General features: G+C 34.5%; 7 protein-coding genes across 15 annotated transcripts in view; 3 read left to right on the plus strand and 4 right to left on the minus strand.

Moving 5' to 3' along the window:
• Positions 1 to 2,663: 2,663 nt before the first annotated feature.
• LOC121235977 (SKP1-like protein 1A) lies at positions 2,664 to 3,469 on the minus strand. Its single transcript, XM_041132439.1, has one exon. The coding sequence runs from the start codon at positions 3,345 to 3,347 to the stop codon at positions 2,868 to 2,870; it is 480 nt and encodes a 159-aa protein (XP_040988373.1). The 5' UTR covers positions 3,348 to 3,469; the 3' UTR covers positions 2,664 to 2,867.
• A 10,574-nt stretch (positions 3,470 to 14,043) lies between these two features.
• Positions 14,044 to 18,046, minus strand: LOC121235978. 4 transcript variants are annotated; one of them, XM_041132441.1, is made up of 4 exons: positions 17,882 to 18,046; positions 16,832 to 17,072; positions 15,822 to 15,898; positions 14,044 to 14,384 (listed from the first exon to the last, which is right to left on the minus strand). In XM_041132441.1, exons 2-3 carry the CDS (start codon positions 17,006 to 17,008, stop codon positions 15,842 to 15,844), a joined length of 234 nt encoding a protein of 77 aa, XP_040988375.1. In that variant the 5' UTR covers positions 17,009 to 17,072; positions 17,882 to 18,046; the 3' UTR covers positions 14,044 to 14,384; positions 15,822 to 15,841. The 4 variants fall into 4 exon arrangements, with proteins under 4 accessions (XP_040988375.1, XP_040988377.1, XP_040988378.1 ...); XM_041132443.1 differs by having other exon boundaries at positions 16,832 to 17,069; positions 17,882 to 18,039; XM_041132444.1 differs by having other exon boundaries at positions 16,832 to 17,027; positions 17,882 to 18,038.
• Positions 18,047 to 24,104: 6,058 nt separating this feature from the next.
• On the plus strand, positions 24,105 to 30,463 carry LOC121234519 (ADP-ribosylation factor GTPase-activating protein AGD5). 2 transcript variants are annotated; one of them, XM_041130474.1, is made up of 11 exons: positions 24,105 to 24,443; positions 25,748 to 25,806; positions 26,001 to 26,091; positions 26,196 to 26,250; positions 26,393 to 26,483; positions 26,627 to 26,852; positions 27,972 to 28,194; positions 28,336 to 28,514; positions 28,780 to 28,983; positions 29,122 to 29,180; positions 30,092 to 30,463. In XM_041130474.1, the coding sequence occupies exons 1-11, from the start codon at positions 24,393 to 24,395 to the stop codon at positions 30,249 to 30,251; spliced, it is 1,398 nt and encodes a 465-aa protein (XP_040986408.1). In that variant the 5' UTR covers positions 24,105 to 24,392; the 3' UTR covers positions 30,252 to 30,463. The 2 variants fall into 2 exon arrangements, with proteins under 2 accessions (XP_040986408.1, XP_040986409.1); XM_041130475.1 differs by lacking the exons at positions 24,105 to 24,443; positions 25,748 to 25,806 and having other exon boundaries at positions 26,180 to 26,250.
• A 3,458-nt stretch (positions 30,464 to 33,921) lies between these two features.
• LOC121234520 lies at positions 33,922 to 35,917 on the plus strand. The gene is made up of 2 exons (XM_041130476.1): positions 33,922 to 34,675; positions 35,212 to 35,917. Exons 1-2 carry the CDS (start codon positions 33,991 to 33,993, stop codon positions 35,598 to 35,600), a joined length of 1,074 nt encoding a protein of 357 aa, XP_040986410.1. The 5' UTR covers positions 33,922 to 33,990; the 3' UTR covers positions 35,601 to 35,917.
• Positions 35,918 to 36,289: 372 nt separating this feature from the next.
• LOC121235761 (cytochrome c-type biogenesis ccda-like chloroplastic protein) lies at positions 36,290 to 44,508 on the minus strand. Of its 5 annotated transcripts, none has more exons than XM_041132154.1 (13): positions 44,490 to 44,508; positions 43,392 to 43,482; positions 42,199 to 42,345; positions 41,477 to 41,532; positions 40,594 to 40,724; positions 40,410 to 40,495; positions 40,265 to 40,296; positions 39,819 to 39,980; positions 39,456 to 39,528; positions 39,253 to 39,353; positions 38,435 to 38,527; positions 36,849 to 36,895; positions 36,290 to 36,469 (listed from the first exon to the last, which is right to left on the minus strand). In XM_041132154.1, the coding sequence occupies exons 2-13, from the start codon at positions 43,480 to 43,482 to the stop codon at positions 36,397 to 36,399; spliced, it is 1,092 nt and encodes a 363-aa protein (XP_040988088.1). In that variant the 5' UTR covers positions 44,490 to 44,508; the 3' UTR covers positions 36,290 to 36,396. The 5 variants fall into 5 exon arrangements, with proteins under 5 accessions (XP_040988088.1, XP_040988085.1, XP_040988087.1 ...); XM_041132151.1 differs by lacking the exon at positions 44,490 to 44,508 and adding an exon at positions 43,733 to 43,801; XM_041132153.1 differs by lacking the exon at positions 44,490 to 44,508 and adding an exon at positions 43,575 to 43,690.
• A 5,090-nt stretch (positions 44,509 to 49,598) lies between these two features.
• On the minus strand, positions 49,599 to 51,263 carry LOC121236087. The gene is made up of 3 exons (XM_041132580.1): positions 51,059 to 51,263; positions 50,874 to 50,928; positions 49,599 to 50,017 (listed from the first exon to the last, which is right to left on the minus strand). The coding sequence occupies exons 1-3, from the start codon at positions 51,141 to 51,143 to the stop codon at positions 49,858 to 49,860; spliced, it is 300 nt and encodes a 99-aa protein (XP_040988514.1). The 5' UTR covers positions 51,144 to 51,263; the 3' UTR covers positions 49,599 to 49,857.
• An 8,296-nt stretch (positions 51,264 to 59,559) lies between these two features.
• Positions 59,560 to 70,157, plus strand: part of LOC121234320 (myosin-2) — a 13,921-nt gene continuing 3,323 nt past the window's right edge. Inside the window, exons 1-20 of the mRNA XM_041130216.1 lie at positions 59,560 to 60,811; positions 61,543 to 61,638; positions 61,740 to 61,883; positions 62,006 to 62,156; positions 62,266 to 62,293; positions 62,463 to 62,637; positions 62,839 to 62,902; positions 63,038 to 63,051; positions 63,133 to 63,217; positions 63,313 to 63,416; positions 63,516 to 63,654; positions 64,481 to 64,599; positions 64,745 to 64,897; positions 64,977 to 65,066; positions 65,688 to 65,765; positions 65,932 to 66,090; positions 67,562 to 67,762; positions 67,999 to 68,204; positions 68,295 to 68,430; positions 70,044 to 70,157. The exon at positions 70,044 to 70,157 is cut by the window's right edge and continues 13 nt beyond it. Coding sequence (XP_040986150.1) covers positions 60,368 to 60,811; positions 61,543 to 61,638; positions 61,740 to 61,883; positions 62,006 to 62,156; positions 62,266 to 62,293; positions 62,463 to 62,637; positions 62,839 to 62,902; positions 63,038 to 63,051; positions 63,133 to 63,217; positions 63,313 to 63,416; positions 63,516 to 63,654; positions 64,481 to 64,599; positions 64,745 to 64,897; positions 64,977 to 65,066; positions 65,688 to 65,765; positions 65,932 to 66,090; positions 67,562 to 67,762; positions 67,999 to 68,204; positions 68,295 to 68,430; positions 70,044 to 70,157 — 2,700 coding nt within the window. The 5' untranslated portion in view covers positions 59,560 to 60,367. The remainder of the gene's footprint in view (positions 60,812 to 61,542; positions 61,639 to 61,739; positions 61,884 to 62,005; positions 62,157 to 62,265; positions 62,294 to 62,462; positions 62,638 to 62,838; positions 62,903 to 63,037; positions 63,052 to 63,132; positions 63,218 to 63,312; positions 63,417 to 63,515; positions 63,655 to 64,480; positions 64,600 to 64,744; positions 64,898 to 64,976; positions 65,067 to 65,687; positions 65,766 to 65,931; positions 66,091 to 67,561; positions 67,763 to 67,998; positions 68,205 to 68,294; positions 68,431 to 70,043) is intronic.

Here is a 70,157-nt window from a genome sequence, read left to right on the forward strand (position 1 = left end):
ATCTTTTTCTTCAAATATGAAAAGTACTATTTCACCTCTAAATTAATTGTTTATTAATATCGCATCTCTCTCTCCTGCATCTCCTTTCTCTTCTTCTTCTATCTTCCTCTCTCGCGTTTCTTCTTCTCTTCTTTCCTCTTCCTCTCCCGCGTCTCCTTTCTCTCATTTCTCTGTTCTCTTCATCTATTTTTTTCTCTTCTTCTCTTCTTTCCTCTCCCGCATCTCTTTGTTCTTTCTCTTCTTCTTTTTTTTTTTTTTCTCTTCTTCCCCATTTCTCCTCTTCCCAATTTCTCTACTCTCGCAACCATTCCTTCCCGCATATGTTCTCTCCTGCGACGGCACTCCCTAGCACGGCACAGCGGCAGCACAGCACTCTCAAGCACACGGTAAGATTCGAAACCCTACCTTGATTTTGATGATAATTTTGTTGGTTTGTGTTTGATTTTGTTGATGTTGCTTGGGTGTGATTCGAAACCTTAGCTTTGATTATAGCCTTGATTTTGTTGATGTTTGGGTTTGAATTTGTTGGTCTCAGGGAGTGAGTGGCAAGGGAGCAGAGGGTTAGCTTTTGCTTGCCACTGGGATTTAGCAAAAGCACCATGACCTTCTTTGTTTCCACCTTCGTATTTTCATTCAAAATTTGAAGCACATATTCCTGTTTTTTCAGAAAGAAGAGACCCGCCTTTGGATTTGGTCCAAGTCCAAGACCGATTCCACTTGTCCGTCGTCAACTTTGTCTCCAGGATCTTCTATCCCTAGATCAGGTAATGCCCATCCTTTTCACATCCTGATCTTGTGACTTTTGTTTCTAATTTTGGGGGTAGGCTGGGAGGGGTTGGGGTTCTTGAAAGTGGAATACTCGACTTTGTTTGAATTTTTTGAAATTAAAGTGGTTAATGAACATTATGGCTTGATTTTGGGATCAATGTTTTTTTTTTTTTCCCTTTTATGAAATGTATTATACATTGTATGTGATTGCTCTTTTCCGAATATGTGGCTTTGCCTTCCTCTTACTTACAACTTTGAAAAAAATTTAAATGTGCTTAATGCAAATAGTCAAGCTGTGATTAATGAATGATGATTACCAAGGTTGTTGAATATATATCAACAAATATCTAGCCTCTAATTGTTTCATGTTATGTAAGGTTTATAATAATTTACCTAATTTTCAATTTGGAAGTTGGGGTAGGTTATTGAGATTATTGTTTATACAAAGCTAGATAAATTATTGACAATCGTGTCTATAGTTCAAATTTCAGTTTAAAATCAATAAACCAACACAGAAGAAAATATTAAGAATAGTTGGTGATGATGTTTGTGAGAATTGGCTTAGTTGCATTGAAGATCGATGGAATTATTTTGATAATATTGATATTGTGTTTCGAAATTTTGTTTATTGGATTGTGAAAATGAAAATGAATATGATTGTTAGACATTATAAGAGGTTATGAAAATAGAATTAATTAAAATAAATAAATAAATAATAATAATATTTTATTATTATAGAGAGTGTGATGACTAATCTAATATAAATTTTAAATTTTAAATGATTAGCTAAAAATAAAAAAATTATATATTCTTTAAAATTTAAAGATTAAAACAATCAATCTAATACCAATGCTCTTAAAAATGTTAAGAAAATGCTCTATGTGATGGATTACTGTGTCGCGAATCACGATGGAGATCTGTAGTTTTTCTTCTGTTTCCTTTTTCATCTTTATTCCATATGCTTTTTTCATCTTTTATTTAGTTTTTTATTTATTTTATTCATACGTCATCCATGCGCAGCTCTCATGCACAAAGTCTCCTGCCCGTGGGCCGTAGCGGAATAATTTAAGAGATAAGCCACACATATATGTCGGGCTTCGATGTTAATCTACGAGCATTGCTATTCATATGCCCATACACCACATATCATAATTTTTTTTATTTTTTTTTTATTTTTATAAAATTTTTTTAAAATTTTTTTTGATTTTATTATTTTTAAAATAATTAAATTATTTTACTTATAATTCATATACCATACATTTAATAAAAAATAAAATTAAAAAAATCATAAAAATGATAGTGTGTAGTGTATGAGGCTTAAGAATAGAATTTTTCTTAATCTACAAACCACAATCCAATTTTGGGTGAAGGTTATCACCAGCTCTTCTCAACCAAAACTCAAGCATACAACAGAACCGTAAAAACTGCTAGAATATACCGTTTAAATTCATAAAAACTAAATGATTTAAATTTATATAATAAAATAATTTTATATGAAAGTTTTTACACTCTACACTATTCAAATAATACTATTTTTTATTAATTTTAAAATTTTACTACTTATCATCCCACACTTATTACGTAGAGTACTAGTGCTATTTGAATTTTGAAGGCCCTTTACAGTGGACAATTATCTACGTGACTGAGGATTTCAAACAAAAAATTTACGATACAATTAATAAAAGGAGCAAAATATATATAGCAGAGATCAATTGAAATTCTTAACAGATTATGCATTTGGGACGCAATGGCCGTTGGTTTCTTTATCAGCCAGGAAAAAAATAGTTTATTCTTCAGCCTGGGGAAAAAATAGCTTTCCAACCAAAAAAGACAACCTTCATATACATAACATTATATATATATATATATATATATATATATATATATATATATATATATATATATTTCTACATTGTAACGTGCATCATCGCTACTAAAGATTTTCGTTGAACTAACCTCTATTTTTCATCCCTACCAAACACAAGACAAGAAACAGCTAGCTCAAAACGTTTTCCTCTGTCAAAACAAAGCCAATCTAAAACCAAACAAAAAAAGAACAAGAAGAAGAGGAGAAAATATTTGAGACACATCAGAAGAAGTTAAGGGCCCAGCGCCCAAGCATTCTCCTTTCTGACTTCTTCCTCTTCTTCGGGGGTGAAATCATTCTTGATGTTGAAGGTTCTGCGTATCTCATCCGGACTTTTTCCTTTAATCATGTCGGCAACCCTCATGCATGCCAGTTTCAACAACTCCTCGATATTAAGGTAGTTTGCTGCCATGAGAAGGTCATAGAGAACAGCCTGATCAACGTCGATAAAACCAGCGTCGTACTTGTTGAGTTCATCCTCGGTGATGGTAGGATCGGCATGCTTCTGGCACCACTGAAGCACCCTGGCCAGGGTCTTGCCGTTGACATTTGGCAACGGGATCGGGCCATTAGAAACGCCGTCCTCGACCATGTACTTGAAGATTTGGGACTTCACGGCCACGGCCTCTTCCACCTCGAAAGTTTCATCGTCTTTGCTCTTCAACTTCAGTTTCCGGCCAGTACTCTGCATCGGCGACGACGACGAAGACATGATCGCTGGATGTTCTCGAGAAATAGGAACTTGTTGGAGATTGAAATTGAATAGGGGGGGAATGATGAACGTACAGCTTTCGTGGAGTCGGGTTTATATAGACGTGCCTTTACCAATCCTTCCCGAACAAGAATTTGCATCGCATTTGGAATAGGATATATATGATTTTGTGTAGATTGCCGTAGAAATATAACTTTTAGGATTTATAACTTATAATTGAAGTAATAAGTTTTACTATTTAAAATTGAAGTAATAACTTATAACGTATTTAAATATATTTATTTAGAAATAAATTAAAAAAATATTTTCTAAATTATAAATGATGATTATTTGAATTATATTCATATTTTTGAAAGTTTAAAAATTATAATTATAAGATAGTTATATGAATATTTTATCCATTAACAGTTTTTTTCAAATTCGAATTACGTTCTGCATTATTCGAAAAAATACGTTTGAGGAAAAACGTTCCGAATCATTTTTTATGTTTTTTCTCAAACGTGTTATTCTAGATAATGCCAAATGTAATTAGAATTTTAAAAAGATTGTTAATGGATGAAAATACCCTTATAACTCTTATATAATTACAACTTTCAAACTTTCAAGAATGTGGTCATAATTTTTAAAAATTCAAATAATCGTCATTTCTACCTTAGAAAACACTTTTTTAATTTGTTTTCAAACAAACGTAACATATTTGAAAATATTTTAGAGTCGGTTTGAATTAGAAGATGAGTTGAGATAAGATTTTCTCACTACTATTCATAAATTTTAACTCATAAATCTTATTACTATTTACAAATTATATCAACTCATATCATCTTATCTCAGAATCTAAACGGGACTTAACTATATAGTTATCAAATAAAATAATTTTTTAATAATAAAACTTATTTCTTGAATTATAAATTATAAGCCTACAACTATAAGTTATATTGTCGCAATTTCAAATATGCACCAATTCTCATGTACTCACTTACGTGATTCTGTATTTTAACCCTTGAAGACGAAGCGAGCCACGTGATGGGTCTCCGCATCAAAGTTCAAGCAATTACGTGATAGATTAAAAGTACTGAATCTACTGATGCTTGACTTTATCACGTGGTGGCTTTTTTAACTCTTATAAATGAAGTGTGAATTGTTTGGAAGTCTAGTACTACTGAGAAATTGATAATACAAGATATCTTTGAATCTATAATACAAGCTGATATCTAAAGTTCGAAAATGTTAGCTGTATTTAAAAAAGTCTTACAAAAAATAGATTTTTTGTATATTAATTATTGATACGTTAAAAATTATAAAATTAAAAATTAAAATTATAAAATTTTCACATGCTCTATAAAAAATTTTAAAATTTCAATATACCTAAAAATACCTCTATTTTTTTTTTATAGTTCCAAAATTTTGTTTAATTTTTATTTTTAAGGATGTGGCCTCTCCAAAATTAAAATTAAAACTAATAGTTTATGAGAAATAATAAACTTATTAATATGGATCCCAAATCTTTTGTTATGCAACAGTAGGCTTCTTAATATGGAATTCAAAGTGAAAATATAAGAGAAATTATTTGAGGTTGATGATCTATATGAAAACTAGTTTGTAGTTATGTTTTTATGATTTTTCAATCTTTTTTCAATTTACATAAGAGAAATGATGTTAGTGCAAATACCGTCCACTTCTTTTGAAAAAAGTAAGTAAATCTAGAACACATATAAAAAAATAATTTTGTTAATGGTGAACCTTACTTTTTTTTTTTAAAAGAGAGTGCGCAGAGTTTGCACACCCTAAAACTGTATCTAGCAATATTACTCTTTACATAAATGTGTTAAAATATTTTAGTTCGCTTTGTATAACACATTTACTAGCAATATTACCCTAAAATATTTGATTGCTCAATAATCAAGGTGGCAATCAGTGTAAAACATTACCCCACCCCTATTGGAACATGAGATAATTTGAGAAAAAACATCACCCACAAGTGTGCAAAAGCATGCTCCTTAACCATATATATAAGCACAGTATAATAATGTACTAAACTTTATTGCAAAGGCCTTAATATATTCTAATGTGCCATTCGATTACAATAAGTAGGAAACAGTGCTGTCACACTTCACTTAGCACAAAGGAGTATTCGTGACTAAATCCACCTATATTTTACCAGATGCTGCCTTCGGATACGGATACGGATCCTTCCTGGTTCTTCCAACCTCAGGAACCATCATACTCCATCCTGAAGGCTCCGATCCCATCTTCTGAATTGAAAGGGAATGCTTTCTGTGACTTCATTGCTGCACGAGCTGGCTTATGTATCTCTGCTAGCTCTATTAGTTTCCTACATATGCTGATCTCTTCCTCCAGTTTGCCTACCTTGGTTTGCAATGCCTTCAGTTCCCGTACTTCATGACTCTCAGACTTCTGTTCAAAGTGCTTGAATAAGTTAGAAACAGGAGCTCCACCTGCAAATACAGCAGATACCCAAAAGGAGTATAATACAAGAAGTGAAACCCATTAAAAGATTTTGAAGACTCGAACAAAAACCCAGGGCTAGACTAAACAGGAATCGCTATGTACTACGTTTTGTTTTGCCTTCAACATTTGAGTTTTAACATGCCCACAAACATGCGTGAGCACTTTCAAATTTTAAAAATTCCAGACGGGAAATTTACCGGTCTGGACGAAGGTGCATCGACCAATTCCGATCAGAAAAAAACTCTAAAGAAAACTAAACCTCCTGCATGATTAAGCATTTTAATAACACGTGCAGGCATGCTCCACTACACGCTGGTGCATTGAACCGTGAAGTTAACAGCAATATTGAACTTAAGAGAGAACTAAGGACGTACGATATTCACTGAAAACTGATTATATTATAATACAATAAAACCTGCAGCTCAAGAAACTAAACAAGCGGCAAAAGAGAAGGAAGAATAACAATCTGATTGATCTTTCCCTCCAAACTCACATCATTAATTATAACGTAACTAGGTAAGGAAATGCCCTACATGTATAACAGAAAAAATAAATTTGTGCATTTCTCTAGCTTCCCATTTTCTACATGAAGTAGTGGACAAGTTTTGTGAATATATGGGGAGCAAAAATCACCATGTAAAGCACATAAAGGAAGAACTTAAAAGTAAGTAGTAAGTACCCTTCTTTTCTCACTCGCCCTTTTTATGATCTTTTATCAACGATTCTTTATTTTTTTATTTTTCTAAAAAAGAGTTCATCTTAAAACCAAAAAGACAAGATCCGACCATTTTTCAAATATAGTCAGGAATATGGTTCTAAAAACTTTTTTTTTTTTTTAACAAGTACGATTCAAACACCCAGGTTGCTCTGACACGGATGTTGATGAAGGCCATCTAAGTTTTGAGGATTTATTTTGGAATGGAAGAAATCTATTTTCAAGCTTGTTTTTTGACACACGTAACATACCACTGAATGTGTGTCCCATATAACGAAGAAATGTAAGTTTCTAGTAATTATAATGCATCCCACAACAAGTGGTGTGTTAATACACCTAATTTGCAAGTAGCAAAATTCTTTTAATCTTAAAATGTTTTTAACTTTTCAAAAAAAAAATAAAAAAACTTTTATCTAATCATCAGCTTAATTTTCATAAGAAATAAAAACACAAAAACCAAATAAGTTTTACAAAAATCCCAAAAAAACAATAATCAAAAGAATTAAATTCAAACAACTTTGCAAATCTACCTACTCATTTTCACAAACCCCAATACAAAACACATCTCAAATTGCTACCCAGACAACTTCTCATATATGTATGAACTTTCACAAAAGTCAATAGCTTTTTGAGGAAATTCTACAGCCTCTCGAAATCTTTTTTTTATCCAAGCTCTCAGAATATGCAAGTAAGGAAAAAAAGGAAAGAAATATTTCAAAATTGTATTGAATGAAAAATGAAAATCTATCTGTTACAATCTGGCTAATTTTATTTATATACAAATTAGCTAACTACTAAACTTACACGTGGCTTAATAACTTAATACTCCCCCTCAAGATGGAGTGTAAATGTCAATAACACCCATCTTGGAGAGAATACTAGAAAAAAAGTTAAAACCAAGAGGCTTAGTTAGTATATCTGCTATTTGATGAATAGATGAAACATGCAAGGTCTTGATGGTTCCTGCCAAGAGTTTTTCCCTAACAATGTGACAATCTATGTCAATATGCTTGGTTCGTTCGTGAAAAATAGGGTTGGTAGATATGTGGACAGCAGCCTCATTATCACAGAAAAGTAAAACTGGTTTGGTTTGAGAAATAGACAGGTCTTTGAGTAAGTGTTGCAGCCATATTATTTCACACGTAGTAGTTGCCATCGCACGATATTCAACTTCTGCTGTGGATCTAGACACCGTGTTCTGTTTATTGGATTTCCATGAAAGAAGTGATTGTCCAAGGAAAATACAAAAACCAGTAATTGACTTCCTGGTGTCTTTGCAAGCAGCCCAGTCTGCATCACAAAAAGCCTTGAGTTGCAAGTCACTTGATGAAGATAAAAATATCCCTTGGCCAGGATTGTGTTTGATGTATCTCAACACTCGATGAGCTGCTGCCAAATGAACATCAGTAGGTGCTGCTACATACTGGCTTAAGATTTGAACTGCAAATGACAAATCTGGTCTCGTTATTGTCAGATAAACAAGTCTACCCACCAACCTTCTGTAACAGAGTGGATCTTCAAGAGGTGTTCCTTCTGTTTTTGAGAGTCTAAGATTTTGATCCATTGGAAATGAAGCAGGTTTAGATCCTAGGTACCCTGAATCTGATAGTATTTCTAAAGCATACTTCCTCTGTGAAACAACTATCCCTTTCATTGATCTTGCAATTTCAAGACCAAGAAAGTACTTCAAAGCTCCGAGATCTTTGAGCTTGAACTGAGAATGAAGAAATTCCTTTAAATCACTTACTGCTGAATCATCATTGCTGGTGATGATGATATCATCGACATACACTAATAAAGCAATGAAGGAATTGTTTTTCCGTCATGTAAACAAAGTTGGATCAGCTGTAGATTGAATAAAACCATGTTTCAACATAGCAGTAGAAAACTTAGAAAACCACTGCCTTGATGCCTGTTTAAGGCCATATAAATATTTGTTGAGCTTGCATACAAGCTGATTAGCAGAATCTGACTTGACAGTGGACATGAACTCCCCTTGGCTGCAACACTATTTTGATTAAAATAAAAATCCTGAGGAAGAGACATATAAACTTCTTTTTCTAAGTCTTCATGCAAAAATGCATTGTTGACATCTAATTGGTGCAATGACCAGTCTTTAGATGCGGCTATAGCTAAGAGTATCCTGACAATAACCAGCTTTGCAACTGGTGAAAAAGTCTCCATATAATCCAATCCCTCTTGTTGTGTATAGCCCTTAGCAACTAATCGGGCTTTATACCTTTCAACAGATCCATTAGAATTGTATTTTACCTTATAAACTCATTTACATCCAATAGCATGTTTGTTAGGAGGTAAATGAGTGAGTGTCCAAGTTTTATTATCTTCTAAAGCTTTGATTTCAACAGCCATGGCATCACACCATTGACTGTGTTGAATGGCTTCTCTAAAGGAATTGAGTTCTTTATGTGAGGATATAGCAAGTGCGAAAGCTCTATGTGAGGTAGACATATTTGACTATGATATAAAAGAAGAAAGTGGATATGGAATACCTGAGGATGAACCTTCACTCGAGTTAGATGATGAAGTGGCTTCTGCAGTTGTGGCTAAGCTACAATGATAATCTGCAAGATAAGATGGCTGCTTATGCATTCTAGTAGATTTTCTAGTTGAAGATTGTGATGGAACCTCAGGATTTGATGGAGAAGGTACTGGAATTGAAACAGAAATTGACTCAGAATTTTCTGGAATTGAATGGGAAGGAGTCTGAGTTTGAGAATAATCAAAAGTTGCATTATCTGTTTGTGGTACAGGTAGAACAATTGATTTTGTAGGAAGATCATAACCTGTTTTGAATGGAAAAACAGATTCTCAAAATATAACATCTTTGGACAGAAAAATAACATTGGTTTCCAAATCATAGAGTTTGTACCCTTTCGTTCCATATGGGTATCTAATGAACACATAAGGATGAGCTCTAGATGCAAACTTTGAGCGATTATGAGATAGAGTTGATGCAAAACATAGACAACCGAATACTCTAAGATTTGAGTAATTTGGTGGCTTAGAAAATAGAACTTCATATAGTGTTTTATTTTATAACAAAGGTGATGGAGTTCTATTGATCAAATTAGTTGCTGTTAAAATGTACTCACTCCAGAAATTGAGAGGTAGATTGGCATGAAATCATAGGGATCGTGCCACATTGAGTAGATGTTGGTATTTATGCTCAACTATACCATTTTGTTGAGGTGTAGCTCTACAAGTTTGTTGATGAACTACTCCTTTAGAAGCATAGAAATCTGACATATGAAACTCATTTCCCCTATTAGTTCTAATAACTTTGATATGAATATCAAATTGAGTCTCAACGAGATTAAAAAATGACTGAAGAAGGAATTGAGTGTCAGATTTATTTTTCATTAGATATACCCAAGTACATCGTGAGTAATCATCAACAATTGAAAGAAAGTATCTGAAACCAGTGATAGATTCAACAGCAAAGGGACCCCAAATGTCAACATGAATCAAATCAAAAATTTTATTGCTGATAGAATCATTGGTATTAAATGGAAATCTTTTATGTTTTGCCAATGGACAAGTATTATAATTAAAAGTGGAATGAGTAGTAACATCAGAAACAATTTGTGAATTATTTAGATCCTTTTTAAGAAAAGATGGCCTAACCTAAAATGCCATAGATCAAAAAAAGAGATGTTTACAGTAGAATTGAAAATAGAAATTTTACTAGAATTAGCAGCAGAATGTATATCAGATGGTTGAAACAAATACAACCCAACCACTTGTTTAGCCATTCCAAGAGTGTTGGTCCTGTATGAAACAGAAATCAGCAAGAAAAACAAAAAAGCATGATTTTTCAGTAAGCTTTTTGACTGATATGAGATTAAAAGAAAAAGAAAGGACATACAAAACATTATCAAGAATCAATGATTCTGATAATTTGACTATTCTAATGTGTGTTACTGGAACACAGATACCATTAGGCAATTTTATTGAAGTATGTGCAACAGAGATAATTGTAGTGAAATGCAAAAGGGAACTGACCATATGATTAGTAGCACCACTATCAACTATCCAAGAATTTGACTTTTGGAGAACATGATCAGGTGAGTTAACTATACCTGATAGACTCAATGGATTTGCTACAACATTCATTGCTGTTGGTTGTTGTGAGGAGTTTTGAAGAAATGAAAGAAGTTGATTACATTGTTCTTGAGTAAAGGGGAATTGAGGAGTGGAGTTTGGACCATTAGATGCTTCATCAAAGCTATTCGAAGATGCTGAAACTTGATTAACAGAGGATGTTCTTGGCCTTGCACTCTGTCGATACCCTAGAGGATATCCATGCAGTTTATAGCACCTGTCAACCGTATGTCCAGTGAGACCACAATGAGTGCAAACCGATCGTGATCTTGATTTTTTATAATTCTTTACATTAGTTGAGGAAGTCGATGCAGGGGCCACATTCTTGCTAAACAAAGCAACATATTCAGACAAGATTGAAGATCCAACAACTTTCCTTTGTTTCTCTTCTTGAAGAGTAAGAGATAGAACTTTGTCAATGGATGGAATTGGATCCATTAAGAGAATTTGACCCCGAATGTGTGTAAAAGAATCGTTAAGGCCCATTAAAAATTGAACAACATATTCATTATTATGTTGATCAATGATTGTCTTTAAAGCTCCACATGAACAACTTGGCTGACAAATACAACTGGAAATGGGCTTAACATTGGAGAATCTATCCCATAATGCTTTGAGTTTTGTGTAATACAAACTAACAGAACTTTGATCTTGACTTAAGGACGAAAGATCCTTCTTAAGTTGAAAAAGACTCAAGCCATTACCTTGCGTAAACCTAGTCTTTAAATTGTTCCAGACTTTTGCAGCAATGGAAGAACTGATAACACTTGCAGCAATCTCTTGCGTAAGAGAATTTAAAATCCAAGAAAGAACCATATTATTGCATCTAAACCATTGAACATAAAGCGGATTAGATAGATTTGCAGGACAAGAAAAGGTTCCATCAATAAAACTCGTCTTGTTCTTGGCATTGAGGGCCATTACCATCGACCGACTCCAAGTATAATAGTTCTCACCATTCAGAAGTTGAGAAACCAAAATAGATCCAGGACTTTCTCCATGATGAAGAAAATAAGGGTTTGAGAAATCTTCAACAAAATAACTAGTACGAGTAGAGTTTGTGGGAGCAAGATTTTCACCTTCTGATACCATCTCAGAATATGCAAGAAAGAAAAGAAAGGAAAGAAATATTCCAAAATTGTATTGAATGAAAAATGAAAATCTATCTGTTACCGTCTAATTCTATTTATATACAAATTAGCTAATTACTAAACCTACACGTGGCTTAATAACTTAATACAAGCACACATCATAGCTTTTTTGAAGAAGAGTTTTCCTTTTGTCATTGTCTATATCTTTAGGCTATTTTTCTTGAATAGTGAGCGTAATTCCTTGCTCTATCTCTGAGGAATTACCCTAAAATTACTCCCTATCCCATGGGAATTACCCTTGAGTGAAGATCACTCCATTCCTCAACTTTTCTCTCAACTTCATTCCCAAACATACAAAACTAAAATACATCTAACTCAAGTTTTTTCATTCGTCTCAACATATTTTCAATTCTTAAAAACAATAACATTAAAAATAAGAAAAATACATAACTTAAAAGAGATCGAGTGTGTTATCGATCAGACCTGGTAGGCTTTTGAGGCCCTCGTGGAAGCCATAATAGGCGGTTTCTTTAGCAATATAAGTGGCGGCCTGGCAGATCCTGGACCGCACCTCCTCGTCCGCCATGCACTGCTTCACCTTATGGGTGTCGTCAATTCTAACGGCCTTAACGGCCTTGTCAATCTTGTTAACGGCAGCGCAGCCGATACTATAAGAACTCAAGCACCAGCCCTTAACGGTCGTCTGATCGGGAGCATTCGTTTTAAGAAAATCGCTTGTTGAGTAAATGTAATCCCACATACCCATTTCTCTCTCTCTCTCTCTCTCTCTCTCTCTCTCGCGCGCTCGCTCCCGGAAGGTCTGGATAGCAGAAGCCAGAAACTAGTGAAAAGAACCTTGACAATGGATACCCTGCTCTGTCTCCTGCCTCCAAAAAGTACCTTGTAAAAGCTTGCAAGTGGAATGTTGACGATGTAGAAAAAGAAGCGTCTGTTCAAACTTCAGGTTATGTTAGACGTTAAATTGAGTTGAGATAAATTGAGATAATAAAATATTATTAGAATATTATTTTTTAATATTATTATTATTATTTTAAAATTTAAAAAAATTAAATTATTTATTATATTTTGTGTTAAAATTTTAAAAAATTATAATAATAAATTGAGATGAGTTTAGAAAAATTTATCATCCAAATGAAGTCCACTGCTACAGTCATCCAATGCCCCATGCACTTGGCATTATATTAAATTTCTATTCTTTCATTTGAAACTTCTTTTTTTTTTTTTTTTTTTTTGAGATAGATATAGTTTAATTATTGCAGTTTGAATCACAAATCTATCTCAACTCATCTTATTTAATTATTATAATTTTTTTAAATTATAAAACAAAATATAATAATCAATTCAACTTTTTCAAATTCTAAAATAATAATAATATTAAAAATTTATATTCTAATAATATTTTATTCAACTTTCATCTCAACTCAGTTTAATATTTAAACACAACCTAAATATTAGCAACATTAAATAAAATAAGAAAAAGACTATTATGCTTTTCATTAGCAACTCCAACATTAAATAAAATAAGAAAAAGACTACTATGCTTTTCCAAACGCATCCCTCGGTTTGACCACTCAGTAAAATTATTTTTTTTTTAACTTGATGATGAAAGAAGTAATTTTAAATATATTGGTGTATTTTTTTATTTTCTAAAAATATTTAACTACATTAAAAAAAATGTAAATAGAAAAAAAAAATTTTTTTGCAACTAACAGTAACACTGAGCGACAGAGTAACACCGCTCATAAAATAATGTCCACATACATGTCATTGATCAAGAGTTAGTAAATCATCACATAATGCACAATATAAATGAGAATTTACAATATTTTTATAACATTATTTTTTAATGTTAGTAACACCGAGCGTTTGGATATTAAACTGAGCTTAATTGAATTAAGATGAGATGATAAAATATTATTAGAATATTATTTTTTAATATTATTATGATTTTCGAATTTAAAAAAATTGAATTGTTTATTATATTTTATATTGAAATTTAAAAAAATTATAATAATAAGTTAAGATGAATTGAATTTAACTTAGCTTCCAAACGTATTATATCATCCAGATTTTTTATAATATGAAGTCCTCGAAAATACGTCTGAGACGTTTTTCAATAGATTAATGGTATCAAGTTAGAATATAAGAAGATGTTTTTTAAAAGAAAAAAAAAATCCAAGGACTTATTTTACTGTTAATCCTTTCAAATAAAAACACCCTACTTTTTTCCTTAAAGAAAAACTGCTAGAGGTAATGTACATTAGTCACTAAATTAATGTGGGTAGTCCAAAAGTCCATTAATATATGATATCATGCAAAATTAAAAATATACTTTGACCAAAAAAATACTGAAAACGTGGTGGCCAACTCTCCAACGTTCTAACATAAGGGTTGGTAGGTGGCTGCGCGGCCACTCCTCCAAACAGGCCAAATTGATCATCAAAGATACAGATCATCGATCCACATTATACAGAGCATGTTGATAGGCATAGCCGCATAGATATAAAACATATTGACAACCACTAAACATCAGCGTACGGCTGTGCACCACTCTTGTACATTGCGCACACAGCCTGACCACTTTTTTAACAGGAATAGAGGAATCCAAGATCTGACATCCTGCGATAAAAATCACAATATAGATCATAGTTGAGATTATGATCTATGCGAAAACAATGTTTTTTCTTTCCTACCAATATCCAGAGAAGATGAGGTATTCCAACTAGACGTAGGATCAAAAGATTAAATATGACGGAAATATATACAGCATAACCTATTTAGTGCAAGAAACTAGCATTTAATTCAAATATTTAGAAGTGTTTAGAATGCAGCTTCATCAGTGCTCCTGCATACCCACTTCATCAAGGGGCCAAACCTTTATTCATACCATGCCCAAGGTGCAGACAGAATGAGCAATGACAATTAACCACATAAACACCAACTGCAGTGACTAAAAGGAAATATTCTCACACTCGGACAAGAGGAATGAAGATGCGAGTCCAACAGTTGTTTCTCACTGGCAAAGTTAACACCTTATGGAGAGTGTGGCAAAAGTATCTAGTCCAAGAGAGGAACTTGTGAAGCAAATTAGAATTTCAGGATGCTGGATGTTCAAGTATGTTGATTAAGGAAATCTTTTTAAAAAAATTCTCAAACTGACGTAGCAAACAAAAATGCAAAATGAAAAGAGTAGTAAAATGCTGAAGGCAAGAAAGTTAGTACAAGGAAAAGATGACAAAAAAACTTAAGGCAAGGAATATTAGCATTTTCTTTATGATGCATAATATCTGAATAAAAATCATGTCAATCATTCTTGGTTTGGGAGAAGAAATTACGGTAATAATATACAGAAATATTGGGGAAACAAGATGACAGGACAAAAATATTCACCCGTGGAGGTTTGGAAGTATCAATAATCATAGTGAAAATGAACATTAAGGTAAACGATGGCTATTAATCTTCTTTTTTTTTATATAAGTTGTGGCTGTTAATCTATTTACACAAAATATGCATGTTCAAAATTGATCCAATAAGCCACAAAACAATAAAAACTGGAACGCTATATTCATTTGCAGCAAGCACTACAAATACATTAGCAGGGAGCTATGTGGCCATAAGGGGCTACAAGGCGCTCTGTGCACCTCATCGTGGATTTCCTTTAGAGTCATGCTACGCGCACAGATGTCTGTGTTTATCATTTTTTTCTTAAAAGGATGATATATTATTTACAATAACAGAGAAAATTTGAAATCTAACAAGTTTGAACAGTTAGGGGAAAAAAGAAGAATATAAATTAATGACTGGAAACTAGATAAAAGATCGTCCCAAAGAGAAAGGAATGATAAAACATGGTTAGTTTGTAGCTGACCCCAAGATGCTGGGGTAAGGCTTTACTTGACAGACTCAAACAAAAGATATTATAACTTTAATAAACAGGGAACAATACTCCAAGCCAAATGGCAATATAGAAGTAGACCTGATAGATGATAGATATCATAAATGCAAGGTAAATGCAAACTTAATCTATTCCACAATATCAATGCAACTGAAACTAACCACTGCCTAGACAGGCTGGTTCACAGAGACAGCCCAGAAAAAAGCAACTCCAACTCCTCATCCTGTGATGCAGTTCTCTGGCATAAAAGGCAGGAATAAATATCTCATCGAGATTTCAAGTCAAAGTATACTTTTTTAAATAAGGAAAAAAAACAATTAGACACAAAGATATTCGTACTGTATACTAAGCAAACCTGTATTTTCTCCTAACTTGTCAGATTATTAAATTCATTGTGATTCTCTAATTAAGTTCAAAAGAATTGTACATTGTATTACATACTGAGAGACATGCAGGGCTCAAAATAGCGGACATTAAGAAATATAACAAATGGCTGTTTAGCATTAAAATTATATATTAGAAACCTGAACTATCATTTTCTTTGATAAGTAGTAGAAATCCAAACTAATTGATAAGTCTCATCCTCTTCAAAGACCTAAAAGGTATATCCACCCTCTTTCCACGATTCTACCATCATCCTATCCCCTCATTTCAAACTCTACACTTATTCATGCATCTGAAAGATTGTAGGGGCTCGTTAGCACTTTACTAATATAATCAAAGTAAAGGCTCATCTTACTGAGCCAATTGATAGGCAAAATAGATACTATTTCGTGTAAAATAGTTCCTTAAGTTGTTGGTGTTGACCTATAAACTGTTTACAACCCAAAAAAAGGTGGGACTCCTGTAAAGGAATTGAAATACAAGCCAAAAATAGTAATAGATCACTTTGTCCAGCTTTTCATTTTTATAGAGGACTTCTTTCCTCCTTACACTCCTAATTACCTTTTTCTGTAAGTGACTCCAGTTACCATTTGGCAATAACATAACATCGGTCAGACGACACTTGCTTTCCCGAAAGACATCCTTTTGTCTTATATACTTGAATCCATATCCGTACAACAAGTCAAGGCAATTTTACAAGTAAACATAAAATGGTTAATACCCAGCACCTGTGACAATAATAATATTCTATGACTTAGATCAACAATGCAGGTCAAATGTCACGAACCTGAATGGACAAAAGTTGCAGTATTTTATTGAGGACCCGTATACGATGAACAGCATAAGAGCTGTTCGCAGGAAGTCGGTTCATTCTGTTCATCTCTCCCTCGACTGCTGCTTTCTTCTCTTGATACCCCATTTGCTTCAGTTGATATTTAGGTTGGGCGCTAACTCTACTGTCCATGGTCTGGTCAACAGCACAGCTACCCCAAAAATGATCGAGTGAATTCCCTTCTGGACTAGACCTACTAATAAGATGATTCATCACAGTTGAGAATGCACCCAACTAAGAAATAAACAAGCAAGACATAAGAAGTGCAAAATTGACAAGGCGTAACAACAACAATAATAAAAATTGGTAAAGCACATCATCCATATAGTTAAAGGACTTTTCTTTTGCACACCTCCTGTGCACATATTTTGTGCAAACTTCTCGCATGTATTGTAATTTTAAATTAAACTTAATAGATGTACGTGATCTTTACAATGTACATGAGATGTGTACACAGAAAAACAAACAGAAAAGGTGTGCAAAGAGCATAACATATTGGTAAAATAATGGCCATTGCACCATAAGGTTCCCTTCTCTCTTTCTATTGTCTATATCACTATCACTCCATTAAATCATGAAGGGAAGCCCGGCTCAAGCATCAGCCCCTTGACACAATCCACCAACACTTTCCACCAGCCAAAGGGGTCAATGAGCAAATAAGAAGGCGAAGTCGATTTCATGAGAATCAATATTCTCAAAATGGAGGGTGGGGAGTCTGGTATGCAGATATTGCCTCTACGATGAAATTTGTTTCATCTAAATGGCTAAAAACAAAGCATAACTAGACTTCAGAGATAAATATGCCCTTCAAAGTTATTCCTACATCTAGAAAGACCAATAATAGAAACAAGTTAATCCAGCTCTAAGCACGTCTAAACCCTAATTAATTCTTAGGTTGGTTCGAACTTCCTACAAATTCTTGGACACTAAACAGCCTCTTTAAGTGCCATTAAACCTGGATAAAAGCGTTAATCCTATATAAAGCGATCAAGAGAGAGAACTTACAGGTCGTGCGGTCGAAATCCCTGATGTTGTCGTCCAGAGTCCAGACCAAGAAAATTAGGAAGAGACGAATAGAGAAAGTTATCAAACAGAAGCTCGGATTTTTAAGGGGACCGTTTTGTTTTCTCCCAAGAAAAAGAAATTCTACTTATCCCCGTGATTTGTCATATTAATAATTTAATATACCGTACGAGAGATAATAAGAATTTTTCATTTCAAGATTACCGTTTTCATTTTTTTTATGAAAGTCAATATTAGTAAATTTATAAAAAAATTTCAACATTTTTTCTAAATACATTAAAGTACTGTTACTCCCGCAAAAAATTCATACCGAATGGATATCCGATATTGAATAGTTTAAATTATTATTTTTTTAATATTCTATTTTTTTAAGTCACTTTAAATATTTTTAAATATAAAAAATAATAATAATAATTATTTAAAAAATACTTCCTTAATCATTTGATAAAAAAATAAAAAAAGAAATGGTAGAAAATATGTATATAATTTTTGAGTGACTATTATCTTTTTTTCACTCACCTGCTGTGGGCGGCCTGAGCCGCGGCCTAGCAGCAGGCTGCTTTGCTTTACTACTACGTCAGGCAGAAAAGGAAGTTGAAATTTGAAAACGGCTAGAAACTGTCGTGCTCTTCATTTTTATAATAGTAGTAGATATGAGTACGCGATGTACAAGTTTTTTGTAAGACTTTTATTAAAATATGAGATATATTTTTTTTTTTTTTTATACATGAAAATGAGAGATTCGATCTTTAATTATGTTAATGAGAAATTAAAATATTGCCAATTGATTCAAATGATCTTGACTTTTATTAAAAAAAATTAATACACCAACAAAAGTGTGAATTTTCAAATCTATATGTTTTAAAAAAAACATATATTATAGATTTAGACATCTTAAATTTGTATAAATATTTTTTACTTACTTTTTTTTTTATTATCTTAATTTTCATTTGCTTCGGACTTAAATATAGGCTGAATGAGCTGCTAAAATCCTCTTTATCCGTTGTAAGATGATCTAAAATAATAATTACATCACACTATTTGGATGATCACCTCGTATCAATAATTTTTCGTCAAAATAGTCTATTAGAAATGTAATCAATCCGGTTTGATCCGATTTTAGACATATATTAAAATCAAACCGGTATATACTGACTTTGAGATTTGAAGAACCGATAGGCGATATCATACCGGTTATATCCCTAAACCGATACTTTCGATTTTGTTGGTATAGTCCAATCTTTCCGGTATATTATATATATAGTATATATCATATATTATAGTATATAATAATATAATGATATATTATAGTATATTATAATATATAGTGATATAGTATTTACTAATACTATAGTGATTTATATAATTATTTATATATAGTAGATTACTAATAATATTAGTATTAGTATATATATAATAGTATTATATAGTGATATAATATTTGATCATGTATGTTAATGATAATATGCTAGCGATAATATGTTAGTATCTAACTTATTTATATATTTGATTATATATGTTAGTGACAGTATGCTTGGTTACATATACGTTCGCGATAATATGATAGTTAGATACACTTTTTACATGAGTGTATATAATCGAATGTATAAAAATGTATTTGTCAAAAATAATATATATTATAATTTATTATGCTATAAAATATATTTATCATTAATGTATATAATATATAGTTACATTAATAAAATATAATAAAATGCTCATGTTTAAAATTAAAATTTTATGTTATAAAATTAAAATTTGTAATGAAAATGTTATATTAAGACTTATAAGATTAATTCTATGTTATATTAATTTAATGTTATTAGATTATTATTATACGTGAATAATAGAATTTGAAAATTTAAATTATATTAACCAGCAATTTAACATATAATATAAAATTATATATAATATAAAAATCATATAAAAATATCTGATATTTTTACAAAAAATTAATATATATATGAGTTGATCTGGTTCATTACTGTTAAAAAAAAATCAAAATCAAACCGTTTTCAATCAATTTTTAAAAAATAAAGTCGGTATCAGACTGAATCGGTTTTCAACTGACCGAAACCATCAGCTTTCTTTATTTATTTTATTTTTTTTAATATATCCCTATAAGCCTATAGCACTCCGTTTGCTTTTTGAAGCTTATATATCTCCCGTGTTTAATAATATTCGTGCGTCCATGATGCCACCAAAACGTCAAGATTGTCTCTCCCCAATTTGTTCCCATATTAATATATATTGCTTGTAGAACAATTTAAACCATTAATTGCGTGTGATTTGGGAAGGAATATCAACTTGTAGAGCATTGCTTGCACACGAATAAATGGAGAGTTGGAGGTTATCGTTGAGCGACAATAACTTCCATCCCATGTCTCGCAAGAAGTCATTGCAAAAGTCAGTGGGAAAAAAATTCCTTGTTTAAAAGTAAATAGGTTTTCAGTAAGTGTTATAATCATAAAAATATATTACAAAAGTAAATTTACAAATTGACGTAAATTCATATGATACATTATATATAATTTATAATAAAAATAATTTTACAACGTAACGTATCATATTAAATCACGTCAATTTATATGTAAAATATTTCTCTTTTAAGAATTCGATCATGTATGAAAATTCAATTTCGAAACATAACTATGTGAGAGGATGAAATCTTGTATCGGGCCAAGAGATCGTTGACATTGGATTAAAAAACCGATTTATTGGAATAATGCTATGAAACAATGATGTAACCTGATAACAAACGTATGACATTTTATATTTCTGTCTCTGTTTATTATAAAAGCAAGCGGTAAAGAGAATGCATAATTGCATGATGAAGACATGTCAGCAGCATTGGTGTAGCAGTGGGGCTTTATTGCTGGGATGTTCTGTTCTGCTTTTCCCTTCCGTTTTTTATTTGTTAATCTTACTCTTGGGACATGGGAATTAAACAAAAAAATTCTTTTTCCTCTGAGCCTTTCTTTGATTTGCTAGGCAGGCCAAAAAGAAACGAACAAGGTGATCCGGCCACGTGGATCTCTTTCACATGGGCAGCCCCACATGACTTTTTTTCCATCCCACTTTGTTGTTAAGTGGGTGGATAGATTCCCACTAATTTTCCAATCTGTTATTTGAGTCCATCCATAAATTAACGATGAAAAATATTTGTAATCGTAAAATTATGCAAAAAAAAAAGAGAGACTCACATAAAAAAAAATTATTTTTTTAATAGTAAATTTTACTCTTTTTTAAAATAATTACATGACGATTGCACACTTCACGATTGTATATAAAATTACTTTAAATTAACAAAGACATGACCTATTTTTTAGTTCCCTCACCATAACTCAAATATTAATATTATATGCAGTCAAGGAACACACAAGTATAATGCAATCGTTTTAAAAAGGAATATGATCTATTATTAAAAATTTATTATTTTTTTATATGAAACTCGTATTTATTTATTTTTTTTAAAATAATTGTACGAACGCGCAAATATCATTTATCTAACTCAAAAGGTTGCTGTGTTTCCTGCAAATAGTTCTTACATTTTTTTTATGCTCCCAAACCCGGAGATAAGGAGTCAGTGGTCGTGTTTAGGATTGGGATGCAGTTTCTTGTGTGATAATTAGCTCTGGTGGTTGATGCATATTTAGAATTTCTACATCCTTTCTGGCATGAGTTTTTGACTATGTATCTATAGAGTCTTACCAGCTATTCTTCATGTTTTTATGAATCACCAAACAAAAATGTTTTCAGCATTAACAGTAAAAATATTTGGAGATTTTCCAAACTACCTCGACCTACATAATAAAATTTAAAATCATCATGTATAGAAAGAGGGTATAAAATAACGTGATTTAATTAATAAAAAATTATTTATGAGCTTATTTATTAACACGTTAAACATATTATTGAATATTGATGTCAAGTTTTATCATATGAGAAAAGTTGAGGAACGGTCCGACTGTTAAGTAAGGAATAATATCTCTTCATTCACAGCGCGACACGTAGATGATTTATTGTATTTATTTTACATCTACATGGAGCCGATTATTGAATCCATTACACCTTCTTCCTCACTCATATTTCATATGCTGCCCCTTCTACTTCTTCCCGAGGAACCCCAACGGGCTCAAGATCTCAACACAGCCATCCTGCACGACGCTCAATCCAAACGGTGGCGGAGCTCGACCTAGACGGTGGCGGTGACCCAGACAATCCATAGGATGGGCTGAGGCCGAGAGGGAGTGCAAGAGAGAGAAAGAGAGGAACCCGCTTACTTGACTCACCTTGCTCATGGCAGATTCTCTGGAACGAAGGAACCCGGTTCCATCTTTTACAACTTTTGGAGAAACCAAGTAAAAATTCTCAAGAACACAAAAGCCCTCAAGAGAAAACAAAAAATAACTTAAATCGCAACTCATCCTCTCCTTCCCCTTTGCAAGAGACACAGCCCCTCCCTTTTGCAGCCCCTTCAAATCGCGATGGAACCCCTTCGAAAACCCATCCCTTCACAGCTCGCAGCTCATTCCCTGTCTCCTTCGAAAACCCCTTCACAAGTGAAAGCCCCTTCCAACTCGCAGTTCGTAGGCCGTTCCCCTTTGCACCCCTGCTCCGTGAAAGCATGATATTCATCATATTTTTATTTGTCATTTTCTCATTATTTCTTTCCATGAAAACATGATGCAACGTCTAGGTCAATAAAATGGAAAGAAAAAATTTCCCCTAAAAAATCCAAAATAATTCAGAACAAAGCACTTGACTTGATTGGTTTGTATTGCTATTGATAAAAGTTGTTCGATTTTATCCCTCCTTTTCTCCGCTCGTGTTCTTGCTCTCTCAAGGTTTTATTATTTTTCTCGATCTTTCACTACCTCCTAATTGCATTATCCTAGTTACTTGCATTCCCATTTTTTTCCTTCCTCGATTCGGGCATAAATCGAACTTGGATTTTACAGTGTGAATGCCTATTTGTTTTTGAAATTCATGCCAGCTTTGTGGTGTTACAATTGAGTAGCGAAATCAGGGTTAAAAATTGGTGATGAAGCAGTGATGAGGTGTTTGGCAGAGAAATAGGGCTAAGCTTAGTGTGAACGCAGTTCTCCTATCAGGTGAAGTCTTTTTGTGATTCTGTGTAGTGAGATCTAAAGGGTTTATTGTGTTTTTGTCTACGTGTCACCATGTGAATAGAGGGTTGCTTTTCTCATCTTAATAGCCGGATCATTCCGCAGCAAAACTCATATCATATTACTAAGTGTGAGATCAAATGATTAAGTCCCGTTTGGATACAATAAGTGTTTAATCTTATATTATCTCATCATTAATTTTTTTTAAATTTCTATATAAAATATAATAAACAATTCAAATTTTTTCGAATCTCAAAATAATAATAATATTAAAAAAATAATATCATAACAATATTTTATTTAACTTTTAATTTTTATTTTAACTCATATCATTTTAACTCGCTGTCCAAATAACACTTACATTTAAAGGCAGGCATGGATGAAGATGAACATCCTCATTCTCAACAAACTATACGTCGGTGGAGTGAAAAATGATTAATATTGACTACACCAAGAATATCATAGAAACCTTAAAAAGTTCCTATTACGGCGGCTCCGACTAGTCACTATTATCTTCTAGTGAAAATCATAGTAATTATATGATCAATCGTAATAGATAGTGAATTGAGATGATATGAGATGAGTTGAGATGATAATTAAAAATTAAATAAAATATTATTAGAATATTATTTTTTAATATTATTATTATTTTATAATTTAAAAAAATTGAATTATTCATTATATTTTGTGTGTGAATTTATAAAAATTGTAATTATGAAGTGAGATAAGATAAGTTGAGATTAAAACCGAGCCTAAACAGTAGCACCATAGATTACAAAAATGAGAGAGGATGTATATTAACGCCAAAAAACTCCATTAATTGGATGAAAGTGCTAACATATAGACGCGTTTGAAAAATTATTATGTCAAAAACATAACTGTACATTTTTTGGATTAATAAAATATAACCTATTAAGTAACAAAGATAATTAAATAACACTTGTTCTCTTGGGATTGGACAATCCCACCCATCCACACGTGCCAGATAGCACAGGACAGACTCCAGCTCCACATCTGCGGTGAAGCCAGATAAAACACGCAGAGAGAGGAGGAGAGACTAGAGAAAAAAGAAAAGAAAAAAAAAGAAAGAAAAGGGGGTTATCATAAAAGCCTGTCAAAGAGCAGCCTCTGCCTTCTGCCGTGGATCTCCTTCTCCCTTTCTCTCCATTTTTCGTATCGCATAATTATTAGAGAGGGCGAGTTAAGAGAGAGAGAGAGAGAGAGAGAGAGAGAGAGAGAGAGGGGGGTGAAAGTGCGCGGAAAGACCAATTTGACCTTCGGTCTTCGTCTTCGTGACTTCGTCCTCTCTCTCACGCTGCTGATTTGTTATCTCGTTAATTCGTTTCTTTGTTTGTAAGGACACCATGAACGAGAAGGCCAATGTTTCCAAAGAGCTCAACGTCAAGCACAGAAAGGTCCTGATTCTTCTTCCTTTAATTGTTTTATCAATCTAGAATCCTTTAATTTATGAAATGTTAAGAGTTGCCACGCCTTTTTTCAATAAAAAATTGCCTCCAATTAGTCATCTTCATTATGCGATTTGATTGGTTTATGAGAAATCGAAGAGAGAGAAAGGATAAGTTGGGAACTTTGTAGTTTTTTTTGGGTTTGATTAGGCGTTATAAGATTCGGGAACATTTCGATCTGTGTGATCTGGACCAAAAATGTCTTTGGTGAAATTGGTCCGTTGATCCGTTGATCAGTGCTAAGTGTTCCTATAATTGATTATGCACTGCGATGATCTCTCTCTCTCACTCTCTCTCTCCTTTTTGTGATTTTGTTTATTGGAGTTCGCGTGGAATTTGATTAGGGTTATTTATGTTGTTGATGTTCGACCTTTGCTTTTTTGGACAAGTAATGTTGGACACATATAATCTGGTTTAATTAGTTTTTAATCTCCTCCGACATATACATCTGCTCCTATCTTACTCGCTGTGATGAGATGTATTTATGACTCATTTTTCCCATATATGCAAACCTTTTCAGTAGAACGCTATGCACCATAAAGTTGAGTGTTTTTTCAGGTCGGGTATTTCCTTTGATTGTTGTGCACTTAAAAACATATTTGCAACTATAGAGTTATCCACTATGTATTTTAAAATTTGTGGGAAGGAGACCCTTTATAGAGGGTAGACATAGGTTTTGTGTTTCAAACTTGTCTATCATACAGTAAATATGACCTGTCACCACATCAAATATGGTTCTTTTGGTTGGCTCCCATACAGAGTAGAGGAGAAAAGAATGCATTTCGCATGACAATGGGATTATATATCAAATGCGGTTGCTTCAAACCATCTCTTCTTATATGAGATGCGTATATGTTAATATTGAAACTAAAATGAGATCATTGTCTTGAGTTTTGGAATTATGAATATTCAAGAGGTATTATTCAATTTGCTTTGATGCTCTTTTGTGTGCCTTTTTTAGCTTGGTCTATCGAATGGTGTTGCTTCAAACCCTCTCTTCTTATATGATATGCGTATATGTTAATATTGAAACTAAAACTGAGATCACTGTCTTGAGTTTTGGAATATGAACCATTACCATTTTTAGCTTGGTCTTTGACTTAATGCAATGGGTTACACTGGACTTAATATGCCAACACTTTGTGTCGTTGGTCTTTCTCATTGTTTATGATTTTGTATATATGCTAATTTTTGCTTCATTATCTCCCACCTAAAATATATACAAATCTTATCTCCTACTTTAAATAATGCAGATACTGGAAGGACTTCTTAAATTGCCAGAGAATAGGGAATGTGCTGACTGCAAGTCTAAGTATGTTCTCTGACAAGTTCAAAAGAGATGATCTGGATATTATAGTAGTTTCATTATTATGTAGATATTGTTCAGTGATAGAGTTTCAAGTTCATTTGATAGATTTTATCCAGCAATAGGGAATTTTCCTTGGTTATTTCATACATAATATTTCACTTTTACAAGCTCCTTATAACGACTTTATTGCTATGCAGAGGTCCAAGATGGGCTAGCGTGAATTTAGGCATCTTTATATGCATGCAATGTTCTGGGATCCATAGAAGCCTTGGGGTACACATATCAAAGGTTATTCTTTTCATCTTGCATGTCATTTAATATGTATCCGCATTCAAATTTACAGAAGATATTAAGTGGCTGATTTTGACTTTTGAAGATGACTTTGGTTGCAGGTACGGTCTGCTACCCTAGACACTTGGCTTCCGGAGCAGGTTGCCTTTATTCAATGTAAGCTTATCTATTACCTCAAGGCCTTGAATTTCTCCTGACCGATGCTTTTTTTATAAATAATTTATCCTGACTCATGTAATGTTGAACTTAACATTTATAAACCGCGTAAGAATTTTTTTGGTTTTTTTGGTTTATATAGCAATGGGAAATGAGAAGGCAAATAGTTACTGGGAAGCAGATCTACCCCCAAATTATGATAGAGTTGGAATTGAGAACTTTATTCGTGCAAAGTATGTGTAAGAGTTAAATCTAGGAACTAGTATCTTTCTTTATATCATTTTAGTTCATTGATATACTTTATTATGTGCATCTGGTTACATTCATAAGATTTATTTGTCCATCCTAATCATAATTATAATTTTTATTCTTCTAGGTATGAAGAGAAGAGATGGATTTCTAGGGATGGAAAGCCAAAATCACCGACTAGAGGGCAGGAAGACAAGGCTTCCATGCATTGGCAGGGACCTGGGGAAAGAAGTGGGAAGGACCATATTTCTAGTTCCGAAAATACATTTGAGGAAAGGAAGAATGCACGGCCACATAGTTCTAGTCCTGCTACAAGGATTACCGTTCCTGTTCCACCTAAAGGACCTGAGAAGGTATTTTTATTTGTTTTACCTAGTTGATAACCATTCATATATTGTGTCCTTGATTGCAAAGTATAAAGCTGTTATGAAAAGGTGGAGAATAGAACATGTTGACTTCTAAGGTATTTCAGCTGGAACTGTCAATCTATTTGCAAAGCCAGGAGAATGTCCTTAATCATTGCCCGGAAACAACTCAGTGGTCAAAGGGTGGGTTTGGGATGCACTGTACACCAAGAGGATGCCCCTTTTTTTAAAGCTACTAGGCCCCAGGAAACAGGTCAAAAAACTATGCGGCATTCTCTTGGTATTGCTACAGAGACTTACTTGAAAATAAAAAGCTACTAGGCCCAAAGAAACACCTCAGTAGTCAAAGGACGGGTTTGGGATGAACTGCAAACTGAGATATCCTGGATTCTGTTAGGAGTTCCTCTTGATGACCGAAGACAATGGTTTTGGGAAGTAGGGTTGTGTATTCGGGGTTTGCTCCTCGAGTGGATTTGAAGGGCATTACCTTGGTGAGGTTCCATGTTGTTAAATAATAATAAAAGTAAAAATACTGTCCACAGAAGTAAATGGCCTTTGTTGGGAGCTCTCAGAACCAAGCCATCTATTTATTTCTGTAGCATAGCAATGGGTTAGGATAAGATGGGGGAATGTGTTAATCACTGTGGTTATCTCTATAAAGCATAGATATGAAGGTGTGCCTGAAAGTGTTCAAGTTCATCCCTGGAAATTGTGATTTCTATATATATTATGAGCCTATGGTGTTTTGAGCTCTAGTGGGTTCCATCTTTGGTCTGAGGACTGGGTATGGGTTGCAGCGCCATAATATTCATGACATGGAAAAGAAAATTAAGGAATCAAATACCAATGCAGTGTTAGCAATGAAGTGCAGTGATCATGGTCAAGTCTAGGCGGTCTCAATTGATGCATTGTGTAATCTCCTAGGTTATAAACTTATAATGGTTAGGACTGGTTGACCTACATCGTTCCAGATTTGCCTCAATCTTTTCCAAATGATAATTCTTTTCCTTTTTCTTTTTGAGCATTCTGTGTATTTTCAAAATGTATATTAGATTCTTTATACATGAAATTAGATTCTTTATGCATGAAATATATACATCTGAGCGGGTTACTCCGATGCCAAAGCCCCAGCATGCTGAGAAAATAGAACCGCCACCAGCAGTGCCCCAAGATGAAGCAACAAAACAGCCTTTGGATGCCGCTTCTGCTGTCTCTCCACCAAAAGTTGACTATGCAACTGACCTTTTCAACATGTTATCCTTGGATGCTCCAAGTGAAAATGGCTCAGGGGCAGCTTTGCCTGATGATAATGCTTGGGCAGGTTTCCAGTGTATGTGTCTAGTGACCATCTCTTTTCACTTATTGGATCATCAAAGCCGTACATCTAATTTTGTATTCTTTATGATGACATGTTTTGTGCAATTGCTTTGAGGTTAAGAGTTATAGTTGTAATGTTGTATTATTGTTACAGCTGCTGGAGAAGCTTCAACAGCTGAGAAAACTGGTCCGACAAAACCTCTTGAAATTAGTCCCCAGTCAACTTCTGGAATTGAGGATCTTTTTAAAGATTCACCTTCAGTAATGCCTGCTCCAGTTTCAAAGAAACCCCAGAAAGATTTAAAAAATGATATTATGAGCCTTTTTGAGAAGGTATATGCTTCACCATCATTTATAAGATTGTTAAGAATTGTTTATAACAAAACTTTGCTAGCCTGATTATAAAAGACTTTTCTATTTGCCTTTTGGAGTTCCAGTATAAAAGTTTTCTCATTCAGTTCCAATATAAAATCGACTGACCCTGATAAAGTTTGAAAAACCAACTTTTGTATATGATTTGGTTGGAGAACTATATTTTCGCTATTAACACGTATTGCTTGAAAATAAACAATTTATGTTTTCCTGGTTTGAATTGCAGTCAAGCATGGTGTCTCCATTTTCTGCACATCAACAACAACTTATGATGCTAGCTCAGCAACAGTCCCTTCTCATGGCTGCTGCAGTTAAGTCTGCCGGTGGGGACTCAAAAGTTCTTGCGGCTATACAACAACCTGCATCCAATGGCAGTATCAATTTGCCCACTCAAAGTTGGGGAAATACTGGTCACCAGATGCCTGGAATGGTAATGCCACATGAACTGAAAACATTCATGCAGGGATAGTCCGTATTATGGCTTACTTAAATGCGTACTTTTTCTTAATTTTATTTTAACTTTTATCTATGAAGTTTCTCATTTGGTCATCTTTCTGCCTGAGTTTAGACGAGGAACATGTGGCCAGCATATCAAGTGGGGAGCTCTGTTCCATATCCAACACCTAGGCAAGTCATGAATTTTTCTTTAGGTCAAATTTTCATATCTAAAAGGGTTTTGGGAACTTGAAAATAGAAAACAAGACCTGCTTGATAGAATTATAATCCATTTTACGTTATAGCTGTCGACTGAATATTGAGCTATAATTTTGTGTGTGTAATTGTGTTGAATGGTAGATGCCCAGTTTGTGTTTGTTTAGCTGCCATGTCTTAGGCATTTTAGATGTCATGGTTACTTGCACGATTGATTCTTAACCCTGCAAATGGCTAGCAGGAAGTTCTCAAGTTGAGAGGTTTGCTCTACTTGGTACCCTTTTTGTTGACAAGTTTCAGTAAGTATATAGTTTTAGTGTTCTTTTACCTCCTTTTGAGGCTAGCCTATGAGCAAGCCCATAATTGAACTCAAAACTCCTAGGGTATCTTTTTATTGCCACACATGCTACCTAGGAATACCGAACATATTTATTTTTTCTTGCAAAGACTGCATATAAATTATAGTAATGATTTCAATTGAAGTACAGTTGAATTTCATGCCGGAAAATATGTTGAGAATTGCTTTTTCTTTCAAAAGGTGTTTGTTATAAAAGCTAGTTTGAACTTCTAAAGAGAGTGTTGTTACTTTAAGTTTTAGTTGTTACACTTTATTCATTAATTTATTACTATTTTAGGTTCTATCTTTTCGCCTATGGGGTTTCTTTACTCTTTCAATATTTGATATCTGTTTCTCCGTTTGTTTTGTTCATTTTGTGGTTTGCACTAGTCATCTGTCAGGAGGTGAAAGTGAATGTGCACTTTGCCTGTAGGTTACTCTGTTGCCATTGTTTTGATTACAAATCTCTCGCACGCACAATAAGGTCCCCCATTATTTTGCCAGACTATATGATTTCGTATTGATAACTGCTGCCCTTTATTGCTTGCAGCTTGTATCATATGGGGCAAGCCACCCCAGTTAATGGTGTTTCCGCCGCTCCAGTGAGTAAGCCTCAATCCACATCAGCAGTATCATCTGTGCCTCCAACTCAATCAGGGAAGGAGTATGATTTCTCCTCCTTAACGCAAGGGATGTTTTCAAAACCGTGAGTTGTCTTTCGGATGACAATGCTTGCTTTGCCATACCATACAAAAATAGATGAATTACAGGAAAAATAGCCCTTGGACTTTTTCTTACCTGTACTCTGAAGGTTGTAAGCCATTTGTAGAGGGAGTTCAGTTTTTTTCCTTCATATCTGAGTGATTGCTTCATTTGTATCAGTAGGTGTATCTGAAGTAATAAAATGAGTTTAGATTGATTATGAATTATCCATTTTTTTCCCTTTAATCTACATCTACTGATGGACTTCCGGAGTAACTTTTTAACAAGTCCTGGAATGATTGGCAGCCCAAGGAAAATGATTATTCGAAATTCATAAATTTATAGCAATTTTTATATTTGATCTTTGTCATAGTGTCGATTTCTGCTGGATTTTGTGCATCTGGGTGAGTGGCCTTTGTCCCAAGTCATGAGTTCATCATTGGTTTCTGTTGCTTTGTATCTTTGACTCGTGAGAAGTTAATTCATGGGTATTTGTTAAATGTAGGGCAACCAACCCATTAAACCCCATACCTAACACGTATCCAAGCTGTAAATGAAGTGTAATATTTTTCTTTCGAGTAATGCTATATACTATACTCTCATTTTATTTTGATTATATTAAGTAGTATGTGGCGCATTCATTACTATTAGATAATAAAGAATGATGCAATAAATGATTATTTAATGGTGATAAATGTGTCACATCTGAGATGAAGTAAAATGCTAGTATGATGTATAGAATTTTCTTTTTCTTAATATTGATTGCATTCTGTATAGAATTTTTCTTTTCTTAAATATTGATTGCATTCTGCATTTATTTGGCCTAACGCGTTTTAACCATATTCATAATAACTAATGTATCTTCAAGCCTAAAGAAGAATTTTCCTTCCGGTAGGCGGCCACCATAGTCCACGTGTCCAGGTTCCCTGCCAATTGAATCTGAGCTTCGGCTTGTTCGTTGGTTTACTCTGGATTGAAGTTAGGCACAAAATATTGGAGCTGGACTTTGGAAGAGAACAAAAAACAAATCGAGGTGCAAGTGAATGACCCAGAGTTTGCAACTTGTGGCAGGCTTTGACTAGCAACTGGTAGGAAGATGTAACTGCTTATGTGTCACCAATCCCTCCATTAGGCGGTTCTATCTGATCGTACGCTAAAACTATGTTTGGACTGTCTTATGATTAATTGTACCTAACGCTTGCCTAAATAACATTGCTGTCATTGTAAAATAAATAAAACCAATGAAAAACCACCACGACTTTACCTTCAACATATACTTGCCTAGGGGAGTGGTCGGGTTCTAAAGTCAAATTTGGTGAGTAAAGTGGACCCAATAAACCCTCTATTTTTCAGACAATTTCTGAATATATTTATAATTTAAATATAAAGCATCACATTAAATCATATTTAGTTATAGATTTTTTATAATATATATATATATTTTTTTGTAAATCTAATACTTCTGATTATTGGCTCTTGGAGGAATAAAAATGACATTTTTTTTAAGAATTTAAAATATAGTTGCGATTATGAGCTTTACTACATATTATTCTCACACATTATATTTTTTTTTTTTTTTTAAGAATTTAAATTTATTTTATTCTTCTTAAACTTATTGAATTATTCTACTCATCATTCATATACCACACATTTAGTAAGAGAAAAATATATATAGTGTGTGGTGTGTGAAGATGATGAATAAATTTTTTCTATGATTATAAGATAATGGCTGATCTTTCCGTGAGCAACTCATTTAAATTTATTTTGATCTTCATATAATATTTGCAAATGGTGTGATGCAATCTCCTTGCGTCGAGGATGTCATCGCTGCACATTTAGAAGGGGACTACTTTTTTTGTTTTTTTGATAAAGAAGGGGACTGCTGAAACATAGCACCTCTAGTGCTTTCTATTAATTTTCTAAAAACTTGGAAAATTTATTTTACAGTATGAATTTATCATAGTTTTCCTAAGTTTTTAGGAATTAAACTGTCTAACTTCTATTATTATAAGCTAATAAATAAGGATAATTTAGACTCTATATTAAGATTTGATTGTTCAAATCGATGAAAGTACATATAGATACAAATTTTCCTAATTTTGAAAGTTCCAAGATAATGGTTGGTGGAAAAGGTCTCAGTAACATAGTTGAAAGGGTCATTTCGTATGGTAACCATTAGTCGGCTTTCTCAATTTTCAAGGCCCACAATAATTGTGCCGAAATTATAATGAAAGCAAACAAAATCGGAAACAATCTATGAAATGGAATTTTTGGTCTATTCCGTCTTCTATTTGATATTTGTTAATGGCCTCTCGTTTTCATCTCTCACTCTCAATTCATCTTCAACTCAATTAATTCGGCAAACAAATATAACAGCCTATGACTTTCAACGTTGCACAATCTCTCAACCTTCCATATGTATGACTTGGGTGAAGCAGGATTCACTTTGACGGTATTGAAAAAAAAAAAAAACGAGTTAAAAGGGGAGAGTAGCAGTGTACGTTCTTATCCAAAACCTGAGAGTAAACCTTTCGTTGAGATAGCTTCTTGCTCATGTTAAGACAACTCGTGATTAGAAGCCGCCACATGTGCATATATTATATATATAGGAGGAGTACTACATTTATAAAATAATTATATAATAGTAATCTTATAATTGATATTGTTTCATCCAATCTATTAGATTTATTTTATAATTAAAATAATCTTATAATTTGAGTAACCATATTAAATTACGTTAATTCATAAGATTATTTTTATGTATTTTTCCTATGGTTAGAATATTTTATATGCCTGTAGATCCGTGGCCTACAAGCAAAAATCAGCCACAATCCATGTATCTATCATACACAAATTGCAAACGTACTCGTGTGGTTGGTGTTTTCTGCCTAATAGCTCTCGAAAGTCGAAAGTAAACGCAGACTCGGTGGTTTTAGGGTGGTCGGTGTTCTTAGGATTAAGACAATGACGGCTATAAAAAGGGAACCTTTCTTTTTACTAATTTGTTTTCGTTAAACATAGTTAGATCAGTGTATCGAAAACTCACTTTTTGGGGTCATCCTTTCACAAATACATGGTTAATTTGCAACTTGTATGAGATTTTTTTTTTTATTAAAGAAAGCTTCATTCCAAATCGGATTAAAATTATTTCCTCAAAATCCAATCTTCTACTAAAATGTTGTACTTCTCATAAACATATCTTTTTTCAGAAGTATATGAATGAAAAAAGCACAATTCTTTCACAAAATAAAATTCTTAATTGGTTCACGTTTTGGTCGGTTTTTTATTTTCTTGTTTAGAATTTTGTCGCGAGTGACATCGGCTAGGTTTGCAGCCTCTACGGTGAAGGGCACGTGGGGAGCCTGAAAGAAGGCAACCCCTCCCCCCCAAGCCATTGGCCATGGGAATCGAGGATCCTGACACAGCTCCGGAGTTGACGGTCAAATAATATAGCCGTTTGAGAAATAACTAATAAGGTTTGTTTTAAAATTAAATAATTCAAAATAGCTTTAGAGTTCTGACAACATCCCGCTGCACTTTGCTCCAGGTCGACTATTCATCCACGTGGAAACCCTCTCGGGCCCCACCTGCACCTCCCTCACCCTACTGGTCCACGATCTCATTATAAAATGCCTTCACCCCAAGTAATTGAATCCGTCCACACCTTCTATTAAATGTCTTTTATCCCTGATCGGATGGCCCAAATTTCACCACGTCCTCTCTAGCCGCTCCTTTATAAATCCCCTCATGTCCTTCGCACTGTCAAGCTCTCGCACTCTGATTTCCAAGGAAAAAAAAAAGGAACTCTCTCACTGGTGCAAAATGGCATACGTCCCAGCGAATTCGAGCAATAACCGGATCCTCTCTCTGAAGCTTGTTTTGATCTCGACCGGTGTGTTATCCCTGGCTGTGATGTTGAAGCTCTCGCTTCCAGTGGTATCTGATTTCATTGCCAATGAAATCCCTTCCATTTGGAGCTTCTTGCTGTCGTGGTTGAGGCCTCCGTACCTCTACATCGTAATTAACTTCATCATTATCAGCATCGTTGCCTCCTCCAAGATGCAACAGAAAACGGACTATCCGGAGCCCGAGATGCCGGCGGTTCAACCGCCGCAGGAGAAGGTCTCCAGGGACGTGCAGGAGGACTCTGTTGTCTACGGAGACGGCGTCATTTTCGGGGGATCGGATTACGACATGGCTAAGGTGCAGGTGGTGGATTTGGAGGGAGCGTGCGAAGGAGTGGAGAAGAAGGCCGTGAGCGACGTGATGTTGATGAACGGTAGCGAGGAGGCCGTGTTAACGAGGTCAGCATGGACTGGGGGTCTGCAGAGGAAAGATTCTTTGGAGGTCTTTCTTTCGAATAATGAGAATGAGAAACCACCGGTTTCTGTGAGATTCGCTCATCGAAGACCTTTGAAAGCCAGCCCTGAAGGTACTCTCTCTCTCTCTCTCACGCGTTTTCAAAGAGTCTCTTCTGCTTCGGCGCATGTTCTCAAATGTGAATATGACCGTTGTATTCACTGGGGTAACTGCGGCGATTCAATAAAACTTTTACTGGGAAATAATTACACTAGCTGTTGAATTGTTTCAATTTAAGGTATCGTTTGGATTCGAAGATAAGTTGAGATGAATTGAGATGAGTTTTAAATAGTAATAAAATGAGTTGTAAATAATAATACAATTTGTGAGTTAAAATTAATAAATAATAATAAATAATAGTGAAATAAATTGAAATGAATTGAAATAAGTTGAGATAATTTATAAATACAAACCGGACCTAAATCTGCGAATACAGAATTCGAAAAGTCGAACTCGACGTCGCCAAATGTCGAGATTACCCTCATCTTTTCAGCTAGTTTCAGGGTGTCAATGCATTGTCGAAATTGCCCCCAACTTTTCTTAAGGGTAGTGGCAGAAGGGTGGTTAAATTCAATTGAATTTGGTTTTTACGTTTGGTTCATAATGCAGCCGGGAAGGCCTTGAGAGTGTCGAAGCCAAAGCGGCAGGAGACGCTGGAGAACACATGGAAGACGATAACCGACGGCCGTTCAATGCCGTTAACAAGGCACCTGAAGAAGTCCGACACGTGGGAATCGCACATGCGGCACAACCAGCCGATGGACGAGAACACCCCTCCCAGGATGAAGAAATCCGAGACGTTCAGCGACCACAGCGCCAACTCGTCGCTGAGTCCGTCGCCGGTCTCGGGGCGACTGAGGAAGGAACCGTCACTGGGTCAGGACGAGTTGAACCGGCGAGTGGAGGCGTTCATCAAGAAGTTTAACGAGGAAATGAGGTTACAGAGACAGGAATCCTTGAATCAGTACCATGAGATGATCCGCCGTGGCGCCCACTAGAATTTCTCTCTCCTTTGGGGTGTAGTATGTGATGATAATTTGGAGTAAGGGGTCTGTAAAGGTGGAAATTTTTAGAAATTCGTATCGTCCCAAATTTTCTTTGGGTTGAAGGGCTTTGGAATGGCAAGAAACCAATGAGGGTTTATTTTGAAGTTGGTCGGTTGCATTTGTTGGAATTGGCTAACGGTGGTTTAGCCTTGATAAATGACTTGTGATGTATCTAAGCATCTCGTCGTCAATACTAAGAATGATTACAAGACGACAATATTTTTGAGTTGTGAAAGTTATAAGAAAGGAACAGCCAGCCACTTGTGGGTGATTGACAAATAAAATATCTCTAGATTACACTTGCACACCGCTTAAAAATATATAATTTTATTATTTTATATTTTGTAAGCATATAATTTTATTATTTTATATTTTGTTATATGATATACAGAATGTAAAATTTCTGTATAGCACAACTTTTTTTATTTTGTCCGTTCTAAGATAAAACATTTTTCCCATTGCAAGTTAACTCTTTTCAAGCTGAAGACTTGGAGGGGTGGGGAGTGTCATTGTATTCAAAGACCAACTTTTGCTTGTTAGAATTATGGCTTCTTATATCCTCTCTCCATTTTATAAATCATCATCACGTTTTTTAGTATTCCTACCCTATATTATTATTTCTTGACAAAAACCAATAATAATGTCACTGTAAGATTTATTATTATTTATTAACGTGCCGATGTCCTCACATTACTTCTACTTTACTTAATTTCCTTTATTTTTTTCCCATACATCAACAAGCAACTCTCTACATTGCCATCGTTACTGGAAAAAGCCTATCCAAGAAAGTATAAACACCCCCTCCTAACAGAAGGGCACCACTGCAAAAACAACCAATACAAAGCTGTATTAGAAACATGGAAACGGCAAGAAATCTGAGCAACGTATGAGAAGACAGCCAATGGAATACGCATTTGATGGTCATGCATAATCGTAATGTGCTGATAGAAGCATGCTGATAGTGATCAATACGAGTCACAGATCAAGTCTAACCACTCTCGTGATCAACTGACTAATGACAAAGGTGAAGAAACGTGCTACAGTTACAAAGAGATCCTACAAACATGACTTCATAAGATACGTTAGATTTATTTTACAATAAAAATAACTTTCGTGAGATTTCTTCGTGACGAAAGCATTTCTCAATGTTGAATGACGAGTATTCTAGGAGAATGCATACACATATTAGAAATTAACTACCTGATTGGGTTGATCCATGCTGAGAACTTGCGAAACGAAAGCAGGCTCTGCCAATATCTAAGCATTAATATTCGATGAGAAAATTTTTGAGCAGAATGCAATATGATTTGTCGACTTTAATAATCCAAAAAATGAAGTAGAGAGCAGCAATTTGTTATAACCATTAAAAGACTGTTCATCCGGTTCCGGCCCAAGTATACCCGGACTGGAATTTGGGTTTTAAACCCGGGCAGGATTCATTACCCCGGTTACAGACTTGGGCTGGAACCAAGATGAATTTTGATTTTTGAAACCCAAAAATCCGGGTTCTTTTTTTTTTTTTTTTTTTTGTTGTGGAGGAATCTGTTTGGTTGGAGGGAAAAGCCAAAAAGGGAGGAAAAGTTCAAGGAAACATCAAAAGGAAATTAATGAAACACAAAGACTTCTTATAATATGTAGGAATGTAGAAAACAAGTACTGGACTTGAAGCTTTTTGTGCATGTCGTCTGCAACTTAACATCAATTTCAATACTTTGTTCTCCTATGTATCTGACAACTCAGTTTTATCCAAAGTAAAACAGAGGCTAAGAGAAGAACTGCATTTTAAAGCAAATAAGAAAGAAATGGAATTTAATGAAAATGAAACGAAAGAAAATCATTCTAATGAAAATGAAGTCGAAAATAAACCCTTTCTGTTCTGATCTGGGCATTAGCCAGACTTGGAAGAAAGAGAAAAATCAACTGGGAAAAGTAAAACGAAGAAAAAAAGATGGTGAGAAACTTCATAAGTGGAGTCCAGTGAAAGAACTTTGGCTAAACCCCACCTAGGACCCATAGATCTAATTTCTAGGACAAAAAAAAACCCACCTTTCAGAACAAGTAGAAACGAAAATTATATATTAAAAAAAAACATCCCGTCCAAGTTTCATGAGAAAATGAAGGGAAGGTGAAAGAAGGAATACCAGATCAATGGTCTCGTTCTTGATCTGCTCGAGATCGATAGCCTTGCCACTCGCCATCTTGGGCTTAAACCCAAAAAAGCAAACACCCACACGACAACAACAAAGCAAAGTGGCAGGAGGCTAGGGTTTCGGCGCTTAAGAGAGAGAGAGAGAGAGAGATCCTGAAGGACGAAGGCTGAAGGAGTGAAGGCAAGGGTTTCACGTTTTGGGTTTTAACTATTAGCATAAAAATGACGCCGTTTTGACACTGGTTTTTTTTTTTTTTTTTTTTAAATAACCCGGGTTCCAAATTTTAAACCCGCTACTCGGACAGGGTGTACCTGGGTTTCCATGCGGTTACCAGCCCGGATTTGTCAGGGCAGGAACCCAATAACCGGGTTCCGAACCGGGCAGGAAAAAACCTGGCCCAGATGAACAGTCTTAATAACTACGGTTTGAGCCAGTTGCCAGAATTTCCAGAGTGTACACTTCATAAATTTGCAAACCGTGACACAAATGCAAGTCACCATGATTTGGGGCCAGACCGTGGCATGTGCAGTTGGGCATGATATCTATCCCAGAAAGATGATGGAAGCTTTTGTTTGTTCTCCCACCCTTGCACTAACAGAAATAATACAACCTGTACTATAAAAGAACCATACATACCTGCAATGCTCCAGCGAAAGAAGCAGCAAGAAGTAGAGGAGCAACATAGCCAGTTGTGTACGTCAACAGTAGGCTGCCCCCTATAACTGGATCCTGTTATATATAGTGAAGGAGTCCTGTTATTCTGTTAGTTAATCTTGACTAAAAGTGACTTATAAAAAAAAATCTTGACTAAAAGTGTAAAAACTGCAAAGGAGTCCTGTTATCCATTAGTTAATCTTGACTACAAGTGTAAAAAATGCAATCCATGTTGAGCACACCTAAAGACGGATGATTAATAGTCCAAAGCATCAATGTGCATATAGTCCCCGATTGAGTAAGGTCTTTGTTCTTTTCTTTTCTTTCTTTTTTTCTCTGACATATTTGTATGTTCGTATGACATTATATTCAAGAGATGTTTCCCAAAAGCTCTTTTTTTAACTCTGTGAAATGATTAGAAACGTCGGTAAGAATCAGTCTAAAATAGTAATGTTTATATTCCATAATTTCTGTGATATAAACTCTATCCAGAGAGAGGGAGAGCGTAAAAAAACGGAACTTAATAACCTCCACCAAATAAAGATGTTCACCCAAAGAACAAAAAGACCTATAATAATCCACTCATTAGTATAATTTGGTTTCCCCAAGCAATAGTGAAGCACTTGGATTAAGTCCTAATTTTGCAATATCTGGGAGCTAGTGAGTCCTAATCCAGTTCTAAATGCATGGTGATATAGTATATAAACAAAACGAACGCTTAGGGACTAACCACTAGCTTCTTCTGTGTCTGGAAAATACCAACCAAAATAAATTATAGAACAATAAGCATTTGAAAGTACCTTGGATGCAGCTACATATCCCAGCAGAGTGGCTAATACCGGTGTGCTGCAAGGTGAGGCAGCTAAAGCAAATGTAAGCCCGGCTAGATATGCTTGCACACCTAAGATGTCACGTTTATTCAATTTGAAAACTTGTAAGAGCATTTAGACAATCAGTTTAATGAGTACTCAAAAAACTAGGATAAAAGTAAAGAGCCAATTACTTGAAGGGAAGTTAGCAGCTGCAGCACGGGGATCAAAATTGTCAAAAAATGAAGGGAGTTGTAATTCAATTATCTGGAAAAAGGCCATCGGATTATCAATGTAGTACTAGGAAAGAGAAAAAGCAGACGAAGTCTTCAAAGTGGTTAAACTATCAAATTCTGTTAAGTGCTTTGCAAAAATATTGAAGCCTTTGTTCAGGCTTATTTCCAAAACCTGGTCACCATTCACACTCGAAAATACATAACAATCTAAACTGACTATTAAATACGTCTTTTAAAGACTAAAGCAGTTAAACAAACAACCTAGTTAAGCCAGTAGATCTTATGAAGAAGAAGGCAAAAAGACGTTACATGAACCCATACCTCAAGGAGATTTAGACCCATAAGAACAGCTAACCCAGAAGCAGCCACAGGTAATCCCTGCCCTATCTGTCCATATGCCTTTCCAGCAAATGAGGCAGCTATGCCTAGGACCGCTAGTGTAGTTGCCAGTCCCAATGCAAATGCAATTGAATCCCCAATGATCTGACAAGGAAAAAAATGTCTAGTAATGAGAGAAGGGGGGCAGGGCTGCAACCACATAAGTAGGCGACTAATACATATAACTAAAACGAGCAAGAAAACATACAATATGGAGAAACATAAAGTGTCAAAAGACAAGCACGTAATGCTTAAAAAGCTCCAAAAACTCAAAGATTCAGCAATGAACAAAATATTCAACAATGTAAAACTAGAACGGAGTAATAAGAGGAAATATATGAATCAAGTTGCAAATATGTATCAAGTTGACTCATTTTGCAAGTCATTACCTCTGCTCTACTTTTCCCAGAACCAAATGCTCCTGCACGATTCCAATCAATCAGGAAACAAGCATATGAAGAGATGCAAAACCATGACAATGGACTTATCAAAAAAAAAAAAATTGCCACTATATCTCCTCTATAAAATGCTCACCAATGTAACCTAGAGTCAGTGGCAAGACGCTTAGTGTACAAGGAGAAAGGCTGGTCACAAGCCCAGCCCCAAAGATAACTGCCAAACTGCAACAAGGAATGAGTAGCAAATTCAGATCAGATACAGAATGGGGAGTGAAATCTCCCAAAACACCAACACAAATTTGTAATATGTAGGACTGAACCTAGTAAAACTGAGAGCCGATAACTGGTCTTGGACAGCTTCATTAGCCTGCTGTCCAGCTGAATATAGGAAACCTCCAAACAAATCTCCAAGACCTCCATCAGCCAAATTATAAACAGAAGCGACTCCTTCCTGAGATTAAGGAAAAATTCAAGTACCTGAGAATGAGATTATTTATAAGAAGCATAACTAGCACGCAAACTTGAAAGATGGCATGATCTATAACATTCAGAGCAATATTTCAAAACCCTGAGAAATTATCGTAAGTATTTATATCAAAATGAGATAGATTACTACCAAAAAAAGAAAGAAATGAAAAGGCAAAGCAACCAGGATACCAAGTGTGACTCATATGCATACAGGCTAATTAAGTAATCTGAGGTAAATCTCAGCGGGTAGCAATTTGAAGCACAAATCCTCCCCTAAAGTAAAGTAGCAGAGGACACTAGGGAGTATCTCTTGCACTTATCCTATGTTTCATATATGTTATACACCATAAATTTCCAAGGGACATCAAAGTATATAAATATGCATTGAGAAATTTATTTATTTCTATATCGGGGAACCTCTCCAAGGTAAGGTCCGAAGGGCCCTTCGGACCCACCCTTGCAGAGTAAACCCCGGTCCCGTGCAACAATGAGAAATTTATTTGGGCAAATAAAATTGTAACGGTTTTTCTCCCCACAAGTATAGTTGGCAAAGAAAAATGCATTGAAATTTCCTTTTAACTTCTTTCGGTTCAACTTATATGGAATATCCAGAACACCGACAATGTAAAAATAAATGGAGCATCCATAAATAAATGTGTTTAAGAAAGAGGAGGAGAGGGCGGGAACTCATAAGATTAGAGGACACTATTGAATACATAGACAGCATATTCTCACCGATATATTCTTTGCATTTACAGCCCCCGCCGTGTTGGTTCCAACCAAATTCATTGCTGAAAACATCAGAAATAGAAAGCAACGTTCACTGATGCTACCAAGTAGACCAAACAACTATTTGTGAAGGCCATAATTAATCAGAAGTGTGAAAGGAAAAGAGCAAAGAAAACTAAACTATGCAAATCCAATATACATAACCTAATTAATTTTTTCATCCAATATTATAGACACTTTTATGGGTAAAAGAAATTTGGCAATCTACTATGCTTAACCTCATCATACTATGCATCATGCTAATATAATAACTCGCCCTCACTGTTTCAATTGTTGAGGTTATATTATATTCTCAATTACATAGACAGTTTTTTCTCCTTTTGTTTTCATCTTTTTTGGCAGAGTATGTTACATAGGCACTTGGTGCGTCATAAACGACACTCTCCACCTCTTACTTATAAGGGAAGAAGGTGGGGGGGGGGGGGGGGGGGATTCTGAATTACTTGGACGATTGAGTCACACAAAAACATAGACAAAAATAAAATAAAAAATTAGCGAAATTCTCCTCATAATACATCAATCTTTCAGTTGATGCAATGGTGACAGAAATGAAAATACATCTCTATGAAAAAAGTGCAAAGCAAAAAGAGTAAAAACCTAATTGTAAAAAGAAAAAGAAAAAAAAAAGGCAATGTATTTGACATCAAGCCAAGCGTACAGGCCATTACCTGCTATGGCACTTATAAATGTCTTAGCTTGAAAGCTACTGCTTCCAACATTCTTCGACAACAACACACCATCTTTGAGACCGTCCTCGCTCTCAACCCCAGGAGCTCTCTTAAGCATCTTGATTGGCACCATATATCTGCTTTTACCTTGAATTACATGATTAAGAGGTTCGTATGTTAAATTGTATATTTGTATTAATATTAAAATAAAACAAACATTTTATTGGCAAATACAGATAATGTTCTTAGCATCTATGTTCTGCCAAAAAGGAAATTAAGTCTCCTCTTGAGCAACATTTCATTAATTCATTCTTTTTTTTTTCTTTTTTTAGATTGAGTTTATATTTTTTTCTGAATTCTTTATTCAACTATAAATTACGACATAAAATTAAAAAAAAATGAAATGTAAAATTCTTGTACCATTAGTAATGAAAAAAGGGGCTGAGGGGATCCGTATATGTTGTTCAGGTCGATCAGAAGGCGTAGAAATTGCTAGAACTGAATGCATAAAGTATGGAAAAACATCTCGTAATATATTTAACCCGAAAATAGCCGAAAAGAAAATTAAGTCTCCTCTCCTACACTGTGTTCAAAAGCAATCATAAAACGTTGGCAATCTATCATGACTCCAAAATCCATACATAGTATAAACACACATTAAACAACTATATAAAAATATACTTCAGATATTACTTTTTTTGTTTTTTGATGATTAATAAGAGATTTATTACCAAGAATAGACATAGCCCAAGTAAACAGGAGGTATACAAGAGGGGGGTGGTGGAGGGGAGGCATTGTTCCCACTTTACTACTTCAGATATTAAGTTCGGTGAATTTTGGCATTATAATGGTTAGCAAGGCCACAAAAATACCAAAGGGATCCTTGTCCCACTGTGGTACCAAAAACTTTTTATGTGCCCATATTGAATGTCTTAAAGCGCTCTTTAGTTGATTTCAAGTATTCTGCTGCTTTAGGAAGACTCAAGAGTCTTTTATGCCCTCTTTTGGGTGTCTAGACGCCTTTCCCCTAAGAATCCCTAACTTTGCACTGTAAAAGGTTCTTCGAAGTCCCAAAACAGCACCTATAGTTCCTTCCAGGATTTGATATGCGTTTGAAGAAACATTAGCAATATAAACCCTTTGTTCAAGCCACAAACACAGAGGAAAAGGAGAAAGAGACGTAATTGGCTCACCATGAATGCTGCTTTTGCTGACAAGCTTGCAGCTTGAAACTCCGCAAGAGTTGGTACCATAGCTACCGGAGTGGTTTATAATAAAGCTCATCTGCACAGTTTTGAGGGTTAGTCCGCAATTTAGGAGCAAGAAGCGAAAACAAAAAAAGGAGAAGGAACTAAAAGGTAAGCTATGTTTGCCACCGGTTTGACATAGCCGGGGTGAGGTCTTTACAGATGATAACATAACTAACAAACAAAGACGGGACCGAAAATCTTCTTGACATTTTACACAGTTTTCTCGGCAACCAAACAGGGGACAAAAGAATTTGTTAAGTTGAGAGAGCGAGAGAGAGCTCTACTTTAAAAAACGAGCGATGATGCGAATGGGATAACGTCTAAACGGTCCTCAACGAATTTTTAGCGCTCTCTCTCTCTCTCTCTCTCTGTACTTACAAAAAAGAAACCTTCCCACCGGTCAGTCTGTTCGACAGCCCTCCAATAAAATTTTGCCACCTAGATCCTTCATTTTCCATTTTGTGCACCTGACTACAGCTGACCAAAAATTCACAAAACTCCTCCTGTGCCCTCTCTCCTCTTCATTTTACACCTAAGCCATCAACGTATTTGCTGATGCTACTGCACTGCCAAAGCCCATGACCAAGGACCACCCTCACCCACAACATCGCCGACAGCCACCACTTCAAACGGCCAACGAAGTTCACCTCGCTCTCGCCTTTCCCGCCCCACTCTCTGGATTTTTGTGAAAAGTGATTAAAGAAAAAGGACACCAACTAAATAAAAGACCCAATGGAATCTCTCTTGATAGTGTTCTCGTGGAACGTCTGCTACATGACTGGATTGTAGAAGCAGAAAAAACAAGCCTTGACAGAAGATGAGGTATTCGAGCTCACATTTTTTTCACGGTTAAGAAGCTGTGTGAGTTGGGTTAAACATGTTGGGTTGATTTGGTACATAGCATTTTTATACATCATAAATAATCCCATCAGTACACAAATCAGACGAAAGCAACACAAATCAGAGCAAATTGGATATAAGACCTCTCGGTAGGGGGCGATGGAGCAAGTCCGGGGGGGGGGGGGGCGATGGAGGAATTACCTCAATGGGAGGCACCGGAGAAAAATATCTCAGTGGGGGGCGACGGAGCTTGGTGGGACGATGGAGGTTGGTGGCGGCGACTGAGCTTGGTGGTGGCGACGGGTCTAGTGTCTCAAGGTGCGGCGACGGGTCTGGTTTTGCCGATATGAGAAACTGCCATGCTTTCGTTAGAACTTAAGAGGCAGTGAGGCACGAGTGACGGGTCCTTCTCAAATGGGTGTATTCAGATGAAAAATGATCTACTTTGCATTTGATAAAATCCCGTACGTGTCTCATTCTAATTGAGGCTGTTAAGTGTTAAACCCATATGACCAGTCGGACTGTTCCGAAGAATACTGTTTTTGGAGTTCTTTTTTCGTAGATCAGATATTTTTCTTTGTTCGTTTTGTTTTTTTTGGGATTAAGACAGAGATACGTAAGAGAAAGATCTCGATGTGTATTTTGAATTTGACGATGTATAAAATGAAGGGAGAAGATTTTTGTAATTCTGAATTGTATAATTATTACGTAATTATTTTAAAAAAAATAAATAAAATATAAGATTTATATTAATTTTTTAATAGTATATCTCACTCTTTTTTAAAATAATTATTACGTACTTCATAATTATTTGTATAATTACTCTAAAATAATAGAATAATTCTACACATAATCATAAAATATATAAACGTCGTGTAATTATTTTGAAAAAAAGTAGAGTTTACTATTGAAAAATTAATTTTTTTTATGTAAGTCTCATATTTTATTTATTTTTTTTCAAAATAATTACTCGATGATTACACAATTTACGATTATAAATATTTTTTCTTAAATAAATAAGTATGTATTATTTATCTATTTTCGACTTTAGGTTTATTCAAATAAAAATTGAGCCTTTACATCGTAGTGTAGATAGTAGACTTCATTTGGTTATTAAACCTATCTCAATTTATTATTATAATTTTTTTATAATTTAATATAAAATATTATAAATAATTTAATTTTTTTAAATTTTTAAATAATAATAATATTAAAAAATAATATTATAACAATATTTTATCAACTCAACTTAATTCAACTCAATTCAACAACGTTAATTATTCGTAAGGATTAGATCCTAGGTCGTGCTACAAGGCTACACCCTCGGCGACAAATTCTCGGCAGAAGGTCAAATGTTTTTTTTTCCATATATATATATTTTTTATATCTTTAAATATTTAAAAAAAATCACATCATCATTAAAAAGTATTTATTTAATCATCAAATAAAAAAATTGAGAAAATATCTAGGGACCATCTCTCAGTAGCTCAACACGTAATTATTTTTCAAGATATAAATAATAGTTACAGTTATGAATATGTAAATATCGCACAATTATTTTAAAAAAAATTAAATAGATACGAGATTTACATAAAAAAAATAATTTTTTAATAATAGATCTTATTTTTTTTTTAAAACGATTACACGGTACTTATACATTTCATGACTGTAGCATTACTTTTTCCTAGATCTTAATATAGGAAACACTCTAAGGGTACATTTGATTATTAAACTACTCTCAACTCATCTCAACTCATCATTACAATTTTTTCAAATTTTAATATAAAATATAATAAATAATTCAACTTTTCTAAATTTTAAAATAATAATAATATTAAAAAATAATATTCTAACAATATTTTATCATCTCAACTCAACTCACTTCAACATCTAAACCCATTTTAAAACAGCACGTGTCAGAATTAAAAATAACCAAATTATAAAAAACAAAATACAAAACATAATCAAATCTGCAAAAATAACTCATTCGTATAAATTAAAATTACATAATTAAAATTACAAAATTAAATAATTCACTCAGAATCATTACAAGTTAAAAAAACATAATAAAATTACAAAACTAAATCATTCACTAAAATTACTACAATTTAAAAAAATATATAATCAAAATTATAAAACTAAGATTATGTTTGGATGTTGAAGTGAGTTGAGTTGAGATGATAAAATATTATTAGAATATTATTTTTTAATATTATTATTATTTTAAGATTTGAAAAAGTTAAATTATTTATTATATTTTATATTAAAATTTAAAAAAATTATAATGATAAATTGAGATGAATTAAGAGAAATTTAATAACCAAACATACCCTAAATCATTCAATTACAAGTTAAAAAAATATATGGTGCCAGTCAAGTTAAAAGCTCGGGGGTTGAGAGCGAGGACAGTCTCAGAGATGGGTGTGTTGTTGTCGAAGAACGTTGGAAGCAGTAGCTTTCAAGCCAAGATATTTAGGGTGTGTTTAGATGTTGAATTGAGTTGAATTGACTTGAGTTGAGATGATAAAATATTGTTAAAATATTATTTTTTAATATTATTATTATTTTAAAATTTTAAAAAAATTAATTATTTATTATATTTTGTATTGGAATTTAAAAAAATTGAAATGAGTTGAACTTCCAAACGAAACCTTATAAGTGCCATAGCAGGTAATGGCCTCTACGCTTGGCTCGATGTCAAATACATTGTTTTTTTTTTTCGTTTACAATTAATTTTTTAGGACCAGTTTATATCTCAAACTTATCTCAACTTATTTTATCTAATTATTATAATTTTTTTAAATTTAAACATAAAATATAATAAATAATTTAATTATTTTAAATATTAAAATAATAATAATATTAAAAAATAATATTTTAATAATATTTTATTTAATTTTCAACTCAATTAAACGTGAAAAGCTTCGTTTTTTTGCTTTGCACTTTTTTCATAGACATGTGATTCATTTCTGTCACCATTGCATCAACTGAAAGATTGATGTATTATGAGGAGAGTTTCGCCTTTTTAATTTTTTGTCCTTTTTGTCTATGTTTTTGAGTGACTCAGTCGTCCAAGTAAGAGGTGGAGAGTGTCGTTTATGATCCACCAAGTGCCTATGTATCATACTCTGCCCAAAAAAGCTGAAAACAAAAGGAGGGAAGGCTGTCTATGTAATTGAGAATATAATATAACCTCAACTCTATTTCCAGTGATTAAAAACCCATGATTAAAAATAAAATATAAAAATCGGATCCGGGTGGGTCAATTTCTAAGAATCAATTTTCTATTTTCCATTTGCACTTTGAAATCAATCGGTAAAAATAATGCATAAGAACTAAAAATTGAGAGAGAGATGGAGAGAGGTGACATGGATGTCGGTCCGTCACCTTGCAGCTTGGTTAGCTTCGAAATCTCATAACATTTTAGATAAAATAAAACATCAAAGCGAGAGAGAGAGAGAGCTAGGTGACAAGAGAAAAGAGAGAGATAGGTGACAAGATTCACGAGAAGAGAAAAGAGCTTACTTGGGTGAAAGCCGACCATAGGCTGAGTGTTAGACCCCCATATTGAGTTGCCTCTAGAGATACCACACATGCCCTAGTCATGATGGAGACAAACACATTGGCTAGCCCACAAGCATGCCTTGGCTAGTGGGGTGACACGCACGAGGCGCCTAGCATGCATGCATGTCTTGGCCCGCACGATGGCACACACAGGGCGCCCAACATGCGGGCCAGCGATGTTAGTGAGCGCCTGCCCATGTGCTGCAGGGCCATGCGCGGCACATCCAGCCCACCCAGTGCACGCGCGCCGCGCGCACATGCATAGCCCTGCCGCACATCAGCGAGGTTAGTGGCATGCCGCGCATGGCCCTAACATGGAGGCGGAGGTTGAGGTTCTTGCGGCTAGGGTTTGTCGCTTTGTGCGGCTAGGATTAGAGAATGAGTGAAGACTAGAGTGATGAAACTTAAGCCTAAAGGTCTGCGGGAGATGCCTTAAGCCAAAACACGTAAAACGATCCCATTTTATATTTGAGTGTGGCGTTTTGTAACCAAAATCGAGTCAAAACAGCACCGTTTTGACTCGATTTTGCCCCTTTTGGGCAAGTTGGGCTGCACCGCTGCAGTGTATTAGGCCCTTTCTTTTTTTCTAAACCCTAAATCAAACCCTAAACTAAACTCTAAACCAATTTTAAATTTTTAATCTTTGTTTTAGTCATAAATTTTTTATTTTTGATTTTTATAATCTTTTTATTACTAAATTTAATTGTATTGATTATTAATAATTACTATTTAACTAATGTCTAGTTACATATTATTGTACTATACTATTACATGTTATTGTACGTTAATTTTTATACATTACTATTACATGTTATTATATTTTATTTATTATACATTTGTATTACATGTTATTATAAATTCATACATTAGTGTTTATACATAATACATTTGGTTGGAAAATAAGGAGCATAAATGGGATCTAAATTATATTATTATAACAATTTTTGTTTTTGTTTTGTGTTAAGCCTTCACCTTGGTTTTGTTCTTGACTATGCTTGATAAGGGATTCGCCTTTGAGTTTTTTCTTTTCTTTTATTCTCTCTCTCACAATAATGGTCATGGGTCTAAAGTTTCGAAATTGGTTTCATTTTTTTAAAAGAATGGCTGTGCACTCATAGTTTAGCATATGGATAAGCTCCTCTCTACAAGCGAACGGGGATTATGCAATAAACCTCGATTACATGTTGATGTTAAACAAGTTGGTACTACTAATTTCTCAAATTTTAATGTGTCCATTACTGTATCAACTAATTTTTGAAATGCCATTGCCACGACAATGGTAATAGACACAATTTACTGAAAATCTCTTCATACTTGAGTTAACTCAAAAGGAAAATATTTTAGACACAAAGAAATTATACAAAAGTAAATCTACAAACTGATATTCTTTGATGTAGTACGTCATATTGTAAAATAAATCTAACAAATCCTATAAAATCACATCAGTTTATAAGTTTCCTTTAGTGTAATATTTTTGTGTATGTAGCAGTGCTCTAATTCAAAAGCAAGGATTGTCTACAGAAAGCATGCCTGCTACAACGTCGGGAATGAGGCAGCTGGTCCAAGAAGCCAAATGGACTTCCCACAGCTCTTTTTTTGCATTGTATAACTGATAATAAATTCAAGATGAAATAGAGGCACCGGCTTCAGGATTGTAAACGTTTTTTGGGTGAAAAAAAAAGAGGAACAATTTGTATTATTCCATAACATAAAATAGCTAGCAGTGTAGTTATGACAAGCTATTCAGACCGTAATCTTCAATACCACGAACCATTGACATATTAACTATAATGAAAATGAAATTCTCATAAGCTGAACTAGCTAAAACATACTACCAGTAACCACTCCCAAAATAACCACGCTAAAGCTAAGACAATAATGTAATATTAACTACCCTGTTGTAAACGAAAATATACCAAAACTGATGCAGAGATCACAGGAAGGATTTGATGATTTTAAGCCACTTCTATAATGTATGGCCCAGTAAATTGGGATCCTCGATTCTTCAGTCATACAGAGTTTTGGCAGATTGCGTTCTTGACTTTTTGTTTTCATGCTTCAAGTTTTTCTCAACGTACATCTCATTTTTAGATATGGCTTTTCCTATGGATTTGGTCTTTCGGACATTTTTCGATCTCTTCATTGGTCTCCCCTTCTTCACCTTTCTGTCAAGAAAATATGTTTATGAATAGAGGAGGCAGAAAGAGAAGAAATTGAAGATTCAAATAGCAACTACATTTGAAACCAAACAAAAGGAAACTTAAAAGTACATTTTAATCAGGAAAAAGAACAGCCAATGGATAGGATAAAACTTATAAAAGTGAATGGAATTGTTGTCGAAAGATTTTAAATTTAGCTGTACTTCTAATTAATCAAAGAAAAGTTATGGAATACAAACACCCGTTAAAAGGCAGGAAAAAATAATCAGATAGAGGCAGAATCACACAAATAATTCAAACCTAGCGGTTCAAAAGAAATATACCCATATCTGCCCATCGACTACATAAGGCCAGAATAAAGGTATAGCAGCCCACGCATCTAGAATTTAATTCATCTCCTAAGGTCTTTTACAAAAGAATGTGAAAATTCCATAATAGTCAGGACTCCTACTACCCTACTTCAAGGTGCCAAAAAACTAAGCCAAAAGAAACCTTTTCAACACCAGAACTACATTTAGTGTGGATCTTTAATTTATGGCTCCCCCCATATGCAACTTGAATTATGTTTATGATATCTCTGTCGTGTACACTACCACATATAGCAGTTACATACACAAACATAATCGAATAAATAAATAAATAAGCATCAAAATTTTAGTGTGGGCGCCTTAGGCTGCCCCCAAAGGTAAATTCATGAGCCTGATACTGTTACTAGCACTGTGATGTAAACAGCCTAAATTGTCAGAAATAAGAACGGAACTCCATGCATACAAGCACAATGTACACACGCATATGATAAGAAAAAACACAAGGAATCCTTCACAAATTTTCACCATGATTGGGTTGGATGGTGAATACTTACTTAATTGGAGCACCAGAAGCAGGATTCTGAGCTCCAGACTCTGACGTGTCCATTGCTGCATAAAACAATGAAAAAGGCATATACTTACTTTTAAAACGATCAAGAAAATTCACAATCAAAACAAAAGGAAATATAGCAATGATAGTACAAGTACCACTTGTATAACACAGACTTAAAAGGAGTACCTTGAGGTAGATCTGTAACAGTCTCTTCGGATATACCCATTGAAACGTCAGCTTTTCGTTTGTTCTTGTTCCTGTTCTTCGCCATCGCCGAGTTTGAGAGACAGACTGACTCTCTCTCTCTCTCTCTCTCTCTCTATCGCGTGCTCGCTCGCTCTACGTCGAGGTTTATTGAAGGCAAGAACCCTAGCTCAAATGAAAGCGATACTCTCTAGGGACGGAATGGGCCGAGGCCCGCGTTTATTCGGTTGTATTTTAGTAACTCGGGCCGGGCTTATGGTTTCGTAAGTTGCAAAAGACCGATACAACAACAAAAATGATTGCACGTGAAAAAAATCAAATAAAAATAAAATCACATTCGGCCTAAAATGAACAAGAAATACAGCATGCTTTTCCATGTACACAACAAACATTCCCAACACACCACTAAATACAATGTCGTACCTCGGAGAGTTCCAATGATGCACCGAGAATTTAACAGTGGCCCATTTTTGCCATTTTTAGGCACTCATTGAAACCTGGACCCAATCTCTGTCTAACAGAGAGTCCATATATCTATCCCACCTTTGCAGTTGCATTTATGGTGTCTAATCTAATCCTAATTTGCATGCCCATCAATCGTGCCCCATAATTGTCATGCACAAACATCATTATTTAGTAATGGCCAAACCAGATATTGGTGTCCCATCATCTCAATAAATAATTGTCATGCACAAACAGCAGCTCCTTCCAATATTGTTTGGGGTTTTTCTTCTTGGCAACATCCGGCTAGCTACTTCTTGTGGGCCCATTTAATCGCTAGGTGGAGATCTTTGGCAACTAAAAAATCAATAGGTCTAATCTTGTTTACCGGGTATCAAACTCAAATGATGTATGAACATTTAAATCAGCTATTCTTGACAATATGTATGTTTAATGATATTTCAATTCGGGCCGTATGAAAGTGTAGGTCTAGATGTGGTTATTATAGACAATCTTAGAATTTATTTGTTTTTACCATATAGTTAGAGGTGAATATGGAATATTGTAAATTTATTAATGTTTTGTATGAGGACATTTTAGTTAATTTGATGTCAGTGTTTGGTTTTCTTGTTTATAATATATCCCTAGATGTCTTGATGTAATCACAATTTTCCAATACCATAAGTAAGAGTTATTAGTAAATTTGAGATACCGTCTTCTTTTTTGAAAAAAAAAAAAATAGGGAAATGTCAAAAGGAATTCACAAATCCTTAACCTTTTTCATTGGCGCTTACCAACCTTAATAAAAAAGGGGGGAAAAAAAATTCGGTTACACGAACCAAATGGTTCACAGTTGGCTTCATGACCAACTATAGAGCATGTTTCTCAATAGTTAGTTGCTGTGAAGTGGTAGCCTATTGGTTCATCTAGCAGGCTTGTGTTATAAGTGTTGAGGAATGGGACCATTGGATAAAGAATTAACTTTGTGTCAGCTTGGGTATGTTCAAATGAAAGGGATTGTCACTTGGTTGTAAGCCTCTTTAGTTTAAGGCCCACTCATGTTATGTCACACGTCGTTACTAGGAAAAGTTTTCAGTATTAATTGAATACAAATATTATTTTTTATTTTAAATTTTTAAGTAGTTATTTCTTTATTTAAATAATAAATTTAAAATATACTATATAAATAAATGTAATTGATAATAATAATAAAATAAGATGAAGACTGGTATCATTATGTTAAGAAAAAAAAAAAAAAGTTTTTATTACTCTTTAGCCATATATCCTTGACTTGGTTTTTACTCAAACAGAAAGAAAGAAGTCGAGGAGGTGAGAACATTGAATACATCTTTTCAGAACAACTGACACAAATGCCAGTGCATATTTTCATAACATTCACCCTTCTCAGTATGGTGTTCAATGATTGTGAGGTATCTTAGCACATGGCAATTAAAAAGGGCAGGCAATCTAATGGGCATTTTACAATGAACTGGTGTCAAAGTGATTCGGAGTCCATTCCTTTGATTTTGGGGGGCTACCTAGCTAGGATTTGCAGTTCAATCAAAAACCCCAGCTGCCAGCTTTACTAAAAGCATTGATCCTAAACACAACACAAGAAAGTATGAAATTTGAGAGACGGAGATGCTCACCAAACCGAATTGATGTGATTTAGTCAACAATTAATTGATCACAGATTAAGCTGGAGCATATGCAGTAATCATTAGACCCCTTTTGGAAGCGGAATGATTACGTCTCACAAATATATTTTTCCAAGCCTTTTGTTTTTTTTAATAACTTCCGGGAATAACGGCAAACTGGTCATTGTATTCCAGACAACATTGGCATGGGGTCCATTTGAATACTGAATCGCTTCAAATTTTTTTTTTAAAGATCTTTTGCTAATCCAGAGGTATATCGTGCATGGCATGATTAATTTATCAAAGCTCAGCTGCCGATTGATTCATTCGAGAGGGAGAGAGAGAGGTTCTGATCAATCAGGCAAAAACTCTAACACTTGATGATTCACCTCACTTGGGGAGTCTTGGGCTTTGAACTTCATAAGATCAAACCAGTTTTGTCATTAAGGAAAAAAAAATACCAGCCTTCTTATAGTTAAGAATATAATACATTATTCTTATATTTAAAAATATAATATAAGAATAATATTTAAAAATTTACCCATTTCTATCGGATTAATTTTTTAAGATAAGTTGTGATTTTATATGATATTAAAAGTTCAAACTGTGACTTTACACTCTATTCTATTTAATTAAATATTCTATATGTCGAGTTCACTCATTGAGAAAAATTCTGATCTACACACGAGTATGAATGTTAATAATATAATACAAATAATAAAATCTATACATTCTTATCAGTTTAAACTTTTAGAATAAGAATCATTCCACACTTATTATGATTAAGGCAACCAACACATTGCTAATATAAAAGCCTTTTAAATGTATATTAGTAAATACAAAGAATTTTTAGTGTTTTCTTTTTTTGAATTGGTTGTTAGTTAATACAAATGAGCAGAACTCGGGCATTAAGGGTGCGTGTGGATGTTGAAGTGAGTTGAGTTGAGTTGAGTTGAGTTGAGTTGTGATGATAAAATATTGTTAGAATATTATTTTTTAATATTATTATTATTTTGAAATTTGAAAAAGTTGAATTGTTTATTATATTTTGTATTGAGATTTGAAAAAGTTATAATGATGAGTTGAGATGAGTTGAGATGAATTTGGTAACCAAACGCATCCTAATTGTCTATCCGGAATAATGTTCTGAGCATGCAATCATAGCAAGCATTTGGTAACAACCGAATGGGTCCGCTTTATGTTTGCTTTGCCCAACAGACGATCAAATGGGGTCGGAATACCAAAAGTTATGAAATTTGGACAAAAGAGGAGAAAAAGAACAAGCATTCGGGCGATTAGGTGGTCTTTGCTAGCTCAGACCAACCCATAGAAAGAAATATATGGTTTTGTTGTTACTAATGTGTTGAAACTTGTTTTATGGACTTATCCATTTGTTCTGCCTTTTTTCTTCACCCACAATTGTGGGGGCCACGCTAATATTATGACAATTTCCCTCCTCCTCTTGAATTATAAATTCATATTAAGTTTGGCCCAAATTACGAGATTATCCTTTAAGTCCTTTTATCTAACTGTCTACATCACACATCATTGCAATTTTAATTTTTTTATATTAAATTAATTAAGTTATTATAATTATTTCCACACCACATATCTATTAAGGAAATAAAAAATAAAAATAAGTTTATAATGTAGAAATGATATATAAAATTATTTTATCTTTTATCTAAGAATAAAATCATTCAATCTTGAACATGAAAAGACTTTTGTTGTTGAAATTCACTGTCCTTGGTCTCATTCGAACTTGAGCATGGAGCACACAAAAGATGCAATTGCATGCACATGGAATCAAATGAATGCCGATGATAGCCACCACACAGACAACCTAAATACAGCATATGTCTACGATAATAGCTAGGTTAATTAGATTAATTATGGCAAAAAGGGGGTTCTCTTCAATATTATAGATCTATAAGAAAGTATGCCATGAATTTGAAAATTTTGTAAAAGCATCATACTTCAAAATTGTCGGAACAAATAAAATATGAATATGACATACGACATACGACATATGTTTTCCTGCCATGTTCCCATTTTCATATACATTTTTTTTTCTATTTAAAGTATCTTTAATATGCATAAATATGGGGTCTTAGTCGGTAGTTAAACGTCAATAATTATGTGCGCCCAACTTGATGGACATGATTTATAACTCTAATTTCACTTCGTTTTTTAGGAAAATAAATCCCTAATTAGTTCTGTATTTATTTAGACCAATCTAATCCTCGTATAAGAGTTGGTTTAACTGTCCTAATTATGGTAGAATATTTCTGAGATGTTAATGAACAAGACGTATTTCTATTTATCAGCAATATCTTTCGATTCGTCTAAGTAGGATCCAAAATATCTGCCTTATTAGGTCGAATGCCTTTTGTTGTAGGTTATCAACCAACTCTTAGTACCGAAATGGATTCTTTACAAAAAAGAATTATTTATCAAATCGGACAATTTATTTAAAAAAATGATAAACACACGTCACTTTTTACAATATATTACATAACGATGTTTTAAAATGAAGTGTATTTTGATAAAATATTTTATAAAAGTAACATCACTTTATAAAAATACTCTCACTTTAAAATATGTATTGTGAAATATGTTGTGAAATATGTTGTGTGAACAGGAGCGGAACCAAAAGATCTAGTTTGGAGAGGTCAAGTTAAGAACAAATAATTTTGGGGGCCTAAATACTAATTTTTATATAGTCTAATTTATAAAAACACCTTCTAAAACCTAATTTTCATCAAATTTTAAAAATTTTGGGGGCGCCTTAAGATAATTGCATCCCTGTGTGTGAATATCATTGCTCATTTATTTTTTATGATTGAACAGTCAAAAAGGTGCTCGTGCACATTCAGTAGGTCAAAAAAATTAAATAGAATAAGGAAGCTAATCAATATTAAATTAGTGCAATCAACTTTAATCGCTAATAAAAATAGAAAATACTCCCTTAATCAAGGGGTATTATTGTCCATTTCTTGCCAATATTTCGAAGTTCCCTCCCAATATTACACTGTCCCGACCTTCCCCGTTCATGGAATTTTGACTTTTTGGTAGATTTCTTCATGTCACAATCTCAACTCCTATTCGTGTCCTTACAAAAAAACTCGAAAAACATATATAATTTTGTTGCATAAATTATAAACAAATCAAAGAGGCTCTCGGCGACCAAAAGGCACGCTCTTATCCGTATGGCACGTTGAAGAGCCTTTTTTAGAGTCACTTGCTACAATTCATTTTTTGAATAACGCATAAATGCCCTTATTCTATAATATATTTACGAATGCGCCGGATTGTCGTCACCGAAGCCTAAGATTCATGATATGTCAAGTATTTCATTCAAATGGTCCATATTGCCCTATTAGAGGTGGACCTCAAAAGTTTACATAGCGAAGAAAATGAACTTCGAAATAAAATTTACGAATTGTGTACTCAGCGTATGAAATATTTGAATGTTTAAAAATGTATCCATCAAGTTATGAATTTGATTGATGAAAAAAAAAAAAATCAAGTTTATGTTCAAATTTTAAGGATATCAAGTAGAAGAGAAATAAACATCTAAAATAGGCCATACAAAATTAAATTTAACGTAAAATGATCTACTTAATATGTCTATTTGCTCCAATTCAGACTGAAATCTAATAAGAAGTATGGAGGATTTTGATTTTTTTTAAGAAAAATTGTTGTCATCATTCATTAGATAAACTTACATTCATGACTGGATATATTCTGAGATGTCCCTATATCAAACATGACATCATAAGTCAAAATAATGCATTTAGAGTTCCATCAGTACATTATTTTCTTTTGCGATTGGTCTAATCTTCACTATTGCTAATACTCTCTACAAATAAACACCCAAGAGACAATACTTTATACCTAAACAGAAACTCAATTTCACTCTTCATAGAAAGATATGATTCGACCTCTACAGATAAACATCTGATGGACGAACTCTTTTTTATTTTAATTAACAATAAGGAAACCAAAAAGGAAAATAATAAAATAGACGCGAAAAAAGACGGATTATAATTTGGACCAACTCCAGTAGACTTTGAAATCTGTGATGGCCCGTGAAAGCAACACACTTGTCTCTTTTTAACCACAAATGTCAGATCTAAAAGGTCTGGTGGTGGCAAGTTTGGTGATTTAGAGCATGTGTCGAGAAGAGTTACTGGAAGGGGTGGTGCGTGATGACTATGTGCAAATGTGGGCAGCGCGTGAGAACCACGTACAGTGATTTTTACAAAACCACCACTTTCTTCTGAATAATTTTTGACTTGTGAATTTGCTTGTGCAGCGTGTGTCTCTTAGGAGTTGTCGGAAATCTGTAGATCTGTCTTTTTTAATCTTGAAGAAGTAAAATAAAACTAAGTAATAAAATTAAGTAAAAAAAATCTTAATAGACTATGTGAGTGAATGAAAGGAGATGAAGGAGAAGGAGGAACCTCTCTAACGAAAATTAGATTTGAAACTCTTGATTTTTTTTTTTTTTGAGAGAGAGAGAAAGGGAGGGGGGGGGGGGGGGGGGGGGGGGGGGGGGGGGGGGGGGGGGGGGGGGGGGGGGGGGGGGGGGGGGGGGGGGGAGGAGGAGGTGCCTACTCCTGAAGGGTTGTGTCTCCTAAAATATATTAATACTGCATCCTTTGGTGGAAGAGTACCAACACTACTATAGGATTTTGATCTTAGTTGATGAATAAAGAAAAAACAATAACACAAAAATATATATGAAAAAGTGTTGAGTAGGTTTCGGTCTCAAAATATCACCCTTCAAACACGTGGAAACTCAGATAAAAAATAATTTAATCTTATTTAGCTTAACTTGATTATTTGAGATTCAATCCTAGCTTTTATCCCTCTTCATCCTTTATGTTAGGAACAAATAACAAGCTAAGGGTTATATTAAAATAAAACAATCACCTCATTTCAAACATAGTTTGTACCTATTTCCTTGCCACAAGAGACATTCCAAAAGAGCATTCTCCAAAACAGAAAAAGAAGACATCATTCTAGGTCAAGAGTTTAGCAAACTGTTCATTTCGGTCTCATTTGAATAGTGAAAGTGTTTCATTTTATTTCATTTCATAATTACAACTTTTTCAAATTTTAACACAAAATATAATAAACAATTCAACATTTTCAAATTCTAAAATAATACTAATATTAAAAAATAATATTCTAATAATATTTTATTTTATTTTTAACTTTAATTTAAAATCATCTCATCTCATCTTACTATCCAGACCGCACCTTCAACTACTCAAATAAGATATCGTCTAAATGACCAATTGTGATACCTTATATGATAAGGATAAAGATAGATGGTGAATGAGATCCTACATTGTTTGGAAATGAAAAGTTCTCGTTTTTTATAAGGTTCCAATGAGATTCTAATTGTATTATTGATTAGTCATTTTGAAGTATGGGCCATGTGTTTTGAGTTTTTTATTAAAGCATTACAAATGGTAACAGAGCCAATCCCAATAATAAATGTGGGACTTGAGTCGTGCCACATATAACAGATTGACTTGACAAGGATGCCGAGAATTTAAGGGAGGGAGATTGTGATATCCAATATGATAAGGATAATAGTAGGTGGTGAAAGAAATTCCACATTGCTTGGGAAGGAAAATTTATTGCTATTTATAAGATTCTAATGAAACTCCAATTATATCATTGACTAGTCCTTTTGGAGTATAGGACATATGATTTAGATCTTTTATTGAGGCATTACACCAATAACATGTTACATGTGATTAAAGATTAGGGGTGAAAAAAAACAGGTGAACCAGACCGGACTAGATCAAACCCATTGGTTTGGTCTAGTCCGAGGTTTGGTTCAGTCTAGCACCGATTTTAGTTTGTCAAAATCGGTCCAGTTTTATTTTTTTTTAACATCAGATTAAAACAAACCGGATTGGTTTATATATATTTTAACTTTTTATATTATATATAATTATATATAAAATAATTTTGTATTATATGATATTAAATTTTAAAGCCTTATATCACTACAATCTATTATATTAATAGTTATATTAATATTATATCATTATATTACAATATATATTATATATTATAATATATCACTATAATTTATAATATAATTATAATATATTATATAATATATTGAAAAAATGGGATACCAAATTCGATAAAATTGAAAATATCGATTTAAGGATATAATCGATCGATTCTTCGAATCTTAAAACTGACTTATATCGATTCGATTTAAAATATATCCAAAACGGACCGAACGGATACACCACCATTCAAGATTACTCAAACAAACTACAGTCGAGAGATAATACTAAAACTGTAAATTTAGGCAAATATACAGGGTAATCTTAAAACCAGGTTTTTCAGTTCCGAACTCCCAAGTCCCAGTGTGTCCCTCTCTATCTCTGTGTTAGTCCTATCCGGCCCAGGCTGGTCGTCGTCTTCTACCTCTGAATTGTTGTTTCGGACTCCCATTCTTTACTTTCAAGTACAAAGAATATTTTATTCCTTTCCAGATCCAAACGGTTTTCTCAAGAAATCAAAAAACTCAAAAAAAAAAAAAAGGTCAGCACAGCCCCACCCACCTGAAAAAACTTTTTGAATTTCTTCTCAAAACCTTGAAGCAACAACAACTATGAAGACAAATCCATCTTCAAAGTAAGCTCCTCCTAAAATTTGGTATTTGTTTTCTAAACGCAGAGAACGACGTCGACGTCTTTCTCTTGTTTTTGTTACTCTTTTATTCTCTCTCTTTCTCTATCTTTCTTCCCCTCTCACGACTCACGAGGTAATTTGTTTTTCGAGAACATTCTTAACCTGCTCTCCCTACCTGCCTACGCTCCGTTAACCTCGTAAAATACGCTTCGCACTATGGAAACCTGCCTACCGTTCTGGATGATTTAGCCAAATGCGCTTTCGGAGCTTGTTTCTGTAAGTGCTTTTTGGAAAAACGACAACAACAACAACGAGTAACGGTTTTCTTATTTGGCAACGTTTCCACGTCGCAATTCCAGCTTATCATTCTTTGGACCACGCTTCTAATACCCTGATCGGAATTAGGGTTTTTCCTGGCTCTTGTCTTCGACAATGCAAGGTTCGAATTCGTACAGGAGAGGTGGAATTTGAGCTTGTGAGAGCCAAATTTGGATTTGAATTTGTGAAAATTTCCGGGGTCAAGGACTCAAGAGGGAAAGTGATGTTATCAACGACGACGATGTTGGCGCGGAGCTCGCTGGAAGAGATGCTGGACTCACTTCGCCGGAGAGACGAGTGTGACAAGCCCAAGGACTTGCCGCCGGCACTTCCGGCTCGGCCGACGTCGAGGGCTCGGCTGCCGCCAGCGCGACGCTCTCTACCAACTAACTTCAAGGTCGGCGATGGTGGTGCACCGAGTGAATGTAATGGAAAAGAAGAGGGAAAGAGGAAAGAAATCGATTTGGGGTTGAAGAGAGGAAATTTCGGGAGCAAGAAGCTGAAGAAAGATCAGAATACGGAGTCGCCATATTCTGTGGAGGCGGAGGGTAAAAATGAGCTAACCAAGGGTTTGGATTCGGATCGTGGGTCTGCCACGCTGTGTGCTTCGCCGCTGAAGATGAGAGAATTGGATTGGGACGACAACATCGATTATTTCATCAGAAAGGTAATTTCGAAGGCAAATAACTAAAATAATCTTCACCTCTGGTTGTTTCTTCGTTATTCGACTTATCTTGGTAAGGCGTGTTAATGACAATCTTTGAATGAGGGGTTTTTATAATAAATCCCCAGAACGTTACATTAGGTCTCATACTAGAAAAAGTGATCAAGTAAATGAGGAATTTCGTTTTTGCATTAAGCTAATTGCGAAGTTCGGGTTGATTCTTCTTTGTTTTATTGCTCTTGGTAAGGTGTGTTAGTTGTACTTAAAAGTGGTAAGAGGATCTGGCCCGTATAATTAATTGCAAGAACAAAGCTGTTTCTTTTATAGTATCGTGTTCGGTTATTAAGTTTCTGGGTCTCGTAGCGGGCAAGAAAATATGGAATTTCTTTATCATTTACAATGGTATGTTGGCCCTCGTGCGATGGAAGACAGATTTTGGAAATGGCATTTGGTTTTAATGGACTGGTTAATGCACCTATTGCAATGAAGATACAATTAGATGTTTTTGTAAATGGAAGTGAAATAACGGTTGCAATGTTGTCTGGAAGCCAGGGTTTTTTACTTTCAAGGTGTATTGTCTGTTTGATCTTCTGGACCGCCACTGAGCTTGTTCCTCCATCTGTTGAGAAATTAAGGATGAAATAGTTTTCTGTAAATTCTACCTGTGGTTAAATTTGTAGGCTCAGAAGAATTATTTCTGAAATGTATACATTGAGAGTAAATTTTCTAAGCAGAAACTCCGTGTTTGGTGTCGGCTAACGAAGTGGGAGTCTGGAACAATACAATCAACTTCAGGGGAGGAAGCACTTGTTTCACTCTCCTGTGGAAATGTAAGTTTCATAACCTTCAGCCATTTCTGAATTATGTATAATCAATCGTGAGTACTTTTGCTGATAGGTAGTACTTGCGCTTACATTGTGTATGACTATAGGTTATGAAGATTCCCAGAGGAGAGCTCTTACCCGCTAACCCAGATGTATTAGATGGTGCTGATGATCTTATACAGCTTAGTTATTTGAATGAGCCATCAGTTCTTCACAATCTTCGGTATAGATATATTCTGGATAAAATTTATGTAAGTATGATATGGTCCTCTACTCATGCCTGTGAGTCATACTCGTGCCTCCTTTTCACTCCTTGACAATTTTTGTGTTTTCTACTTGTCAATTTTTTTTTTTTTTTGTTTTCTATCTGCAGAGTAAAGCAGGTCCAGTTTTAATAGCAGTTAATCCCTTCAAAGATGTAGAGATATATGGAAAAGATTTTGTCACAGCTTATAGGCAGAAACTTATGGACAGCCCTCATGTTTATGCCATATCAGACACTGCTTATAATGAGATGATGAGAGGTGGTCGAGTCCATTTGTTTTCTTTAGACTATGAAAAAAAAGGAGACAGAATAAGATTTGATTTCTTCCTTCTGAAGCCTTTTCTTTTTGCCATAAATTTATTTTGCAGATGGAGTAAATCAGTCCATAATCATAAGGTTTGAATTTCTTCAATTAACTTTTCTGCACCTAGGAGCTCAGTTATGGACATTTTCCTTATTGTTTTGACTGCTGTTTGAATTCTTTATTGTTTGAATTTCTCTGAGCTCGTTCTGGATGTTTGATTGCTACTCAGCATACAGATTCATCTTTAGTTTTTTCTTTCAGTGGGGAAAGTGGAGCTGGGAAAACTGAGACAGCTAAAATTGCAATGCAATATTTGACTGCTCTTGGTGGTGGTGGTGGGAGTTGTGGGATAGAATATCAAATCCTTCAGACCAATTATATACTGGAAGCATTTGGGAATGCGAAAACATCTAGGAATGATAACTCTAGCCGATTCGTGAGTTTCTTTTTTTTTCTTTTCTTTTCTTCTTTGCAGAAGGTACTCCTAGGTTTATCACAGTTCATAGCTTAGAAATTTTTGTAGTTGTGATTGCAAAAGTTCTGTAAAGATGATTATGAATACCCTCTGTTTTTGCCTTTTGCGAACGGGGTCTTAAGACTTGCCAGTTTTATTTACATATGGTCTGATTTTGTGCAGGGAAAGTTTATTGAAATTCATTTTAGTTCTCTGGGGAAGATATGTGGTGCTAAAATCCAAACCTGTAAGCATGTTTAAACTGGAATAAATTGCTGTCATGTCATGCTATTTTGTGATATATCAATGATATAGCTGACTTGATTGTTTTTCAACCTCATGCCTGTATCAAATGACAATTTACCTGCATAACTGTGGACAGTTCTGTTAGAAAAGGTAACCTGTTGCCCCATCTGAAGTGCCTGGAGCTTGTATATTATCATGTTTCTCTTCTGAAATTATGTCTCCTTTGAGCAGTCAAGAGTGGTTCAACTGGTCAACGGCGAGAGGTCATACCACATATTTTATCAACTTTGTGCTGGTGCTCCATCAATTCTTAGAGGTTTGTCATTCATTATTATTTTTTCACACCATTCATACGGGTTGCAGATAAGCTATTCTGTGATTCTTGGAATTAATTCATGTTTTTCGTTGCAGAGAGGCTGAACCTAAGAATTGCTAGTGAGTTCAAGTATCTTAATCAGAGTGATTGCTTGGCAATTCATGGTGTTGATGATGCTCAGAAATTTCATATGCTCATGGTAAGTTTACATTTAGTTGTTTCCCCCACCATCATGGTACAACCACTTTTCATCTCATTTCTGTCTTCCATTATCCTTATTTTTTTCTTATTACTCCAGGAAGCCCTAGACATTGTTCGAATTTGCAAAGAAGATCAAGAGCGCACATTTGCATTGCTTGCTGCAGTGCTATGGTTGGGGAACATATCATTTCAAGTCATTGACCATGGGAATTATGTAGAGGTGTTAGCTGATGAAGGTATGTTTTATGTGTTTTGCGTCGTGTCCTTCTTGATGGAATTCTTGCACCACATGCTGTTTCTATGTTGGTGGTGTTGATGGATTAAATTCTAGTTTAAACCATCTAGAATTCTTTTAAATGGTATTTTTGAATAGCAATTTTTTAGGTTTAGGATCTATATGGGAGTATTGTGAACTGTGATAAAATCCTTGGCACACAATTTGTTGAGGGGATATGATTATTGTCAATAGCAGGTCATCTGTTCTCAGAACCAAGTGTACGCGTGCACAGGTTTTTACATTTTTTTTGGTTGTTATGGTAGGCCACCGGGAAATTTTATTTAAGTGAATGAAGCATATATTTTCAGCTATGCTGCTAGAAATGTTGGGAGAACTAGTGTATATGATTATAAGCTTATGAAGGAAAAAAGACGTCTTCTTATGCCGGTAAATGTGATCAGAATAATTATAGAATAGATTACCTTTGCTTAGACCTTAATTTGATGCGTATAGATGTGACATGTCTGAGTTGTAACTCATGCTTTGGAAAATATAGGAAGGTAATGAAACTTCTGATATAGAATATCCTAAATCTGAAGTCTTCTGTGAGTCGTAACTCTTATGTTTTCCCTCTAATATAGGCACTCCTGTTAACATTGTCTGTTTATTCTTTTATTCCTACAATTATCATTTAACGTTATGGCATTTTATCTAGAGGTTGGTCTAATCCGTCTACTTTTCCTCTGTACTTTTACTCTGTGCTTGCATATTATTATATATTCTTTTAAGGACTTTATTCTATAAACCTACTTGAAGTTGCTTATACTTCCTTTTCCTTTTGGCAGCCGTAACCAATGCTGCCAGGCTGATGGGTTGCACTTCCCAGGAACTAATGCTAGTTTTATCTACCCATAGAATCCAAGCTGGGAAGGACACTATTGCAAAAGGATTGACATTGCAGCAGGTGTGTTTAGTGGTCACTTGACAAACAAGGCTTCCAAGCAGATCTCAGATGCACTCTTTCGTGTTTCGATTAATTTCTCCCATTTCTAAATATGATAATTCACTCTTTTAATGTAACATGAGAGTCCATTTTTCATCTAATTTAGGCAATCGACACAAGAGATGCATTGGCAAAATTTATATATGCGAGCATGTTTGACTGGGTTGTAGAGCAAATCAATAAGTCACTTCAAGGGGGCAAACAACATACTGGCAGATCCATAAGCATCCTTGATATATATGGATTTGAGTCTTTTCAGGTACATGTTTTTTGTTCAGTGGTGTTTTCAGCACAATATAGTTGCATACTTGGTGCTGATACCATCTTGTCATTTTCAGAGGAATGGCTTCGAACAATTTTGTATAAATTATGCTAATGAGAGGCTACAACAACATTTCAACCGCCATCTGTTTAAACTTGAGCAGGAGGTAAGCATATAAAATCCATTGCATCCTTTGAATTTCAGTGCAATGCATCTTTTTTTTTGTAAGTGTGCAATGCATCTTTTGAAAGTTCTTTTTTTATTACATGATGATTTGAAGAGTCACAATAATGTATCTTGTCTTTTACTCGGAAACCTATTCTCTAGGTGGCTTTTGCATGCATATAGTGTGTTGGGTTTTATGAAGGAATAGACTAGAAAGAAGAATTGAATTATGAGGGAGTGGAATATAAAAGATTTATTGGATCTTTAAGACAATAAACATGGAAAGGAAAAGCAATTATGGTAAATGACTCTTACACCCTTCCATTTGATTGTATTCTATAGTCAAGTTGTTGGTACTGTTTCTCTCTTCCCTTTAGTTGTGGGGTTGCATTGCACTTGGTAGGGACAACAGCTAGTGGGTTTTTATAAGAATTGTGAAGTGGGAGCTGCAAAGCAGTGGATGTCTTTTCTCTTGTTTTTTTATTTTTGAAACTTATCCATCTTGGCCGCTTTTGTTGGACGTATTTTCTCTTGCAATTGCTTCAGTAGAATTTCTCGATTAACCAGATATGATATGAATTATTATGAATTGCACCGTCACAGTTTCCTTGTTTTATTTCAGGACTATGAATTGGATGGGATTGATTGGACAAAGGTTGAATTTGAAGACAATCAGAAGTGCTTGGATGTCTTTGAGAAGGTATTTTTGTGGTTTCAATCTTGTTATCATCCCTGTGATACCCCATATACAAGAGTTGATTGGGACTTCTTACAATCCTATTTCTTTTGTTTGCCTTCATTTATTTATTCTGCTCATTTCTCTGTTGTTCTATCACTTACTCTTTATTGCGTGATGGATTGTGCAGAAACCTTTAGGTCTGATGTCATTGTTGGATGAGGAATCAAATTTGCCAAAGGCCACTGATCTGACATTCGCCAGTAAGCTTAAACAGCACTTAAATTCAAATTCTTGCTTTAAAGGAGAAAGAGGCAGAGCTTTCAGAATACGTCACTATGCTGGAGAGGTTAGTTATTGCTCGGTTTTCAAGGAGGTTCCAATACACTGCTTTTGATGATTTAACCTGCACTATCTAAATTTGATGAGTGAAATTTGTCGGTCGTATTACTCATCTGAGCTTTGTGCGATTTCAAGGTAGCAGAGATGAAAATAGTGTCTATAAAGGAGTTAAGTATCCTCTACTTAAGAGATTCTATATATGAGGAGTGCTTGGAAAACCTTAGAACTGGTTCTGGTTCTGAAAATATCCTAAATGAATAGTAGTGACCAGGATTTATATTCTCTTTATCTAAACCACTTGATAATCATGTTTTAGCTAATAATGGAAATATGTTGCAGTACATTTAGTATTCATAAATAGCAGATTAAGAACCACAATTTACTTACGTGGACACACTTGAAATTGTTATTATTATTTTTTCACGACCGGCCAGTTTATTAGTTTGCCAAGAATCCCCATAGTCTAGTAACAACCACTGTGATATCTTTCAAAAAGCATATATGAGATAATCTCCTTCCATATCTTTATTTTGTCATTTTTCTCGAAGCAATATCTTGTAAGTTTGTAACTAAGTATCATTCAGATATTGTGTTGATAAGTAATCAAGAATTTATTGAACTCAAAAGGCATAGCCCCAGTACACAACACATATACAAGAGAAACATCTAATTGGAAATAGCAAAAAGGATACAAGAAAATCATGAAAACTCTGCCCATTAAACTCTATAACGGTTGTCTGAACAAACAAATTATTGAAGAAATAAGTTTTAGTTCTTCACCATCGTCCCTCCAAATACACACTAAACAAAGTATTGGACACATTTATTTTTTAATTTTTTTGCTGAATATTGACAGCATCCTATCTATGCTATAGCCATATTTTGTGACTTATTTAAGAAGTCAGAAGTTTGCTTTGTTCTCATAGTCTTTTCACTATTGAAATGATGGGCCAAAGTTTACGTTATGTCCTGAAACTTTAAAATTTTTATTTTCCATTGCACTTGGATCTTGACAATGAGTATTAGGTTACAAACCTCTTAAAATTTTTATTTTCCATTGCACTTGGATCTTGACAATGAGTATTAGGTTACAAACCTCAATCTACAGTAGCGCTGTTTTTTTGAATCCTCTTATATGGTAGTTGCTCATTCCTTGCCCCAGATATAAATAATTATTTAGTTATCAAGAGATTAGGTACATAATAGAGTTAAGTATTTGGTAGTAAATGATGTTGAATACATAACCTTGATAATGATAAGTTTGGTAAGATCTTCCCAGATTTTTTTGAGTTTGATGGTATTATAGTTACAAAGAAGGCCGGAGCTTTCTAAAGTATTCCAGCAACTATTTATAAAAAAAAGAAAAAAAAAGTATTGATGTAACTGTTATTTTCTTTTGGTGAGTGAATCCAAGATAATGAATGACGTCATTTCTCCCAACATGCTTATGGTTCCACTAACATCTGGAGTTTTATTAGGTTCTGTATGATACAAATGGCTTCCTGGGAAAGAACAGAGACCTGCTCCACCCCGATTCCATCCAACTCCTCTCATCATGCGGTTGTCAACCATTACAGTTGTTTGCCTCCAAAGTGCTTGACCAATTCCAGAAATCAGCAAACCATTTGGCCCAAACAGCATTGGCATCCCCAAATCAAAGTGTTTGTACAAAGTTTAAGGTACGTATGCCTGTTGCATTTTTTCCCAATTGTATAGCTGTAGCATACTTAAAATAGGAGCCAAAGAGATGGATTTTATGACAGTTGTATGTGACCATATGAGATGATTTTGGAGTTCCTCTCAAGAAAGTTAACAGTATTTTCAGGAGTACTAAAAGTAGAGGATTTTCTGGTCCTCTTAAGATGTAGCTGAAATTTGTTTTACAAAATTCAAAGAATCTCTTGGATTCTTGTAGGGTCAACTATTCAAACTGATGCACCAAATGGAGAACACCACACCTCACTTCATTCGCTGCATAAAGCCAAATAGCAAGCAGCTTCCTGGAATATATGAAGAGGACCTTGTCTTACAACAGCTCATGTGTTGTGGAGTTTTGGAAGTTGTTAGGATTTCAAAATTGGGATATCCTACTAGAATGACACATCAACAGTTTGCAGGAAGGTAGAGGGTGTAACTTCCCATTAGTTAATGGTTGTTTTATTTTCTTTTTAAAGATGGTTTAATTCTTCTCGTGTGCCATTATATATTCAGGTATGGGTTCCTACTTTCCGATACAAATGTATCTCACGATCCATTAAGCATATCAGTTGCAGTTCTAAAGCAATTTGATGTCCACCCTGAAATGTACCAAGTTGGTTATACCAAATTGTATCTCAGAACAGTGCAGGTAATTTCTTGCGCATGTGCGCGCTCGTGTCTGTGTGTAACTAAGACATGCATGTATGTAATAAAATGTATTTATTCTGCATAAGCACGAAAGTAAAACTCTAAACAGATACAAATTGGAATTTGGGGAAATTACACTTCTCATCCACAAACTACCATTGATTTTACATTTTGCACCAAAAAGTACCAAATAATATAGTTTGGTTAAGATCTAATTGTGAAGACGAACAAAATATTGGCCATGTGTTACAATCTTTAATGGCAAAATCTTAACCAAGAGTGCAAATTGAAAAATATAGGTAGATTAGGGTGTAAATTGAAACTTTTGATAGTTCAAGGTGCAAAATGATATATAGGTGGTAGTTTGTGGGTGAAAAATATAAATTTTCACTTGCGTTTTTTATTCGTATCTGGCACTAGCAAGTATCTCCCATGCTATCATTCCCCTTTTTTAAACTGTTGCTAGGATCTCTAAAACATTTGCAAGACATAGCCATCTCCACGTTTTGTATACAAATAGTGAGAACCATATGTAAAGACTTGTAGTTTCTAGTCCGTGAAGACTAAAGAGTTTGTGGTAAACTTTACCACTCCTCAGTGTCCTCACTGATCTAACAAAAATTACAACTGTTTTCTATCCTTGTCAGTCAGAATAATTGACCATTACTTTTTTCACAAAAACTTCCAAGATCTTCTCCATTGCTCTTAGTTAAAACCAAGCACCAAGAAGCTTTTCTTAGTTTGTTGAATAACTGCACTGATATCCACACACTAAACATGAGTTGCAGCACCCAGAAATTCTGGATTAGCGAAAGTGGTCTACGATGCGTGCTTAAATGGTGTATATTTTCAATAAATGATGATGTGTCTGCAATAATAATTGAGCACAGTACTATGTTGCTTTGATCACTACAAGAACTGTCCTTCTAGTTTTAGTGAAGTTGCCCCAATATTCAGTTGTCTTTATGGGACCCTGAGGGTAAGTGTAACGCCCCAATGGTTAATTATCAAAAAAAAAAAAAAAAAAAGTGTAACGTCCCAATGGAAGACCTAAACCACATGACATATACTCTAAAAGGACTAGTCAATAATATAATTGGAGTCTCATTGGAACATTTTATAGAGCAATGACTTCTCCCTCCCATTGGATTCCATACACTACCTACCCTTACACATCATATGGGGTATCAAAATGTCTCCCCCTTAAAATCCCAACGTCCTTGTTGGGCCTGTCCTTCATAAGTGGCATGGCTCAAGTCCCACATTTCTGGTTGGGATAGACTCTGATACCATTTGTAACGCTCCAATGGAAGGCCCAAATCACATGACTTATACTCCAAAATGACTAGTCAATGATACAATTGGAGCCCCATTGGAACATTATAAGAGCAATAACTTCTCATTCTCAAAAAATGTGGGATCCCATACACTGCTTATCCTTACACATCATATGGGGTATCACAGTAAGAAAACAAAGATCGAAAAAAAGAAAAGAAAGGGTGAAGGGGTTAACGGGCTGAGTTCATTGCTAAAGTGACTCTTTTCTTTCTGGTTTAATTGCCTTTGTTTTCTGTAATGGTTCATCTGATGCTGTTATGTCTTACTGATTTACAGGTCGGTGTGTTGGAGAATAGGAGGAATCAAGTTCTGCAAGGTATACTCGGTGTTCAGAAATGCTTCCGTGGTCACCAGGCTCGCCGTTTCTTCCACGAAGTCAAGGGGGTGATA

The sequence above is a fragment of the Juglans microcarpa x Juglans regia genome, chromosome 6D (assembly GCF_004785595.1).
Source record: "Juglans microcarpa x Juglans regia isolate MS1-56 chromosome 6D, Jm3101_v1.0, whole genome shotgun sequence".
NCBI lineage: Eukaryota > Viridiplantae > Streptophyta > Magnoliopsida > Fagales > Juglandaceae > Juglans > Juglans microcarpa x Juglans regia.

Excerpts from the sequence above, each read along its gene's own strand:
- LOC121235977 (XM_041132439.1), bottom strand. The coding sequence starts at position 3,347 with ATGTCTTCGTCGTCGTCGCCGATGCAGAGTACTGGCCGGAAACTGAAG.
- LOC121235978 (XM_041132440.1), bottom strand. The coding sequence starts at position 17,089 with ATGAATCATCTTATTAGTAGGTCTAGTCCAGAAGGGAATTCACTCGAT. Across the intron at positions 15,899-16,831 it reads TGCAACTTTTGTCCATTCAG|AGAACTGCATCACAGGATGA; the intron begins GTTCGTGACATT and ends CTTTTATGCCAG.
- LOC121234519 (XM_041130474.1), top strand. The coding sequence starts at position 24,393 with ATGAACGAGAAGGCCAATGTTTCCAAAGAGCTCAACGTCAAGCACAGA. Across the intron at positions 26,251-26,392 it reads GCAGGTTGCCTTTATTCAAT|CAATGGGAAATGAGAAGGCA; the intron begins GTAAGCTTATCT and ends TGGTTTATATAG. Across the intron at positions 29,181-30,091 it reads GTTCCATATCCAACACCTAG|CTTGTATCATATGGGGCAAG; the intron begins GCAAGTCATGAA and ends TATTGCTTGCAG.
- LOC121234520 (XM_041130476.1), top strand. The coding sequence starts at position 33,991 with ATGTCCTTCGCACTGTCAAGCTCTCGCACTCTGATTTCCAAGGAAAAA. Across the intron at positions 34,676-35,211 it reads TTTGAAAGCCAGCCCTGAAG|CCGGGAAGGCCTTGAGAGTG; the intron begins GTACTCTCTCTC and ends TTCATAATGCAG.
- LOC121235761 (XM_041132152.1), bottom strand. The coding sequence starts at position 43,617 with ATGTTATCATCTGTAAAGACCTCACCCCGGCTATGTCAAACCGGTGGC. Across the intron at positions 40,496-40,593 it reads TCGGCTCTCAGTTTTACTAG|TTTGGCAGTTATCTTTGGGG; the intron begins GTTCAGTCCTAC and ends TCCTTGTTGCAG. Across the intron at positions 36,470-36,848 it reads GCATGGATCAACCCAATCAG|TGGTGCCCTTCTGTTAGGAG; the intron begins GTAGTTAATTTC and ends TTGTTTTTGCAG.
- LOC121236087 (XM_041132580.1), bottom strand. The coding sequence starts at position 51,143 with ATGGCGAAGAACAGGAACAAGAACAAACGAAAAGCTGACGTTTCAATG. Across the intron at positions 50,929-51,058 it reads TGTTACAGATCTACCTCAAG|CAATGGACACGTCAGAGTCT; the intron begins GTACTCCTTTTA and ends TGTTTTATGCAG. Across the intron at positions 50,018-50,873 it reads GCTTCTGGTGCTCCAATTAA|AAAGGTGAAGAAGGGGAGAC; the intron begins GTAAGTATTCAC and ends TTTTCTTGACAG.